Genomic DNA, 72089 nt, shown 5'->3' on the forward strand with positions numbered 1-72089 from the left:
CGTATACATACTCCTGGACCTTGCCAGCTATTAATCATAATTGATATATTGATATTGATATTAACTGAATTGCGTACAAATGAGAATCCTTGCCACATATATAAAGATCACACCAAAAATAAGGCTAATCACTAGAATATACTAGAATATGGCCCTTATAAAGATGGGCTTACATCATAATACAAGATATAATATGGGCTAACATCCCCCCGCAGTTGGAGCGGGAGTCGAGCGAACGCTCAAACTGGCGCGAAAGTCATCAAACAGAGCAGCAGGTAAGCCTTTGGTGAAGATATCGGCATACTGGTAGCGCGAGGGCACGTGGAGGACACGAACGTGACCTTTCGTAACAAGATCGGGAACAAAGTGTATGTCAATCACTACTACAAAAATCGTTAATTAGACGTGCTAAAAATGCTTATTAGACGTGTTTTTCAACACGTCTAGATGTGACAGCACTAATTGCTTATGACATATAGTGCGGTCCCGTGAACACGTCTAAAAAACTCAATTAGACGTGTCAACACGTCTAAAAAGTAGTGTATTTAGACGTGTTCCTCTTTTTTGTCAATTAGACGTGTTCCAGGAACACGCCTAATTGGTTAAATTAATAACAATTAGACGTGTTATCGATTAGACGTGTTATCAATTAAACGTGTTCCGGTAAATGTTAACCCTGGTTAAAATCTTAGATATTTTAAATAATACCCGCCAAATACCAGAGATACTTCAATCTCTCCGGCGCCAGATAAATTAAAATCTCAAATATTTTAAATAATACCCGCCAAATACCAAGTGCACCAAATATACGAAATTAAATTTACTACAGAACCAAACTTTATATATACATATCTTTAAAGTATTTACAAAAAGGTCATGAATGTAATTTACAATGGAGGAACTCTAAACTAAAAACAGTAGCTAATGGTAGCCATCCAACATGTCATCCCTCTGCAATCAGTCCCCTCCAGCGGGTGAAATAAATGTCAAGCATGCAGTTGTTCCTCCATGTGAGTGCCAACGGTGGTGTGAAATCATGCAGCCTCACAATTGCTGCATCCGAACCTGCTGCTCCAACCTGAAAAGGGTATTTTATTATAGTTAGTATTGTTAGTAAGGACATCCTAATGTTTGTATAGCTAATGAACTATTCCATCAGGTAGTGGAAGTAAATGAGTATCACTACATGTGTTGAGAAAGTTAAGCATAACAAACAATGGGCAGTCCTCCAAGATTCCAAACAGACATTTACTTGAAACAGTTTATGGCTATAAAAAAGTCTTGTTTAGAAGTGTAAATATGTACCTTAAATTGTCTTGAGGCTATCATCCATGTGAACGAAACTGTTCGAACGAAGGAGCAGTTGCAGCTGCACATATTAAAGGACCAAAATTAGGAATTTGGTTACCGTCCTGCAACATTTAGTAAATTAATAGAGAACTTGGTGCAGGAAAAACAATAACATATAGAACATTTTGCGTTTAAACAATTGCACACTATGAACACATATAAAAGGCATACGTGTAACTGCAAACATTAATGCATTAATACATATACATATAAAGAATAAATGAAGAATCTTACTCTACTTGGGCAAAATTTGAAGATATCCAAAACACCTGCAACAAATGAAACGTCCATTAGGTATACGAAGACAAAAGTTTCAGTTAGAATTCATTAAAAAACTTGCAGTTATATTTCATGAATGAAACCTCAACAAAAGCTATTAATATTGCAGACAATTAAGGCACGTGTGTGAGCTGCAATCAGGTACGTCTGTAATGCGCGGAGCGTGTAACAGGCTGCAATCACACCCCTAGCGGGGCTGGAATCAGGCACGCGTGCATGATGAAATCCGGTACCTGTACAGGCTTCATTTACGGTTAGTTTGATTTGTCAGAAAAAAACATGTAGGTTGTTAGAAATGGTTAGGCAACGATGATAAACATGAGACACCCATATTTATAAAGCTACTAATGAGTATTTTCTTTTGATGAGATAGATTATTATGAACAAGGTCCAAAGCCTAAATTCATAAAGCAATAACTTATTAATAAATTCAGATTACATTATAGATAACATGAACAAATTAGCGAAAAAACAAAATATCATAGCACGATTTTACCACATCCGCGAGGACCCAAAAGCAATATTGAATTATTACATACCTCAGTTACCGAACTTGATACTATATATTTCAAGTTACTGAAATTTGTTAATAAATTCAATAAGACAATACTAATAAATTTCTGAATATACTAAAGACATGGAGATACCAACGCAAATGATAACAGGCCACCCAAATGACCACATCGAGGAAAACGAAACACAAAAACAGGAACATCGAAGATTAAAAAAAAGTAAGAGCGGAAATTTAAATCCCACAGTACCTGGAAATGGCACAAATGATCGATTGTGACGACCCGGAAATTTCCGACCAAATTTAAACTTAACCTTTATATGTTTCTGACACGATAAGCAGAATTTGTAATGTTGAATCTCAAAAAGTTTAGAACTACATTCATGTAATCAATTACCCTTTGACCGTGTTCGACGATTCACGAACAATTATGTGTATATAGATATGTATATATAATATATAATATTAACTGAAAACATTAACAAAGTATAAGATATATGATACTTTACATAAACATATTTGTTTCGATATATTTATCGACAGAATTAAGAGATAATATCAAATGATTGAATTATCAGATACATTATGATATGATTACGGACATATGTTATGAGGTCCACTGTGATTTAAGAAATCTATTTTTTTTTGACAACTCATTACTTAATCAGTATGATAAAGATAACGATATTTATATTTTATTTTATTAAATATATATATATATATATATATATATATATATATATATATATATATATATATATATATATAACGATTTAAATTAATATTATATATATTTTTATACGCGTATTATACGTACATAGTTTTATACTTTTACTATACTTTAACTTTACCTTTACTTTACTTTTACTTTACTTTAACTTTAATAATTCATACTTTAATAATTCACTTTAATAATTCATACTTTAATAATTCATACTTTAATAATTCACTTTAATAATTCATACTTTAATAATTCACTTTAATAATTCATACTTTAATAATTCACTTTAATAATTCATACTTTAATAATTCACTTTAATAATTCATACTTTAATAATTCACTTTAATAATTCAAAAATCTATTATAAATAGAATTCAATAGGTATCATTATTTCATAGAAACTTGAAAATATATTTCTCTAAACTCTCTCAATCGAATTACATATATATATATATATATATATATATATATATATATATACATATATATATATATATATATATATATATATATATATATGTATATATATATATATTTACTTAGTATTATTTCAAGATATTGTTAGTATACATAAAATACTACGACGGAGTTATATTCAGAAAATTTCAAAATAAGTTTTCAAATGGGATAGAGCTAAGGAAATTATGGGTTATAGCTATGAAGGTTATGAGTATTGATCGAGGGTATTGCTCGTGAGGTCAACCTAACGTTTATCATTTTCGTTGCGTCTACGTACTTTCCTGCAATATTGAATCACAATATTGATACGTGAGCATTCATATCTTATCTTTTATATATTAATAGTGTATCCCTGACTAGTGCTCGAGTATATATGATTATGCATGTTTGTATGCTTAGTTTCGTCGTTAAATAGTTTATGATAAATCACGAATTTGATACATATGCTACTGAGATAAGTTATATGATATGCATGTCGTTGAAAATCTGAAGAAAAAATTAATAACTTTTCATTTAGAAATCGTGTGGTTTCGATGAATGGACTAAAAGATATGGTCAACTGAATTATCATTAATTTTAATATTATTATTAAAACGATTATTATAACTGTTATCAGTTGATGTTATTACTAAAATTATCTTTATTACTAAAAATTAATATTTTTATTGAAACTATCATTTTATTATTTTTATCATTATTATTATTATCAATATTATTTTATCAAATAAATATGCGTACAAAGATATTTTTACCACACGTAATGTAATTACATTAATAATACATACCACTATATTTTTATGATATTAAGTGAATTTTATAAATTTTATTATTTGAGATATATAAAAGTATATTTTTATCATATATGAATTTTAATATAAATTTTTATTTATTAATAAATGACTTGTATTATTTAGTATAATAAGATCTGATAAATATATTTAAATATATAAAACTACTATATATAAGTTATATAATAAACATGTATAGATTTTGGAAGTCATTTTGGGTCAAGTTAACTTTTGTTGACTTTTGCATGTCGGTCTCGAGCATTAGGATTGTGATACACTACAACTTGACCTAAATTGTTAGACAGATATTGACCAACATATAAATATATATACTTAATATAGGTTCGTGAATCGAGACAAACACTGCACTTGTTCAGTGCCGTCATATACATAATTGCTACGAAATACAGTATTGTGAGTTTCATTTTCTCCCTTTTATATATATTTTTGGGACTGAGAATACATGCGCTGTTTTTATAAATGTTTTACGAAATAGGCACAAGTACTAAAACTAATTCTACGTGGGTTTAAACCAGAAATATACCCTTAGCTTGGTAACATTAAACTACTTGTCTATGTACGGTAGGCGCGAATCCTAAAGATAGATCTATTGGGCCTGACAAACCCCATCCTGACTATGAGATGCTTTAGTACTTCGAGGTTATTTTAAACACACATGATCTGGTGTACTTCAGAGGGTAAAACATGAACGTTAAAGCTTGTTACCGGGTGCCTACAACTTATAGAATACTTTTATACACTTGCGAGTGTACGGATATTTATAGAAACTGAAATCTTGTGGTCTATTACTATTACGGAAATGATGGATTATGATAAACTAATGAACTCACCAACCTTTTGGTTGACACTTTAAAGCATGTTTATTCTCAGATATTAAAGAATTCTTCCGCTGTGCATTAGCTCATTTTAAGGATATTACTTGGAGTCATTCAAGACATACTTTGAAAGACGTTGCATTCGAGTCGTTGAGTTCATCAAGATTAATATTAAGTCAATTATAGTTGGATGTAATATGAAATGGTATGCATGCCGTCAATTTTTGATGTAAAGAAAGTTTGTCTTTTAAAAACGAATGCAATGTTTGTAAAACGTATCATATAGAGGTCAAATACCTCGCGATGTAATCAACTATTTTGAATCGTTTATAATGTATATGAACGGGTCCTTTCAGTTGGTATCAGAGCGGTGGTCTTAGCGAACCAGGTCTTGCATTAGTGTGTCTAACTGATAGTTGTTAAGATGCATTAGTGAGTCTGGACTTCGACCGTGTCTGCATGTCAAAAGTTTTGCTTATCATTTTTAGTCGAAAATCATCTACTTACCATCCTTAGGAAATTACTTGCTTATAATTCTTAAGTCTAGACGCGTTTTCCTACATTTATTGCATAATAGTGTATAGACGAATTCTTATCTTAGCATATCTGTTACTGTGAACTTTGACTGACATCTTTCAAAGATTCCTCCGTAATTTATGGGATTTTGGTATTATATATACATATGTAAATTATATATTGAAGAATACCAAATCTAAATTCTACAATCTATTTCTTACCAAAAAAAAAATTCTTTCCCTGATCATACAAGATGGATCCCTCAACCAGTTCGAGTTCCTCGGATTCCGAAAGCTATGCCGATATGGATTTCCACATGAGCTCCGAAAGCAGCGTGACCGGAATGGTTCAGCCAATTAGCCATCATCTATTCTGGATGAATTGGGGATGGGTTCGTAATCTACTTAACCATTGGAGACAAGAAGAAGGCGATCCCTTTCATCCACCACATTGCCCTCTTGGCAATGAACCTGAAGCACTTACCGGCGAACCTGTCCGAAACACCATTTTCTCTCTCATTTCCAGAGTATCTCGTCATGATTATATACTACACCAAATTCTAGATCTTATTTATCCGCTCGTCCGAACCGACAATCACCCCGGTGTAATAGAAGAAGTCAACGAGCTTCGCGCTCGGGTAGTGGCTTTGGAGAATATGGTGCAAAGGTTACAAACACCAGCAGTAGCACCAGCAGCATAACCAGTACCACCATCAACAACATCAACAGTACCATTACCACCACCAACAACAACCGCATCGCAAACCTCAACTTCACAATCTGTCCCACGAGCATCGACGTCATACGCCATGTAGATACCAAGGAATACCACAACGATGAAGTATTGATTCATAGCTTCATTGGGGAAACATTCTACGGCGATTATGTAATTTCTAAAGTTTAGAAATTATCTATCTTAGCCTTAACCTTAAATCAAATGAGTTTAATTTAATATTAACTCATTAAATCAATATTACATCTGAAGAAATATACACATATATATTTCCATAAAGACTGTAATAAAATTCTTTTGTACAAAATATTAATTGTGAAATTTTTTTTTTAACGGGTAGGTAATACCCGAGAGATATATAAATTCACAATTAATATGTTACATTCTTCGAATCTGATTCAGCAAATCATCCATTATACTCCCTACTTTCACAACAATATGCATTCTTTTATAGAAATCAAAACAACCATACTCATTCAAAATCTAATTACATATTCTGATTTTGAAATCTCAGAATTCGATTCAAGATATAACCGAAATCATCACTCTTAGATTCCTACATCTTTCAAAACTATACTTTGACTTCAAAACTGTCCTAGAACCTCATTTCTATTCATGGAACTCACAAAAATATTTGTATCATTCAAAATCTTAGAACATCATATGCATATTAACAATTACAATATGTGTTCAAACACTTCAAAATTCCTAAAGACATGCGAGATGATGATCCAACCACATATTACCCACTGTCATGCATCTGAAAAGCTCTCGAAACCAAAGTAATAGTTTAACACGTATCCGTGTCAGATCCTTTGATATTTATTACCAAATATAATTTTTCAATCTCTTTCCAAAATAGACAGTTTTGTCACAGCTCCAGCAAATGACCTTCATTTGTTTATACGAATAAACCTTATTATAACAATTACCCCTTCATCATTGTTACCGGGGAACCTTTCATATCTCGCCACATTAGCAGTAAACTTATCAACAACTTCATTAACCTTCGACTTAAGCCTCTCCGAAAAGCCACTATACTTATTCATTAAAACCCCATCATGTACTCACCTACATCCTGTAACAATAATTGTCACACCAACTACTGGGAATTAGCAATCAGTATTTTGAATTTTGCGACAATTTTACATCAAAAGTTATACATATAACGTCTATCTCCTAGACTTACATAATCCGAATGTGAATTTTCTGAAAAACATCCCAAACTATGAACTAGTTCGCCGAAATTGGAAAAATGCTGATGAAGCAGCAAAAACTGTAAATGACTTTAACAGTCAAAAGTTTGATGATAAAGAATAGTATGGTGGTAAAGCTGAGAAAAAGAGAAGGTTTGAAACTGGAAAACTGATTGAGCAGACCATGAAGGAGGCTGTGGACAAATCACAGACTAAACCTGCCTTCAAAGGATCCAAATGATTCAGTGTCTACTGAAATCGTTAGCAAACACCTTACTTCTTATTCTAAACCTTCACAGACAAATCTTCTTCATCATCCATATTATTGTATCTTTTATTATAATATCTTCGATATTCCTGAAGATATTTTCACAACTATTCTTATCCGATATCTTTTATCGCTTCTCAATATCTGCGTTACAACATAAAAAGAAACTGTGTTAGTTTCTAAATTTAAAAAAAAAATTGAATTTAAAATAGGAATGTTTTTGAAGTAGTGTTGGGAACTGAAGCATGAGTTAGTATAATATAATGACACTTGATCAACGTGATTATATTACAGTAAGTCATGCTGAGTTTCTAATGGAACGTGATGATTCACAGAACATACCGTCATCATGTACTGTTTACACGACTCTTACATTCTACCCAATTTTCAAACATATTAAGAACATATCATCTTGATAGCTCTATATTTTCGGATATTCTGGTAATTTGCCAAATCAAGATCTTGCCATTACGATTTTCTTCTTGGAACATTAACTATGTTCATCCAAAAATTCATATCTACGAATTCTGGACTATTATCCGCTTGACTTAAGATCGGGAAGAGAAAACGAAAGCATGAAGCTCCGAAATATAATGGAGAAAAAGCCCGATAACAACCCCGAAATTACAAACCGTGTATATAAATGCGTATAGCAATATAAAGACACGGGAGAATGAAAAACACAATAACCCCAAGGTAATGGTAGAAGAAAATAACTTCCTCCGGTGGTAGATGAAAAAGAAGAATGACAGATATGAAAGTTAAAAGTATATCAAGAATCAATACTGGATGAAGCATATTAACGACTGCTTTAAAGTATGAATTGGGGAGAAAGACTAGAAGGTGTGAGCTGTGGAAATAAAGAAACGAAGGGGTGGAATTATAATAAAATATCAGACAGAGAAATCGAGACAGATTATCGCATTTAATCAAAGAAGATCCTGATTTCCTTAATCGCCGAAGAACCAAATCTTATTGCAAAGATATTCTTTAAATCCCATGAATTCCGGAAATCAATCATAACTACGTCATCGGTTAAAACGAATATACGTTTACTCATTTCACTCTCTTGCGATAGCTTCACTTATACTCTTCGCGTAATCAAATTGTTTTATCTATATTACTCAATGATGATAAAACTCTATTTATCAACTCATATTCGTCATGAAAACATTTTTATAGTTAGCCATGACGACCTCGATCAAATTTCGGGACGAAATTTCTTTAACGGGTAGGTACTGTGACGACCCGGAAATTTCCGACCAAATTTAAACTTAACCTTTATATGTTTATGACACGATAAGCAGAATTTGTAATGTTGAATCTCAAAAAGTTTAGAACTACATTCATGTAATCAATAACCTTTGACCGTGTTCGACGATTCACGAACAATTATGTGTATATAGATATGTATATATAATATATAATATTAACTGAAAACATTAACAAAGTATTAGATATATGATACTTTACATAAACATATTTGTTTCGATATATTTATCGACAGAATTAAGAGATAATATCAAATGATTGAATTATCAGATACATTATGATATGATTACGGGCATATGTTATGAGGTCCACTGTGATTTAAGAAATCTATTTTTTTTTTTGACAACTCATTACTTAACCAGTATGATAAAGATAACGATATTTATATTTTATTTTATTAAATATATATATATATATATATATATATATATATATATATATATATATATATAACGATTTAAATTAATATTATATATATTTTTATACGCGTATTATACGTACATAGTTTTATACTTTTACTATACTTTAACTTTACCTTTACTTTACTTTTACTTTACTTTAACTTTAATAATTCATACTTTAATAATTCATACTTTAATAATTCATACTTTAATAATTCATACTTTAATAATTCATACTTTAATAATTCACTTTAATAATTCATACTTTAATAATTCACTTTAATAATTCATACTTTAATAATTCACTTTAATAATTCATACTTTAATAATTCACTTTAATAATTCAAAAATCTATTATAAATAGAATTCAATAGGTACCATTATTTCATAGAAACTTGAAAATATATTTCTCTAAACTCTCTCAATCGAATTACATATATATATATATATATATATATATATATATATTTACTTAGTATTATTTCAAGATATTGTTAGTATACATAAAATACTACGACGGAGTTATATTCAGAAGATTTCAAAATAAGTTTTCAAATGGGATAGAGCTAAGGAAATTATGGGTTATAGCTATGAAGGTTATGGGTATTGATCGAGGGTATTGCTCGTGAGGTCAACCTAACGTTTATCATTTTTGTTGCGTCTACGTACTTTCCTGCAATATTGAATCACAATATTGATACGTGAGCATTCATATCTTATCTTTTATATATTAATAGTGTATCCCTGACTAGTGCTCGAGTATATATGATTATGCATGTTTGTATGCTTAGTTTCGTCGTTAAATAGTTTATGATAAATCACGAATTTGATACATATGCTACTGAGATAAGTTATATGATATGCATGTCGTTGAAAATCTGAAGAAAAAATTAATAACTTTTCATTTAGAAATCGTGTGGTTTCGATGAATGGACTAAAAGATATGGTCAACTGAATTATCATTAATTTTAATATTATTATTAAAACGATTATTATAACTGTTATCAGTTGATGTTATTACTAAAATTATCTTTATTACTAAAAATTAATATTTTTATTGAAACTATCATTTTATTATTTTTATCATTATTATTATTATCAATATTATTTTATCAAATAAATATGCGTACAAAGATATTTTTACCACACGTAATGTAATTACATTAATAATACATACCACTATATTTTTATGATATTAAGTGAATTTTATAAATTTTATTATTTGAGATATATAAAAGTATATTTTTATCATATATGAATTTTAATATAAATTTTTATTTATTAATAAATGACTTGTATTATTTAGTATAATAAGATCTGATAAATATATTTAAATATATAAAACTACTATATATAAGTTATATAATAAACATGTATAGATTTTGGAAGTCATTTTGGGTCAAGTTAACTTTTGTTGACTTTTGCATGTCGGTCTCGAGCATTAGGATTGTGATACACTACGACTTGACCTAAATTGTTAGACAGATATTGACCAACATATAAATATATATACTTAATATAGGTTCGTGAATCCGAGACAAACAATGCACTTGTTCAGTGCCGTCATATACATAATTGCTACGAAATACAGTATTGTGAGTTTCATTTGCTCCCTTTTATATATATTTTTGGGACTGAGAATACATGCGCTGTTTTTATAAATGTTTTACGAAATAGGCACAAGTACTAAAACTAATTCTACGTGGGTTTAAACCAGAAATATACCCTTAGCTTGGTAACATTAAACTACTTGTCTATGTACGGTAGGCGCGAATCCTAAAGATAGATCTATTGGGCCTGACAAACCCCATCCTGACTATGAGATGCTTTAGTACTTCGAGGTTATTTTAAACACACCTGATCTGGTGTACTTCAGAGGGTAAAACATGAACGTTAAAGCTTGTTACCGGGTGCCTACAACTTATAGAATACTTTTATACACTTGCGAGTGTACGGATATTTATAGAAACTGAAATCTTGTTGTCTATTACTATTACGGAAATGATGGATTATGATAAACTAATGAACTCACCAACCTTTTGGTTGACACTTTAAAGCATGTTTATTCTCAGATATTAAAGAATTCTTCCGCTGTGCATTAGCTCATTTTAAAGATATTACTTGGAGTCATTCAAGACATACTTTGAAAGACGTTGCATTCGAGTCGTTGAGTTCATCAAGATTAATATTAAGTCAATTATAGTTGGATGTAATATGAAATGGTATGCATGCCGTCAATTTTTGATGTAAAGAAAGTTTGTCTTTTAAAAACGAATGCAATGTTTGTAAAACGTATCATATAGAGGTCAAATACCTCGCGATGTAATCAACTATTGTGAATCGTTTATAATGTATATGAACGGGTCCTTTCATCGATGTATAAAGAAATCGCCAAAAACACTGATAAACAATCGAACCATTAAGATGATGTCACAAAAATTCAAAAATAAAGGGAAAAAAAGAACGCATAAACCGTAAATGAAGACACAATAATACAGATTAATGAATTGAAGATATATATCACGACAGAGTAACAACAATCTTTTGAAAAAAAAAAGTTAACTTATGAAGACAAACTATGATAGCAAAACCAATGCTTCCTTTCTGGTACTATCTGTTCAAATAACTAATTAGTAATTAGTAATGACTAAGAACAAAATTTCAAACAATGGAAACTGTTAAACACAAAAGGAATAGAAATTAAACCTAACCTTTCGCCATGTAAAAGTTAATCCTTCTAACTTGACTTTTAAAATCAACTAAACACATGTTCTATATCTATATGATATGCTAACTTAATGATTTAAAACCTAGAAACACGAAAAACACCGTAAAACCGGATTTACGCCGTCGTAGTAACACCGCGGGCTGTTTTGGGTTAGTTAATTAAAAACTATGATAAACTTTGATTTAAAAGTTGTTATTCTGGGAAAATGATTTTTATTATGAACATGAAACTATATCCAAAAATTATGGTTAAATTCAAAGTGGAAGTATGTTTTCTAAAATGGTCATCTAGACGTCGTTCTTTCGACTGAAATGACTACCTTTACAAAAACGACTTGTAACTTATTTTCCGACTATAAACCTATACTTTTTCTGTTTAGATTCATAAAATAGAGTTCAATATGAAACCATAGCAATTTGATTCACTCAAAACGGATTTAAAATGAAGAAGTTATGGGTAAAACAAGATTGGATAATTTTTCTCATTTTAGCTACGTGAAAATTGGTAACAAATCTATTCCAACCATAACTTAATTAACTTGTATTGTATATTATGTAATCTTGAGATACCATAGACACGTATACAATGTTTCGACCTATCATGTCGACACATCTATATATATTTCGGAACAACCATAGACACTCTATATGTGAATGTTGGAGTTAGCTATACAGGGTTGAGGTTGATTCCAAAATATATATAGTTTGAGTTGTGATCAATACTGAGATACGTATACACTGGGTCGTGGATTGATTCAAGATAATATTTATCGATTTATTTCTGTACATCTAACTGTGGACAACTAGTTGTAGGTTACTAACGAGGACAGCTGACTTAATAAACTTAAAACATCAAAATATATTAAAAGTGTTGTAAATATATTTTGAACATACTTTGATATATATATATATATATATTGTTATAGGTTCGTGAATCAACCAGTGGCCAAGTCTTACTTCCCGACTAAGTAAAAATCTGTGAAAGTGAGTTATAGTCCCACTTTTAAAATCTAATATTTTTGGGATGAGAATACATGCAGGTTTTATAAATGATTTACAAAATAGACACAAGTACGTGAAACTACATTCTATGGTTGAATTATCGGAATCGAATATGCCCCTTTTTATTAAGTCTGGTAATCTAAGAATTAGGGAACAGACACCCTAATTGACGCGAATCCTAAAGATAGATCTATTGGGCCTAACAAACCCCATCCAAAGTACCGGATGCTTTAGTACTTCGAAATTTATATCGTATCCGAAGGGTGTCCCGGAATGATGGGGATATTCTTATATATGCATCTTGTTAATGTCGGTTACCAGGTGTTCACCATATGAATGATTTTTATCTCTATGTATGGGATGTGTATTGAAATATGAAATCTTGTGGTCTATTGTTACGATTTGATATATATAGGTTAAACCTATAACTCACCAACATTTTTGTTGACGTTTAAAGCATGTTTATTCTCAGTTGAATACTAAGAGCTTCCGCTGTTGCATACTAAAAAAAGGACAAGATTTGGAGTCCATGTTTGTATGATATTGTGTAAAAACTGCATTCAAGAAACTTATTTCGTTGTAACATATTTATATTATAAACCATTATGTAATGGTCGCGTGTAAACATGATATTTTAGATTATCATTATTTGATAATCTACGTAAAGCTTTTTTGTGACGACCCGAAAATTTTCGACCAAATTTAAACTTAATCCTTATATGTTTTCGACACGATAAGCAAAGTCTGCATGTTGAGTCTCGAAAACTTTGGAACTATGTTAATATATTCAATTGACATTTGACTGTTCTCTACGATTCACGAACAACTATTTGTATATAGATACATATATATTTTATATGTATAGATATGTATATATTTGAAGTATAATTTAAAATATTACATTGCTTTAATTAATTTAAAATATATTTGGAGTTATCGGGTTAGCGGGACCTCACAGGTTCAAACCTGGACTTGGGCATTTCTTTTTTTAGGGCTACTCCATTGAGGTAGTTTACTTATTTATCATTATTATTATTATTATTACTATTATTATTATTATTATTATTATTATTATTATTATTATTATTATTATTATTATTATTATTATTATTATTATTCTTATTATAGAAATGAAATTTTATATAAAAACATTATTAATTTTAATATTATTATTATTAATTTACATTATTATTAAAAACTATCATTATTATTATCATTACTATTTTAGTTATCATTATTATTTTAATTATCATTATTATTATTATTTTTATAACAAATAAATATTATACTTATAATACATATAACATATAAACTAAGATATAATATATATAAATTTGTTCGATTACAAATATACGTGTTAATATACATTAATGATATAGGTTCGTGAATTCGAGGTCAACCCTACACTTATTAAATGACGTCATATGTATTTTTACTACAAAATACAGTATGGTGAGTTTCATTTGCTCCCTTTTATATATATTTTTGGGACTGAGAATACATGCGCTGTTTTTATAAATGTTTTACGAAATAGGCACAAGTACTAAAACTAATTCTACGTGGGTTTAAACCAGAAATATACCCTTAGCTTGGTAACATTAAACTACTTGTCTATGTACGGTAGGCGCGAATCCTAAAGATAGATCTATCGGGCCTGACAAACCCCATCCTGACTATGGGATGCTTTAGTACTTCGAGGTTATTTTAAACACACCTGATCTGGTGTACTTCAGAGGGTAAAACATGAACGTTAAGGCTTGTTACCGGGTGCCTACAACTTATAGAATACTTTTATACACTTGCGAGTGTACATATATTTATAAACGAAAATCTTGTGGTCTATTAATATATTGAAATGATTGTTATGATAAACCTATGAACTCACCAACCTTTTGGTTGACACTTTTAAGCATGTCTATTCTCAGGTATGAATTAAGTCTTCCACTGTACATTTGCTCATTTTAAAGATACTACATGGAATCGTTCATGGCATGTAGAGTTCAGTACCTCGTAATGGGACCATATGTTGAAGACTTCGTCCAGGAGGATAAGGTCGGGGTCTTTACAGTTGGTATCAGAGCGGTGGTCTTAGCGAACCAGATCTTGCATTAGTGTGTTTAACTAATAGTTGTTTAGATGCAATAGTGGGTCTGGACTTCGACCGTGTCTGCATGTCAAAAGTTTTTCTTATTATTTCGTGTTGAAAATTATTTGCTTATCATCCTTAAAGTCTAGACACGTTTTACTGTCTCTATTGCATATACAGTGTATAGATAAATTCATATCTTAGCATAACTGTTATTGTTACTTTTGCTTGACAGCTTCCGTAGATTCCTCCGTAACTTATGGAATTTTAGTATTATATATGCTTATGTAAATTAGGTATTGCAGGGTACTAATCTACATTCTATAATCTATTTCTTATCAAAAATCCTTCATCTGATCGTACGAGATGAATCCCTCAATCAGTTCGAATTCCTCGGATTCCGACAGCTATTCTGATATGGATATTCACCTAAGTTCCGGAAGCAGCGTCACTAGAGTGAATCAACCAATCAGCCATCCCCAATTCATCTGATGAGTTCGCAGTCGACTTAACCAATGGAGACGAGAGGAAGGCGATCCTATCCACCCACCAACCAAATTTACTTCTTGGCAATGAACCTAAAGCACTTATCGGCGAACCAGTCCGAAACACCATTTTCACCCTCATTTCCCAAATAGCTCATCACGATTATATTCTATCTAAAATACTAAACCTTATTCATCTGCTCTTTTCGACCGACAACCCAACCGGAATAATAGAAGAAGTCAACGAACTTCGCGTTCGTGTAATTAATTTGGAGAATATGGTGCAAAATTTACCAGCTTCAACAACATCATCGGCACCAACAGTACCATCAGTAACAGCACCAGTACCATCAACAATCCATACCTCAACATCTCATTCTGTACCTCGAGCATAATCATCCATCTGCGAATCGTACTACATCATTTATCTTCGTTTAACCTGGCAATTATGTAATCTCTAATGTTTTAGAGATTATATATTCTTGTTCTAAACGATAAATCAAATGAGTTTAATATCATATTGACTCATTAAATCAATGATTACATCTGAAGAAAATATATATGTATATATATTTCCATAAAGATTGTAATTAAAAATTCTTTTGTACAAACTGTTAATGGTGAAAATATTTTAACGGGTAGGTAATACCCGAGGAATATTTAAATTTTACATTAATAAGTTACACTGTATATTCTTCAAATCTGATTCAACAGTTATTCACTATCCTACTTACATCCACCGGTATCCGTATCCGTTCACCGCATAATAGCCATTTTCATTCAATTTTAAATTTGGATTTTGACCTATCAGAATCCAACAAGTGGCATAATTAAGAAAACATTTGATAAAATAAAATTTGTTAGAAACAGACTAATTAACTATGAGAAATTTTGCTAAGAATCCACGCTAACAAAATCCTAGCTAACTGTTCCTAGCTAACTGTTAATTCCGTATTATATTTTATTTATCGCAATTTATTTATCGCAATTTAATTATCGCAATTTATTTATAGCATTTTATTTATCGCAATTTTAATTCTCGCAATTTTATTTATCGTTATTTAATTTCTGTTATTTATTTTACGCACTATAAATATTGGGACACGTATACAAGGTTTTGACATATCATATCGACGCATCTATATATATTATTTGGAATAACCGTAGACACTCTATATGCAGTAATGATCGAGTTCTCTATACAGGGTTGAGGTTGATTCTACAATAATATATATAGTTTGAGTTGTGATCGAGTCTGAGACATGTACACGGGTCACGATACTTATTAATTAATTCGAATATTATATATGAATTATTGGACTGTTAATTGTGGACTATCGACTGTGGACTAATAACATTGGACAATTAAAATGAATTAAAATATTGATTGTAACATATGAAACTAAACAATTCTTCAAGTTTGCCACTTGATTTCGTCTTAAACCTCATTTGTATCTTGACGATTATAATCTGCGTTCAAACCTTTCACGATTCTTGAAAACGCTTCAATCAAAGGATGAACTAACCGCACTTTATCTACGGAAGGAAAGATTTATGCATATATTTATGCACCTGAAGAACTCTCGGAAACTGAGTAAACGTTTAACACGTAGTTGTGCTAATTCCTTAGTGTTATTATTACCCAAAATAACTTGACAATTCCTTTTAAAGTAGCAAATTTTTTTCACAGCTCCAACAAGACAACTTCGACTTTTCGTTCGAAACAACCTTAATATAACCTTGATATATATGTGTGCTCATTTATTGTTACCAAAGAACCTTTTATATTCCACTACATCACCAGCAGACGTACCAGCAACTTCGTTGCTACTTGGATTAAATATCTTCGACAAATCACTATATTTATCTATTGAAGTCTTATCATGATCTCATCCACACCTTGTAACGAGAATTGCCATACCAATTACCAGAAATTAGCGTTTAATCATCTAAAAACACAATTTTCTTGAAAACACCTCGGATTGATAACCGACGATTCAGTTATGGCCTCATTAAATGCAGAGGAAACAGTAAAATTGTAGATGGTCTAAATGGCCAAAAGTTTGATAATAAAGAATGGAATGTTGAGAACGCTCGATAGAAAATTTAGTACAGAAAAACGGATTGAGCTAACCCTGAAGGAGACCAAGGACAACTACAAGGACCAGACCCTGTATTCAAAGAAACCAGATAAATCTATATTCGATGAAATCTTTAGAGAATATCTTGCTCCGGATTCATGTTAAAATCTTGCGGAAAATTTTTCTTCATCAACTTTCGAACTTAGAAATTCTAAAATATCATCATAAATATCTTCGATAATTGTGCGGATATTTTCATAAATATTCTTGTCCGAAATTATCTACCTCTTCGTGTTTTCTGTATTCCATTATATTGGAAACTTTTATAAAATCTAAGTATAAATTATGAATGAATTCTGGAGAAGTGTTGGAAATTGAAGCATGAGTTAGTATAATATAATGCGCTTGGCCAACGTGATTATATTACAGTAAGTCATGCTGAGTTTCTAATGAAACGTGATGATGGTTCACAGTAGATCATACCATCATCATGTGTCATGTTACATAACTCTTTCGTTCTGCTTAACTTCCAAACATATCAATAAAATATATTATTGATAGTTCCATCCTCAGTGATCATGGTAATTTAACCAATCAAATCGTGCTATCACCTTTCTTTTCTACATAGTATATTATGATCATTCGAAACTTCACACCTACGAATCCGAGACGTCTTAATCACTTTATTTAAGGTCGGGAATAGAAAACAAGAGCATGGAGCTCCGAAATATAAGGAAAAATATAAAGCCGACAACAACACAGAAAATACAAACCGTGTATATCAATGTTTATCGCAACATAAAGACACGGGAGAATTAAAAACACTATAACCCCAAGGGCGAAGTAGAAGAAAGCAGATTCCCCTGGTGGAAGTTGGAAAAGGAGAATGATTATTGCAATAGTCAGGATGAGGACAACGATCAGAACTGGATTAAGCATTTTCATAAATGTTTGAAAGTATGGATCGAGAAAGAAAGAATTGGAGTGGTGAAAATAATAGAACGAAAAAAGTTCATTTATAGAGAAGATACAGACAAAGCAAACGAGACAGATAATCGCATTAAATAGAATCCTAATCTTCTATAAATCTCGAAGAATCAGATCTTATAGATTTTCGAAGATTTTCTCTAAATCCCTTGAATTCCGGAATTCAACCTGACTACGTCAAAAGATATGACAAATCTTCATTTACTCATTTCATTCTTTTGTGATAACTTTACTCATACGTTTCGAATAATCGAATTGTTTTATCTGTAGTACTCAATGATGATAAAACTCTATTTTATCAACTCATATTTGTCATGAAAACATTTTTATTGTTAGCCATGACCACCTCACTCAAATTTCGGGACGAAATTTCTTTAACGGGTAGGTACTGTGACGACCCGAAAATTTTCGACCAAATTAAAACTTAATCCTTATATGTTTTCGACACGATAAGCAAAGTCTGCATGTTGAGTCTCGAAAACTTTGGAACTATGTTAATATATTCAGTTGACATTTGACTGTTCTCTACGATTCACGAACAACTATTTGTATATAGATACATATATATTTTATATGTATAGATATGTATATATTTGAAGTATAATTTAAAATATTACATTGCTTTAATTAATTTAAAATATATTTGGAGTTATCGGGTTAGCTGGACCTCACAGGTTCAAACCCGGACTTGGGCATTTCTTTTTTTAGGGCTACTCCATTGAGTTAGTTTACTTATTTATCATTATTATTATTATTATTACTATTATTATTATTATTATTATTATTATTATTATTATTATTATTATTATTATTATTATTATTATTATTATTATTATTATTATTATTATTATTATAGAAATGAAATTTTATATAAAAACATTATTAATTTTAATATTATTATTATTAATTTACATTATTATTAAAAACTATCATTATTATTATCATTACTATTTTAGTTATCATTATTATTTTAATTATCATTATTATTATTATTTTTATAACAAATAAATATTATACTTATAATACATATAACATATAAACTAAGATATAATATATATAAATTTGTTCGATTACAAATATACGTGTTAATATACATTAATGATATAGGTTCGTGAATTCGAGGTCAACCCTACACTTATTAAATGACGTCATATGTATTTTTACTACAAAATACAGTATGGTGAGTTTCATTTGCTCCCTTTTATATATATTTTTGGGACTGAGAATACATGCGCTGTTTTTATAAATGTTTTACGAAATAGGCACAAGTACTAAAACTAATTCTACGTGGGTTTAAACCAGAAATATACCCTTAGCTTGGTAACATTAAACTACTTGTCTATGTACGGTAGGCGCGAATCCTAAAGATAGATCTATCGGGCCTGACAAACCCCATCCTGACTATGGGATGCTTTAGTACTTCGAGGTTATTTTAAACACACCTGATCTGGTGTACTTCAGAGGGTAAAACATGAACGTTAAGGCTTGTTACCGGGTTCCTACAACTTATAGAATACTTTTATACACTTGCGAGTGTACATATATTTATAAACGAAAATCTTGTGGTCTATTAATATATTGAAATGATTGTTATGATAAACCTATGAACTCACCAACCTTTTAGTTGACACTTTTAAGCATGTCTATTCTCAGGTATGAATTAAGTCTTCCGCTGTGCATTTGCTCATTTTAAAGATACTACATGGAATCGTTCATGGCATGTAGAGTTCAGTACCTCGTAATGGGACCATATGTTGAAGACTTCGTCCAGGAGGATAAGGTCGGGGTCTTTACATTTTTAAAACCTTTATTGATGAAATAAAGGTTATGGTTTGTTTTAAAATGAATGCAGTCTTTGAAAAACGTCTCATATAGAGGTCAAAACCTCGCAACGAAATCAATTAATATGGAACGTTTTTAATCAATAAGAACGGGACATTTCAGTTGGTATCCGAGCGTTGGTTTTAGAGAACCAGAATTTTGCATTAGTGTGTCTTATCGAGTTTGTTAGGATGCATTAGTGAGTCTGGACTTCGACCGTGTTTACTTGAAGAAAAAAAAAAGATTGCTTAACAAGTTTTGTTGGAAACTATATATTTTTAACATGTGAATATTATGTGATATATTAATCTCTTAACGTGTTTGATATTATGTGATAGATGTCTACCTCTAGAACTAGTCCCATTGACTCACCTAATAATAATGAAGAGTCTAACGTAAATTGGAATGATTCGTGGACTGATTCACAAGTTCCCGAAGAGGAACCGGAAGAAGAGTCGGAACCGGAAGAAGAATCGGAACCGGAAGAAGAATCGGAACCGGAAATAGAACCGGTGGGGGAAATAATAAAACGGTTAAGTAAAAGAAAATCCTCAACCAACCGACCAAGGTTAATTATGGTCAATGGTGTTTCCGCCAAGGAAGCAAAATATTGGGAGGATAACCAATTCTCCGATGAATCGGATTCCGACGAGAATTCCGATGATGTTATAGAAATTACCCCAACTGAATTTAAAAAGGCAAAAGAAAATAATAAGGGAAAGGGCATAAAAATAGAGAAATATAATTCCAACCCCGATGAACTTTATATGTATCGTCAACCCCCGAAGCCCTTAAGTTGTAACAATGACCCGGGAACCTCTAAACCACCAGGTTTTTCTAAACCGTTGTGGAAAACGACAGCTCGTATTAGGGGAACATCATATATCCCTAGAAACTTGGCAAAACGAACTAAAACCGAAGAAGAAGAAACGAGCGAGTCGGAATAAGATAGTTGTATTCGTGTGGTGTAATATATGTAATATAGTGTGCTTATGCTTTATGATATATGTAAAAATTGCGTGTATTAATAAGTATTTTTTTTTATGAATCTAACTCTTGTCTATTTTACAGTATAAAAACACAAAATGGATAGACAACCCAATATTTTAAGAGACATACCCGGAGACATGATTGATGAAATCTTGTCTAGAGTCGGTCAGAATTCTTCGGCACAACTATTTACGGCGAAATCAGTTTGTAAGACATTCGAAGAACGTTCCAAGAATGTCTTGGTTTATAAGAGACTTTCGTTTGAAAGATGGGGGATATCACATTGGGAAACCCATAAGTTACGATGTGTTTACTTTGACGCATATATTGCGGGGAACCCAAATGCTATTTTACGCAACGGGTTAAGAAATTATTTTGACTCAATGTATCCGAATATAGGACTTCATGATTTAGAAAAAGTGGCTAACATGCAACATAAAGAAGCATGCTATGCTTACAGGTTAGTAATGTTCGCTTCTCACCAAAGTGAGAAAAAGAACATCGGGCTACAACTATTAAACAAAACGTTCCCACAAGTGACGGAGCCGGTAATTGGGGTAAGAAATGAGGTTTTTAGGTTATTACGAGACTGTTGGTCATTACGTAACCCTCGTCCCTTTGACGACGTTACAACACGCTGTCTTATCAACGGCCATAACGGTTATGTTCCACAAGACCAAGGATGGGAAGTAGTCCTAGTAAAACCAGAATGCATGACTTGTTTCTGGACGTATGAATTACGTGTCTTAATTGCCTTTGCTGGACGACTTGTGTACTAGCTAGAATTATCTTCACAACCATCTTGTATCAAATTTATTGTGTGCTATATTTCATGCTATATGTAAAATAAGCGGTATTGTAAGTTTGAAAAATATTGTGTAAAAGTTTGAACGCGAAATATTATTATAATCAGTTTTTCATATAGAATTGTAGTAGTTGAATTGTATATTAGCTACTAAGTATGAACTTAACGGGTAGGTACTACCCGAATTTAAACTTATAAAACGCTAATATGAAGAAAAAGCTTTTATAAATGAGTTCATATTATGCTACGAAATACTATTAACTACTCTTAATATTCTGTATGATTAACTTGTTCCATTTGACTATTTTGAAGGAAATGGCACCGACTACTCGACACACCGTGAATATGAATGAAGAGGAATTCCGTACTTTTCTAGCTTCAAACATAGCCGCAGTACAGGCTGCGCTACATACCAACAATAACCTTGGATCTAGCAGTACAGGAAATCATGTAGGATGCACCTACAAAGAATTCACTGCCTGCAAACCTTTGGAATTTGATGGAACCGAAGGACCGATCGGATTGAAACGGTGGACCGAGAAGGTCGAATCGGTGTTTGCCATAAGTAAGTGTACTGAAGAGGACAAAGTGAAGTACGCTACGCATACCTTCACAGGTTCTGCATTAACATGGTGGAATACCTATCTAGAGCAAGTGGGACAAGATGATGCGTACGCACTACCGTGGTCAGCATTCAAGCACTTGATGAACGAGAAGTACCGTCCTAGAACCGAGGTCAATAAGCTCAAGACATAACTTAGAGGGTTATAAACCCAACGATTTGATATTACCACGTACGAAAGACGATTCACAGAATTGTGCCTATTGTGTCCGGGAGCGTTCGAAGATGAGGAAGAGAAGATCGACGCATTTGTGAAAGGATTACCGGAAAGAATCCAAGAAGATATAAGTTCACACGAGCCCGCCTCCATACAACAGGCATGTAGAATGGCTCACAAACTAGTGAACCAGATTGAGGAAAGAATTAAAGAACAGACGGCTGAAGAGGCCAATGTGAAGCAAGTCAAAAGAAAGTGGGAGGAAAACGGTGATAAGAATCACCAATACAACAACAACAGCAATTACAATAATAATCGCAACAATTATCTCAACAATCGCAACATCAATCGCAACTACAACAAACGGCCCAACAACAACAACAACAACAATAACAACAACAACAACTACAACAATCATCCTAACAACAATAACAACCGCAACAACAACAACAACAACAACAACAACAACAATCAGAAGCAGCTATGCCAAAGGTGTGAAAAGTATCACTCGGGGTTCTGCACCAAATTTTGCAACAAGTGTAAAAGAAATGGTCATAGCGCGACGAAGTGTGAGGTCTACGGACCAGGGTTTAACAGAACGAAAGGAACAAATGGTGTCAGAACGAGTAATGGCGGAGCAAGTAGTGTCGGAGCAAGTTATGCCAATGTAGTTTGTTATAAATGTGGAAAACCGGGCCACATTATTAGAAATTGCCCGAACCAGGAGAACACGAATGGACAAGGCCGCGGAAGAGTTTTCAATATTAATGCGGCAGAGGCACAGGAAGACCCGGAGCTTGTTACGGGTACGTTTCTTATTGACAATAAATCTGCTTACGTTTTATTTGATTCGGGTGCGGATAGAAGCTATATGAGTAGAGATTTTTGTGCTAAATTAATTTGTCCATTGACGCCGTTAGATAGTAAATTTTTACTCGAATTAGCAAACGGTAAATTAATTTCAGCAGATAATATATGCCGGAATTGAGAAATTAAACTGGGTAGCGAAATATTTAAGATTGATTTGATACCAGTAGAGTTAGAGAGTATTGATGTAATAGTTGGCATGGACTGGCTGAAGGAGGTGAAAGCAGAGATCGTATGTTATAAAAATGCAATTTGCATTGTACGAGAAGAAGGAGAACCCTTAATGGTGTACGGAGAAAATGGCAACATGAAGCTACATCTTATTAGTAATTTGAAGGCACAAAAACTAATAAGAAAAGGTTGCTATGCTGTTCTAGCACACGTCGAGAAAGTACAAACTGAAGAAAAGAGCATCAATGATGTTCCCGTCGCAAAAGAATTTCCCGATGTATTTCCGAAAGAATTACCGGGATTACCCCCACATCGATCCGTTGAATTTCAAATAGATCTTGTACCAGGAGCTGCACCAATAGCTCGTGCTCCTTATAGACTCGTACCCAGCGAGATGAAAGAACTGCAAAGCCAACTGCAAGAACTATTAGAACGTGGTTTCATTGGACCAAGCACATCACCATGGGGAGCTTCTGTTTTGTTTGTCAAGAAGAAGGATGGTACATTTAGGTTGTGTCTTGACTACAGAGAGTTGAACAAACTTACCATCAAAAACCGTTATCCACTGCCGAGAATTAACGACTTATTTGATCAACTACAAGGCTCGTCGGTTTATTCGAAGATCGATTTACGTTCTGGATATCATCAAATGCGAGTAAAGTAGGATGATATTCCAAAAACTGCTTTTAGGACGCGTTATGGTCATTACGAGTTTATGGTTATGCCGTTTGGATTGACTAACGCACCAGCTGTGTTCATGGACCTTATGAACCGAGTGTGTGGGCCATATCTTGACAAGTTTGTCAATGTTTTCATCGATGACATACTTATTTACTCAAAGAATGATCAAGAGCACGAAGAACATTTGAGAAAAGTGCTAGAAGTATTGAGGAAAGAAAAACTGTACGCTAAGTTTTCAAAGAGTGCATTTTGGTTGGAAGAAGTTCAATTCCTCGGTCACATAGTGAACAAAGAAGGTATCCAGGTGGACCCGGCAAAGATCGAAACCGTTGAAAAGTGGGAAACCCCAAAAACTCCGAAGCATATACGTCAATTTTTAGGATTGGCTGGTTACTATAGAAGATTCATCCAAGATTTCTCCAAAATAGCAAAACTCTTGACTGCATTAACGCATAAAGGGAAGAAATTTGAATGGAAGGATGAACAAGAGAAGGCGTTTCAATTATTGAAGAAAAAGCTAACTACGGCACCTATATTGTCATTGCCTGAAGGGAATGATGATTTTGTGATTTATTGTGACGCATCAAAGCAAGGTCTCGGTTTTGTATTAATGCAACGGACGAAGGTGATTGCTTATGCGTCTAGACAATTGAAGATTCACGAGCAAAATTATACGACGCATGATTTGGAATTAGGCGCGGTTGTTTTTGCATTAAAGACTTGGAGGCACTACTTATATGGGGTCAAAAGTATTATATATACCGACCACAAAAGTCTTCAACACATATTTAATCAGAAACAACTGAATATGAGGCAGCGTAGGTGGATTGAATTGTTGAATGATTACGACTTTGAGATTCGTTACCACCCGGAGAAGGCAAATGTGGTAGCCGACGCCTTGAGCAGAAAGGACAGAGAACCCATTCGAGTAAAATCTATGAATATAATGATTCACACTAACCTTACTACTCAAATAAAGGAGGCGCAACAAGGAGTTTTAAAAGAGGGAAATTTAAAGGATGAAATACCCAAAGGATCGGAGAAGCATCTTAATATTCGGGAAGACGGAACCCGGTATAGGGCTGAAAGAATTTGGGTACCAAAATTTGGGGATATGAGAGAAATGGTACTTTGAGAAGCTCATAAAACCAGATACTCAATAATCCTGGAACGGGGAAGATGTACAAGGATCTCAAGAAACATTTTTGGTGGCCAGGTATGAAAGCCGATATTGCTAAATATGTAGGAGAATGTTTGACGTGTTCTAAGGTCAAAGCTGAACATCAGAAACCATCAGGTCTACTACAACAACCTGAAATCCCGGAATGGAAATGGGAAAACATTACCATGAATTTCATTACTAAATTGCCAAGGACTGCAAGTGGTTTTGATACTATTTGGGTAATAGTTGATCGTCTCACCAAGTCAGCACACTTCCTGCCAATAAGAGAAGATGACAAAATGGAGAAGTTAGCACGACTGTATTTGAAGGAAGTCGTCTCCAGACATGGAATACCAATCTCTATTATCTCTGATAGGGATGGCAGATTTATTTCAAGATTCTGGCAGACATTACAGCAAACATTGGGAACTCGTCTAGACATGAGTACTGCCTATCATCCACAAACTGATGGGCAGAGCGAAAGGACGATACAAACGCTTGAAGACATGCTACGAGCTTGTGTTATTGATTTCGGAAACAGTTGGGATCGACATCTACCGTTAGCAGAATTTTCCTACAACAACAGCTACCATTCAAGCATTGAGATGGCGCCGTTTGAAGCACTTTATGGTAGAAAGTGCAGGTCTCCAATTTGTTGGAGTGAAGTGGGGGATAGACAGATTACGGGTCCGGAGATAATACAAGAAACTACCGAGAAAATCATCCAAATTCAACAAAGATTGAAAACCGCCCAGAGTCGACAAAAGAGCTACGGGGACAGTAAAAGAAAAGATATAGAGTTTGAAATTGGAGAAATGGTCATGCTTAAGGTTTCACCTTGGAAAGGCGTTGTTCGATTTGGTAAACGGGGGAAACTAAATCCAAGGTACATTGGACCATTCAAGATTATAGATCGTGTCGGACCAGTAGCTTACCGACTTGAGTTACCTCAACAACTCGCAGCTGTACATAACACTTTCCACGTCTCGAATTTGAAGAAATGTTTTGCTAAAGAAGATCTCACTATTCCGTTAGATGAAATCCAAATCAATGAAAAACTTCAATTCATCGAAGAACCCGTCGAAATAATGGATCGTGAGGTTAAAAGACTTAAACAAAACAAGATACCGATTGTTAAGGTTCGATGGAATGCTCGTAGAGGACCCGAGTTCACCTGGGAGCGTGAAGATCAGATGAAGAAGAAATACCCGCATTTATTTCCAGAAGATACGTCAACACCTCCAACTGCTTAAAATTTCGGGACGAAATTTCTTTAACGAGTAGGTACTGTAGTGACCCGAACTTTTCCATGTTTATATATATATTAAATGAAATTGTTATTTGCATGATTAAGTGTTTCCAACATGTTAAGCAATCAAACTTGTTAAGACTTGATTAATTGAAATAGGTTTCATATAGACAATTGACCACCCAAGTTGATCGGTGATTCACGAACGTTAAAACTTGTAAAAACTATACGATGACATATATATGGTTATATATATAGTTAACATGATTTTATTATAAGTATGTATCTCATTAGGTATTTTAACAATGAGTTATATACATAAAAATGAGACTATTAATTTAAGAAAGTCGAAAACGATATATATAACGATTATCGTTATTACAACGTCTTACTAGGTACATATGAATCATATTAAGATATTGATACACTTGGTTAATTATGTTAAATGATAATTAAATATATTATTAAGTGTATTAACAATGAAATACATATGTAAAAATAAGACTACTAACTTAATGATTTCGAAACGAGACATATATGTAACGATTATCGTTGTAACGACATTTAACTGTATATATATCATACTAAGATATATTATATATCATAATATCATGATAATATAACAATTTAACATCTCATTTTTTATAATAAACAATGGGTTAACAACATTCAATAAGATCGTTAACCTAAAGGTTTCAAAACAACGTTTACATGTAACGACTAACGATGACTTAACGACTCAGTTAAAATATATATACATGTAGTGTTTTAATATGTATTCATACACTTTTGAAAGACTTCAAGACACTTATCAAAGTACTTCTACTTAACAAGAATGCTTACAATTACATCCTTGTTCAGTTTCATCAACAATTCTACTCGTATGCACCCGTATTCGTACTCGTACAATACACAGCTTTTAGATGTATGTACTATTGGTATATACACTCCAATGATCAGCTCTTACTAGCCCATGTGAGTCACCTAACACATGTGGGAGCCATCATTTGGCAACTAGCATGAAATATCTCATAAAATTACAAAAATATGAGTAATCATTCATGACTTATTTACATGAAAACAAAATTACATATCCTTTATATCTAATCCATACACGAACGACCAAAAACACCTACAAACACTTTCATTCTTCAATTTTCTTCATCTAATTGATCTCTCTCAAGTTCTATCTTCAAGTTCCAAGTGTTCTTCATAAATTCCAAAAGTTCTGGTTTCATAAAATAAAGAATACTTCCAAGATTGCAAGTTTACTTCCAAGTTTTCTAAATCCATTCCAAATAATCATCCAAGATCAAGAAACCTTTGTTACTTACAGTAGGTTATCTTTCTAATACAAGGTAATAATCATATTCAAACTTTAATTCAATTTCTATAACTATAACAATCTTATTTCGAGTGGAAATCTTACTTGAAATTGTTTTCGTGTCATGATTCTGCTTCAAGAACTTTCAAGCCATCCAAGGATCCTTTAAAGCTAGATCTATTTTTCTAATTTCCGGTAGGTTTATCCAAGGAACTTGAGGTAGTAATGATGTTCATAACATCATTCGATTCATACATATAAAGTTATCTTATTCGAAGGTTTAAACTTGTAATCACTAGAACATAGTTTAGTTAATTCTAAACTTGTTCGCAAATAAAAGTTAATCCTTCTAACTTGACTTTAAAAATCAACTAAACACGTGTTCTATATCTATATGATATGCTAACTTAATGATGTAAAACCTGGAAACACGAAAAACACCGTAAAACCGGATTTACGCCGTCGTAGTAACACCGCGGGCTGTTTTGGGTTAGTTAATTAAAAACTATGATAAACTTTGATTTAAAAGTTGTTATTCTGGGAAAATGATTTTTATTATGAACATGAAACTATATCCAAAAATTATGGTTAAACTCAAAGTGGAAGTATGTTTTCTAAAATGGTCATCTAGACGTCGTTCTTTCGACTAAAATGACTACCTTTACAAAAACGACTTGTAACTTATTTTCCGACTATAAACCTATACTTTTTCTGTCTAGATTCATAAAATAGAGTTCAATATGAAACCATAGCAATTTGATTCACTCAAAATGGATTTAAAATGAAGAAGTTATGGGTAAAACAAGATTGGATAATTTTTCTCATTTTAGCTACGTGAAAATTGGTAACAAATCTATTCCAACCATAACTTAATCAACTTGTATTGTATATTATGTAATCTTGAGATACCATAGACACGTATACAATGTTTCGACCTATCATGTCGACACATCTATATATATTTCGGAACAACCATAGACACTCTATATGTGAATGTTGGAGTTAGCTATACAGGGTTGAGGTTGATTCCAAAATATATATAGTTTGAGTTGTGATCAATACTGAGATACGTATACACTGGGTCGTGGATTGATTCAAGATAATATTTATCGATTTATTTCTGTACATCTAACTGTGGACAACTAGTTGTAGGTTACTAACGAGGACAGCTGACTTAATAAACTTAAAACATCAAAATATATTAAAAGTGTTGTAAATATATTTTGAACATACTTTGATATATATGTATATATTGTTATAGGTTCGTGAATCAACCAGTGGCCAAGTCTTACTTCCCGACGAAGTAAAAATCTGTGAAAGTGAGTTATAGTCCCACTTTTAAAATCTAATATTTTTGGGATGAGAATACATGCAGGTTTTATAAATGATTTACAAAATAGACACAAGTATGTGAAACTACATTCTATGGTTGAATTATCGAAATCGAATATGCCCCTTTTTATTAAGTCTGGTAATCTAAGAATTAGGGAACAGACACCCTAATTGACGCGAATCCTAAAGATAGATCTATTGGGTCTAACAAACCCCATCCAAAGTACCGGATGCTTTAGTACTTCGAAATTTATATCATATCCGAAGGGTGTCCCGGAATGATGGGGATATTCTTATATATGCATCTTGTTAATGTCGGTTACCAGGTGTTCACCATATGAATGATTTTTATCTCTATGTATGGGATGTGTATTGAAATATGAAATCTTGTGGTCTATTGTTACGATTTGATATATATAGGTTAAACTTATAACTCACCAACATTTTTGTTGACGTTTAAAGCATGTTTATTCTCAGGTGATAACTAAGAGCTTCCGCTGTTGCATACTAAAATAAGGACAAGATTTGGAGTCCATGTTTGTATGATATTGTGTAAAAACTGCATTCAAGAAACTTATTTCGTTGTAACATATTTATATTGTAAACCATTATGTAATGGTCGCGTGTAAACAGGATATTTTAGATTATCATTATTTGATAATGTACGTAAAGCTTTTTAAAAGCTTTATTGATGAAATAAAGGTTATGGTTTGTTTTAAAATGAATGCAGTCTTTGAAAAACGTCTCATATAGAGGTCAAAACCTCGCAACGAAATCAATTAATATGGAACGTTTTTAATCAATAAGAACGGGACATTTCACAAGAGTCCAAGTACCGTTTTTAAGTAAAGCATTATATTCATCGGTCATAGCATGTTGCCAGTTGGGGTCTTGAAAGGCATGTAAGTATGTTTTAGGTGTGGAAGAAGGGGTGGCTACATGAAGATTGAGCCGTTGGACAGGTTTGGTGGTACCGACACGGTGACGGGTGACCATAGGGTGAGTGGAAGTGGTGGGTTGAGTGGGGGCAGCTGGTTGTGGATCGGGAATAGGGTTTTGTGGTAATGGTGGTGTGGGAGGTGTAGGAGGGGTAGGTGGAGTGGGAGAAGTGGGAAGGGTGATTTCGGGAAGATTTGTATCTGGAGGGTCGGAGAGGTTTCTTGATAGGAGATTGGGTGGTGGGGGGTCCAGGAATCCATATGATGGTGGTGTTGAGGGGGTGGTAGAGCTGTATGGAAAGGATGTCTCGTTAAAAGTGACGTGTCGAGAAAGGATGATTTTGTGAGTGGATAGGTCATAACGACGATACCCACGGTGATTAGTCGGATAGCCAAGGAATATGCATGGAGTGGAGCGAGGAGCAAGTTTGTGAGTGGTGTGTAAGTGAGGATAGCAGAGACATCCAAAAACTCAGAGGGAGAAGTAGTTAGGTTTGTACTTGTATAAGCGGGTGTGGGGAATTTCGTGGTTGATGGCGGAGGAGGGTAGGAGATTTATGAGGTAGGTGGCCATGTGTAGAGCCTCGACCCAGAAGGTAGGTGGGAGGTTAGCTTGAAAGAGTAAAGTGCGGATGAGATTGTTTATGGTGCGGATCATGCGTTCGGACTTGCCGTTTTGTTGAGAGGTGTGGGGGCAAGAGAAACGTTTTTGAATACCGTTGGTTTGAAAAAGTTGCTGGAATTGTTTGTTATCAAATTCACCACCATTATCACATTGAAAGACTTTTATTTCAGTATTGAATTGAGTTTTAAAATATGTACGAAATTGTAAAAATTTGTCAAATGCTTCAGACTTATTACGTAAAGGGAAAATCCATAAATAATGCGAGTAATGATCCAAAAATAAAACATAGCATTTGTATCCGCTAAGACTCGGTATGGGAGACGTCCATAAGTCCGAGTGAACAATGTCAAATAATGAAGTAACATGCGAAACAGAACTACTAAATGGAAGTCTCACGTATTTGCCAAGTTGGCAAGCATGACAAAGAATGGGAGACTTCGTAGTATTACAAACAATAGAATTATTGGAAATAAGACGACGAAAAGTATCAGTACTCGGGTGCCCAAGTCGCTGATGCCAAATGCTGGGTGTGGTTACAAGAGCTTGATGAGCTGTAGGTGGTGACTGAGGAGTGAGCGGGTAAAGATCTCTGGAGCTATCACATCGGAGTAGTAGACGGTGTGTCAAGTAATCCTTCACAGAAAAACCAAATTCGTCAAATGTAACAGAAACTTTGTTATCACGAGTAAATCTACGTACGGAAATAAGGTTTTTAACAATATTGGGGGTGACAAGGACATTAGATAAATGGAGGGGTCGGTGGATATTAGGCAACATGCTATAGCCGGTATTGGTGACGGGAATAGAATTCCCGTCGCCAACGGCGACCGACGGATAAATGCAATGATTAAAAACAGTACTTAAATTATTAATGCTAGAGGTAAGGTGGGTGGACACACAAGTATCCATAGTCCAACCCGAATTACCGTAATGAGGTAGTGTCGTGGCCGCGAAATCATTCGGAATCAAAGTTTCCTGACTAGGCTGAGCTGTAAGAGCAAATGGGGTGTGACCAGTGGGGCCGACAGTGAACTGAGATTGGCCAGGTGTAATCTGTGCAGGCCCATTGACCGTGTGAACAGCTGGCCAGAGACCTGACCTGTATTAATCTGAGCAGGCCCAGTTTGAAGATAGCCATTAAATTGTGGACTGGGCATAAGAGGGCCTGTTAAATAACCAGACCCGACAGAAGCTGGCAAACCGATGTAGTAGGCCTGTGGAGATGCAGGGAATCCTGGCGGGCCAGAAAATTGGGCCAGATGAGTTCGCGGCCCATATCCTGGAATAGATGGAACACTGGACCGATTTAAATGTTGTTGGGCTAACAGATGTTGTTGGGCTGCTATGATGTTTAAGAGCTGAGTTTGGTTATTTCCTGTTGTCCGATTACCTGAGGTATTTTGCATATGATTACCAGAACGTGAAGCATGATTTCCTTGGTGAATATAGCGACACTTCTCACCAAATCGACAGTGACCACGACTAAAATTGCGACAAACCTGAGGTGATGTGATCGTTGATCGAGACGGAGCATTTGCGGGAATCGGAGCCATGAGAGCAGTGGGTGCCGAAGGGGTTCCTGGTGAATCAATTGAACCGCGAAGTTGTCGTTGAAGTTGCATCTCTTCAAGGGTGATCATGGACCGAACAGTGTTTAGATTCGGGAATGGTTCGCTATGTAGAATAATGTGAGTAGCATGAGGAAATCGATTATTTAAGCCATTGATCGCATAAGTTACTAACTCTTCATCCTTCATGGTAGATCCGAGGTTCTGGAGCATAGATGCAATCGAATCAATCTTTTGAAAATAAGCTTCTGCCGTGAGGTCTCCAACGGTAATAGAACGTAGTTCAGCCGTGAGTTCGACGATCTTGGATCGTTTATTGTCTTGGAAAATATTCTTCAAAAACTCCCATGCTTGATAAGATGTCTTTGGTTGTGAGTTCAAGGAGTGTTTCCGAGATGGTTAAGAACATCCATCCCATGACGAACGCATCCGCCTTTTTCCAATCGTCCGATGGTGCGTCGGACGTCGTTGATTCGGTCAAGAACGAATCAACATTGAAGGCCGCAGAATGATTGCTAAACAACTTGCTCCAATGGATGTAGTTGTGTTTGTTTAGATCTAGTTTAATGGGAATTAAATGAGTGACGGAAGTGACCGTGTAGATCTTATCGTACTTGCCGGATGTAGATATGTGTGAAAAAAAAAAAACAGAAGAAGATGGAAGCTGCTGTAAAGATGTGTTTGTGTGTTAGGGTTTCGTGGTGGTTCTGTGCGATAGGGAGATAGCTACTGATACCATATTAATCATAATTGATATATTGATATTGATATTAACTGAATTGCGTACAAATGAGAATCCTTGCCACATATATAAAGATCACACCAAACATAAGGCTAATCACTAGAATATACTAGAATATGGCCCTTATAAAGATGGGCTTACATCATAATACAATATATAATATGGGCTAACACCAACTTCAAGGAAATTTTTTTTTTTACAAGACCTTCTTAAATAGGCTTGAATTTTAGTCAATAACATCTCGTTTTAATCTTATAATGAAATGGGAGATGAAGGGTACTTTGCCGGAGGAGAGCGAACTGGGTGATGAATCCGCCAATGTGTTAGCTTACAAGATAGTGAATCGGTCCGGGAAGAACACTTTGAAAGGGAGGGTTAATGGTAAGTTGAAAAGAGCGGGACCTAGAGGTTAATTGATTGGGTGCGTCTCATGTTTTTTCGTATATTTTTTAAGTTTTTTGATTTCACTTAGTTCGTTTGGTTTGGTACCTATTACTAGTGTGTAGTATGCGGTTTAGTATTGGTTAATTTGTTTTAATGTTTTCTGGGTTCTTAAGGAAGACTCATTTATTGATAGTTTTCGTTTAGTTGGTTGTTTTCTAGGTGTGAGTTTCCCCGTTTCCCCGTTTCTTTGTATTCTCCGTTGAGGATGTTTTCCTATGGAAAACAATTTCGTTTGTATATGAGTTTCCGTTGGTTTTCACACAAAAAAAAAATCCATTGCATTATTTCTCTCGTTGAAGGTTCAAAACTTCAAACAGCTCGTGATGAAATGCAATAGGGTGATCAAGAGGGTCCCCCTCCCTTGCTGGTCAAATCTGCTACAGAATTTTGTCAAAAAAGAAATCTTGAAGACATTGGAGCGGTATTATTTGTAATATTATATCTACCCATTTCAACATTTTAGGATTCTTACATGTTTCACTCTGTAGGTTGCTGTTGCTCTCTGGCTGGATGCTTTGGTATGTATTTGGATTAAACTCGTTGAGGTTTAAGACAACAATCATAAATCTTGATAAAATATTTTTCTTTTTGCTTGCATATTATGTTGTAAGCCACCAAAGAAGCAGTGCTTCAACGGTACCCACACCCAAATATTCTTGGGGACCCACATGTGAAAGTTTGCCACATACAGACGCAGGTTCGATCCCTCCGGGGGTCAGTCTGTCACATGGTTGGGGATCCAGGATAGGGGAGTTGCCCGGAGCTATTCCTTGTGGGGTGGACAATGGCTGGTGCCAAAGGCACACGGGATCAGGGTGTTCCTGCCAGTTTACACCTTTTGACACATGTTGTAAGCTGAAATTGGAATATTGATTTTGAAATGAGAAGTATTTAAGTTTATTTGAATTTGAATTGATGATGAATTTTTTGGTTACATTTTGAAAATTACATTATTGGTTGTTATTATTGACAAAGCTAACTATTACTTATCTATACTATCCTACTTTGTCTGAAATGGCTTAGGAAGGGAGCCAATAACGTTTAGGGAATATATTTAAAGAACACCATAAACTTCGTAAGTAGCCGTTTAGTTAGGTATGATATGATGTACATACATTACAAGAAAAATGAGCTTTATTGACGAGAGCGATTCATCACTAATAACGCTAAATTGTTCACCAAATCGAGTTAGTGACCAAAATAAGTTGGTCAATTTTCGTAAATATAGATCCGTCACAAAACATTATTTGAGGGCAAAATACTAAAATTGGTCACTAAAATGACTATTTGTTTGGTAACTAATATGATATAGTGACAAAATTTAGTGACGGCCTTTTTAATGTTAACTAAATAGCATTAATAGTGACCAAATAATAAGTCGTCACTAAAAAATCGTCACAAACGACCATTTTTCTTGTAGTGATAAGAAATGATGAAGTTTCCTTCTAATCTCCTCAAACACTTTATGTTTATTTGAAGACTTATCTCCAGCTAAATTGTTGCCTCGACAAGATTTGGTAATGTTGATATTGTTGTTCTTTTCCTAATTATGTTCATGTCCCGAAGTCGGGGCACAAGAGTTCAAGTACGGTTATTAATCAAAGCATTATATCCATCGTTCATAGCACTGCGGCAGACAACCAAGATAAGAGAAAGCTTGAGAGTATGATTTTGGGAGGGGTGAGGTAGTGGAGATGTGACGGTTTAGACGTTGAACAAGTTTAGTAATGCCAGCACAGGAACGGGGGTGGTCATGGGATGAGTCGGCCCATGTGGCGGGGTTGGGTTTGAAGGTTGGGTAGTGGAAGAAGGTGATGTAGGGGCAACATCTTCCATAAACTGTGATGAGAAATCGATTCCTTAATCCAATGTTTTTCCTTTCAAGTTTGGTTCAATTGATGAATTTGATCTCCAAGCTACAAATGATGGAGATGATTTTGGAGACACGTATGGAATTTATGTTTCTACCTCTTCTTTGCATTGGAAAAAGGTAACAGAGCTTCTGATGCGCTTGATAATTGTAATGAACTGTAGTTTTTAAAGGTGGATCGTACCGTGGACGAGTCCATTTTAAAGTCCATTGGCTTGGTTGTAGGGCCCTCTGATGCGCTGAATGCAGGGCTGCCTGTTGGGGCTGAATGTTGGCCTGCAAATTCCACTTTCGTCGAAACATTGAAAAAACAAAAAAAAAAAAAAAAAAAAATACGGAGAAGGAGATGGAGAAGGAAGGATCTTGAAGGCAAGAATGAAGAAAAGCCTACCCCGATTTTAATTGGGCGAAGCGGGAGAATATATTGCGACTGTGAGGTGCTCTCGTGTGAAAGATTTTGTAAATTTTGGCATGTCTTTAATAGGCATTTATCAAAAGTTCAAATGAATAGCGTTAATTTGAAGACAACAAAAAATGCGAAAGAGATACATACCCCGGGATCTTTAAAACTCATGGATTATGATGAAGATTTGGTTTACAGAGAAGCAAGCAATCTAAAATTTGATATGGCTCCTCAAGATGGTAACAAGGTTGGATCGTCGGGTACGAATTTTAAGAACTTCGAATAAAGATGCCTTTCAAAGCTTGGCTAACCGTGGTTTTTCCCCTCCTTCTTCGGGTACTATGATTGGTGATTGATCTTCTAATGCTTTGTTCTTTAAGATCGAGAATTCCTCCGAAAAATATCCGTCGAGAGATTTTACATGGCAAGTTAAAAAAGGTCGAACCGTAGATTCGATGCTTGTTACATTTTGTAGTTTTTCCTTAAGGTCTACTGTTGGATGTTAGTTTGATGTTTTGTTATGTTTTTTGTTTCGATTCTCCTTTTGGTGTAGTTTGGTTTGATTTAATGTAGATAGATGAGACTCAGTATGAATAGTTAGTTTGTAGGCTGCTTTTTAGGTACGAGCGTCATCGGATCATCTCTTGTATATATATTGTATAGTTGGTTAAAGACGTTTTCGTTTAGAAAATGTTTTAGATTTTATAGAAGTTTTTGTTATTTTTGGCAATAAAAAGATCAACTCTCAGTGTTAACACCTATTTTATTATAAGGTAAGGCTTAGTGTGTCAACAAGATACTAGAAGTAATCTGGCTTTAGGAGGGCGGAGTGTTGCCGATTGATTTTTACCCTTGGGAAATAATCCCTGCAGACCCGGTTCACAAGTGTAGAAACTTGTGGGGTGGCTTAATCAATCTGTCGTCCGTAGAGCGTAAAAGTGCTAGCCGGATGACTTCTAGTGAGAGAAAGTAGAGAGAGAGAGAGAAGTGAAGCCTCAGCTCTCAAAGTTGTGAGAATGTCTGAACTGTGTAAAATGACGACCCAAGGGGTCTATTTATAGTGTCAGATCCACCAGATTGCTCGGGGACACGTGTTAGATGTTGATACGTTCTGTTACTTGTGATCCGAAATTTACGCTGAAGGTGGCGTTCTCCGGCCAGGGCTTACGCGCTAGGCGGCCTTCAGGGCTTACGCATGACGGAGCAGCCTGTACAGCGGAGAACGCTGGACGGATAACTTCACAAAACTGTTGTTTCCAGTCTTACTGATGCTACTTTTATGCAACCATTATGCCTTTTATGCGTGTATACGATAGGATACACCATTATCCAGAAACAAAATACTACTCGATAAAAATTGGTATTATAATTCCTTATACAACACACATTGTACTACCTTAATGTCGTCGTACCGACATATGGAATTAATATTTTACACTAACTATGAAGAGAAGTTGATGTCAACATCAGCGAGATACCAACCGCACACAATTAGTTAGTTTTCATTATGCTGTTTAAATGATAGGTTTTCATTGGTTTAAGAAGTCTATCACATTTGATGATCTTGGTACATGGAAAGATGATCGACTTCAATTGAAAGAAAGACAAATTAATTACTTAATTAAATTAATTAATTTAATTACAGTTTAAATAAAGAGTATTTAACTCCGTACTAATTTTAATTGAACAAGGACCTATTCTCTAAATAAAAACTTTTGGTTTTGGAGCGTACACACAAGACAAAATTCGAGGGATGTTTACTTAAGCCACAGTGACCTAAACCCTAAAAACCTGAAAGTCAGAAAAAACTTAAAACGAGAGGGACTGCAAGTTTCGGCGCTAAACTCTAATCGGTAATCCAATGGATTCATCTTTTATTTTGAATATCGGTAAGTTTATTTCTCCCTCATAATTTGATTTAAGATTTTCAAATAAACGTACTTATGTGTGAAAAACTTGATTCACGTTGTAATTTCTATTCGACTTTTTATTTTCCTCAATTTAATGCTGTCGCACATTCATCGTTTATTCCATATGAATTCGTAGTTTCTGATTTAACAATTAGAGTTATTTGTAATTGTTATAACCTAATTAGCGATTTATTCTTAGATTAACATATTCAACATACCGAAATTTAACCTAGGTACTTATTAGAATCCCTAAAGAATAAAGCAGCAAGTATGAATAGATTGCTTTAGCTATTCACACAATTATACAATGCTTACATATTTGCATCAGTTAAGCTAAGCTGGTCTAGGATTAAAAGATGTGACATAGTGAAAGTGAAACTTTAATGTGTTGAAAATTTTTAAAAGACAAAGAGAGGCAGAACAAGCTTTTTTAACATGAAGAGCTGATAAGACAAATTGCACTCTATACTTAGTTTCATGTATGCTTGGCCTGCAGCTTGCTTTTGGATAGTAATATTGCTTTAGGATACTATTACAACCGTTTAAGATTTCATAGCCCTCATTGTTACCCTTAATAACCTTTTGAACTAAAAGCATTATAAAGACGACTAATCAACAAATAGACAAATGCAGATAGTATCAACTAAGTGTATTCAGATTACCTGATGAGTGATGAATGATTGGCTTGAAACCCGTACTGTAAGCTTCATATGGGCTGCAGAAAATATTGAAAAAGAAACATTAATGATGTTACTTATTGGGAGATGACATGAAAGTAACATAAGCACAACAGAAAAATATTTAACAGCTACTAAAAAGAGAAAATTAGATAAATGGTCCCTATGGTTTACATGAAAATGGGTAAATGGTCCCTGATGTTCATTTTCGAGGTTCGTGGTCCTTGTGGTTTACACAGCCGGTGTAAATGGTCCCAATTTCTGACGGACGTTTATTTCATCCGTCAAGTGTAATCACGTGCCAAACACGTGATGGGTAAAATCGTCCGTTTACATAATTTAATATTTTTTTCATTCCTTATTTTATCTTCTTCTTCTTCTTCCTCCCATTCTTCATTCCTTTAACAAAATGCCTTTAAATGAAAACACATACCTGCACATACCAAAAAGCTAAAACGCAGTGAAACGAATCAAGATTATATACATATAATTAATTCATAATCACTTACACGATTCCTTAGTGGAACAGTTAACCACAATCTTTATTTTATTTCATGAATGAGTTCTAAAAAATTAAATGAAACAAAAATTTTTACCTTTACATCAAGAATCAAACTAAACCGTTTTTAATATAAATGGATTTAGTAATATTTCCAACACCAAATATCAGGCGATTGAGAAACGTGATAATCAAAATATTCCATTTCCCCCAATTTAGCAGCTTTTTCCGGCGTGCCGCCACCGTCGATTTCATCCCGACCCATAAACCCAAATTGAGAATCAGATCTACCAATACCAAATCGAAGATTGTTGTACTGAAATCGTGGGTGTACGATGATTTGCAACTGAAAGTGTGGGTGTACGATTTGCAACTGAAAGCGAGGGTGTACAATTTTCAACTGACGATGATTCAAGCTCTGTCTAACCTCTGATTAAAGCTCTGCTCCTTTCGCTGATTTTCGTTTGTTTTGATTCGACGTGAGGTGCATCTGATTTTATTTTAGTGAAAGGTTTCTGTAATTTGGTTTATTTGTTTTTGATTTTTGTGTGTGGGTTTGTATTTGGAATAAAAGAGAGTTAGATCGATTAGGGTTTTTTAAGTTTAAGTTCTTATTCTTATATATTTTGAGTTTATGTGCAGGGACCACCCACATGCGTTTAGTAAACCACAAGGACCACGAACCCCGAAAATGAACATCAGACCATTTACCCTTTTCATGTAAACCACAGGGACCATTTATCTAATTTTCTCTACTAAAAAAGATAAGTCCCTTAATGAAACCATAGGTGGTAAAATGGGCAGGTTAGTTCATGAATGGTTGTTAACTAGATACATGTGAGGTTGTGTTGACCTGAAACACTTCTCGTCCAAACTTTTATACAAATAACTAGTGTATCAAATATGATTATCAAATACATATATATACTACTTTGATAATAAACTAAAACTTTGAAAAAAAATGATTTGGGAGGTTTTATGGATCGAAGATACACATTGGGAAACTTTCAGTTCATTAGATCCGTTGTTTATCAAGCAGTTTTTCTATTTTACTTTTTGTCCCATTGAGAGATATATCATAACCCAAATCAACCCATTTATAAGTAAATTGATCTAACTTCCATTCATAATTCATAAGTAAACTGATATAACATCGGCCTAAGAACTACATCACATTTTGCGCATCTTGGTATGTGGAAATCTTCATCGATTTTGATTGAAGGAAAAACAAATTAATAAAAATAAAAATAAAGAGTATTATATAGTAATTAGATAAACCACTCTTGTTTTCTTGAATGTAATGACAGATAACAATACTAAGAGGAGGTTTGTAACTTGTACCGAAGTGGATAGAATCAGTAATTTGCCAGAGAATTTGATAGACTTGCTTTTAGAGAAGCTACCTGTTCAAGATGCTGTGAGGACACATGTTCTGTCAAAAAAATGGAGGTACAGATGGACCTCAATGACGTCACTGGTTCTTGATAAACATTTCTCAAGAAAGTTTGCCAAAAATGGAAGTTTTGGTCATAATGGATTTATTAGGATCACAAACTATATCTTTAACTATCTCAAGGGTCCTCGCCTAAAGTTACATCTCCACATACCAAAAATGTTTCTTGATAGTTTCCAAGAAGTCAATCAATGGATTTCATCATTGGCAAGAGATGGTGTTAGAGAACTCGTCCTTACAAATTCAAACCAACCTTATCAACTTCCATATTATTTTTTTCATTGTCTAGAATTGAGAATGCTAGAACTTGACAACTGTATCATTAAGCCACCACTTGAGTTTCAAGGATATCTATATCTCGAAAAACTTACGCTTAGGAATATTGAATTTGGGGCTAACTTACATGGAACTATTATCAACTTACCACAGCTCAAGATGTTGAAACTGGTTGCATGCACCAACGTTTACAATTTCAAGATCAAGTCTACAAAGTTGTTTCAGTTAGTGATCAGGAGTTGCCCCGATGCAACTTTGCTCCACTTGTTGCATAGTAAATGTCTTAGTGAGTTTGGTATATTTATCAAAAAACCTATTCAGGGAGTTGAAAGAGTTAATTTGGCATGCTTGTTAAGTAATATGCCATGTGTTGGGTATTTTGTTATCGACGGGTATTTTCTCCAGGTACGAGTTGAATTTTAAATTCTAATATTTAAATTTTGCTCTTCATCTTTTTGCGTTTGAGCAAGTGAATACCATTCAACTCTTGTGTATAGTTAGTTCTCATATATTATTTCGTATCATCTTCCAGCCATATCTTCTTTGTTAACTTATAATCTTACTTTCACCCTCACAGTTTTCTATTGCGGAAAATATTCCCAAGTGGCTTCCACACCCAACTAATAGTTTAAAGCTTCTCTACTTACGAGACTTCAAATTTGGTGATTTGTATCAACTTCAAGGTGTTTTATGTATCCTTCGGAACTCACCTAACTTGAGACAACTCGATGTGTACAATCAGGTAAAGAGTGCTAAACGTTTCTCTTGTGTTTTTGTGCTGTGTGTGCTTTTTATAGTAATTTAATGTGGGTTCCATTTATACACAGTCAGTCTCACTTTTAATGTATTTCCAGGATCTTCCACATGTGCATTTGGATGTGAAACCAGCATTAACTTATTTGGAAGCTTCTGACTGTTTGGACCAGACATTGAACTGCTTGAAAACTATAAATATCATGGATGTAGAAAGATCAAAGCCCTTGTTGCTCTTTATAAAGCTTTTACTTGAACATTCTCCCACACTTGAAAAAATATCAATCCGACCACATGCAACTGCTGATGCTCAGGAAAAGTACAACTTCTCTAAGGATGTTACGCGGTTCCCACGAGCTTCCTCGAAAGCAGAGCTTCACTACTTGGATCCGTAACTACAATCCACTAATAACTTTAAATTACTTTATAATTTGTTGTGTTCTAATTGTATGCATATATGTTATGGGTTTTCATTTTTTATGTTTTGTATGCTGTAGGACTTGAGTATTGTAATACTTAAAATTGGAAATATGGTTATTGCAAAATTCTAATATTATTTTTCTGTATGTATATACTGTTTGATAAACCCAATTATTGGTAATAATAAATTTATGGTTACAGTGACCCTTAACTGAATTTTGCACCTTCCCCATGGTCATGAGCGTCATATCTTCAAGTTATTCAATCTGGTTCTTTAACTTGTTGGGTGGTACCCTATAAAATCGATAACCCTGTTGGTATTTATTTATACTTTGCGAGCGGCTAGCAGTCGGTTCAGTTTAATAAAAACTAGATCAAGTGTTCCTTACATGATAGTTCTGTAACACGCATCTTTGAAAAAAGAAAATTCACAGATTGATTTGTTTGGATAAAATATAGGGGATTATAGTCAAAATGCCCAATCTTATCAAGTTTATTGCCCTGGAGCCCAAATTTTTTTTTCCCAAATTGCCCTCTCAAGATGCAAGGAGCTTTGTGTCTTGCCCGCGCAAGGTGCAAGCTTGCGTCTTGCGACCTTGTGTCCTTATCTTATCAGAATTGGATTTTCTGGATAAGATTTCGTCAGATTTCCTAGATTTTTTCGGATAAGATTTTTACCCTATATATAGAATGACCCTGAAACTTTGCATTCACAGTCTCATTACATTTGAAAACATATTCAATTCAAAGATTATAGCCACGTTAAGGTACTGTTTAAAGCATTTTTTCACTAATTTTTGTATTTATGAATTGTGCTAATGATGATTAATTTTAGTGTGTTGTTCATTTCAGTTAATATCCATGCCAGGAAGAGCTTACGACGAGTTTCACAAGGATAGTCATCACAACTAGGTTGATGATAGACGACGACTAGTGGCTGATCGTATTCTTACTGGTCGTTATGTTGCTGCTCAACCTAACTTTTCTGCATACTAGCGGGGAATTAGTGGTGGAGCTTTTCTCAATCAACCTCAATATAATGCGAACTATCCCAAACTTGTTAGGGAATTTTATGCAAACTATGTATTTGATCCACGTAAGGTGAAATGTGTTCACTTGAACATGTTTGGTTATCCATACAATTAGACATTGGAGGAGTTTGCTGAGAACCTGGATATCCCCTTGGGGAATTTCAAGTTTTTCAGTCTCATCAAGGATGTGAAAAGTGGCCCAAGGAGGTCACCTGCGAGAAATTTGTTCTCAACTTCTGGTTATGTTATGGATTGTGCAAACCTGATTTTGTCTTTCCAAACAGTGGTCCTATCATTATCAGGGAAGAACATATTTAGGACCTGATGATGAGGGTCGTCGAGAAGAATGTAATATTTCGAGATGATGATGATGTGGAGCTATATGTAACTAAAGTTTTGATTTTGATGTGTTTGATTGAACAAATCCAAATTAATCTTGCATATGTGGTTGCTAATCGAATGGTGGGATTGCCAGCGGCTGCTGGGAGAGGATTACCCTATGGCTTGTTGTTGAACAACTTCTTTCTTTATGAATATGAGTTGATGTATCCTTCTGATCGATTGGAGTTGCTGAGGTTCTGATTGCTGCTTATATGTTTTAATTCGGTTGGTCATGTAATAAACTAGGTCGTATGGCCTTTTGTAATAAACTATGTAATTCGAATTACTTAAATGTTATTGTAATATTATTCTACCTTTATTCTACCTTCTTTAAATCATATTTTATCAACAAGACGCAAATACGCAAATCATGTCTTGCGTCTACAAATTAGACAACACGCAAGGTGCAAGTGGACTTGCGACCTTGCGTTCTTGCGTCTTTGCGCTTGGTATTTAATTTAGTTTATAACCCTTTTTCGACCACTCACTTGACACACACACACAACCCCACACGCAAGATCGCACAAAACGCTGTTATTTTGCAAATGCAAAAACGCAAGATCATCTTCTCCCTCGTACGCAAACTAGTTCGTAACCACCTTCACCACCTCCACTAGCACCGGTTAATCTTCTTCACCACCACCGCCACGTACGCTTCGTCTCCGTCACCACCAACCCACCTACTCTTCGTCTCTGTCAGTTTTCAAGTAATACACCAACCGAAAAAATCAAGAAATCAAGCTAATAACGATGGCAAATACACATGTTAGTTCTTCCTTCACTAGATATGTTAGTTATAAATATGGTATATATATATATATATATATATATATATATATATATATATATATATATATATATATATATATATATATATTTCTTATGTTCGTATATAAATGTGTTTATGTGCACACCAACTGTTTGATGAAATGTCTCTATGATAATCATCAACAGTTAACACTATAATTGGTTTTTTTTTTTTTTTAATAATGGAGTATATGTTATGTTTTTTTTTTTGTATATGATGACGGTGAAACAACTCTTTGTTGCTCATTAAATTAACTTCACTGTATAGGCGCAAGGATCATCTTGCGTCCTTGCGTACTGAAAAAAAAGAGGTCGCAACACCAAATTTGCGCCCTTGCATCCCGATGGTTTAACACGCAAGTAGTTTCTTGCGTCCTTGCGTTCCGTTTGCTGATGTTCTTCTTACTTTTACTGGGATGGGTTGAAGGTAAATTGACGATGAAGAATAAATTGAGTGTTATAAGTGGTGTGAAGAAAGTTATGACAGAGAATCAAATAAAAAAGTTTAAAGAAACGTGTTTTGGTCCATGGTTAGATCTTGAATACGTGGGTAATGATCCCGGACTTGTACATGCTATGCTCCAACGTAAAGCCGGAAGGAATAGATGCTGCTAAGTACCCCAAAGAGCGTGATGACATTTGGTTTACTTTTAAGCCTAATTGTTCAATTAGATTTGGTCGGCGTGAATTATGTCTAGTTACGGGGTTTTTGTTTGGTACCCGTACGGACATGGCACATTATATCCCTAAAAATTATGAAAATGAGACCGCAACAATTAGACGACATTTATTTTCGACCATTAAAGATAGCACAAACATTTTGATTGGTGATATTGAAAAGATGCTTCTAAAAACTAGTCGGGTTGGTATTTCGAATGATGATGTGGTGCGACTAGCAATCATCTTGGTTGTAGAGAGCTTTTATGGGTAAAAAATCCGCCCATGTGGTGAACAAGAAGTTTTTATATTTAGTCGAAGATTTTTCAAGTGTTAATAAGTACTCATGGGGGTCTCGTATATGGGAAAGCCAATTAGAGAGCGGAAAGGCGTACACTTTAGCGGGGTTTATGTGGGCATTTAAGGTAACAACATGTTTGATTTTAAATACTTGTATTATTAAATATATATTTGATATTGTTAAAACAAATGATTTGTAGATTTGGATACTCGAGGCTTACCGTCGTACCATTAATGCCTTTGCTAAAAAACGGACAAGAATGGAGTACCGATGGCTCTTTTTTGGAAGTGGTCATCAGCGGAGATTTTTGGAATCTCTGAGTACATTAAACTCCTAGATATTATGGTTAGTTGCATTAATTTTTTTTAAACTAAATTAAATTCATATTTAACTGCTATTAACAGAGAGGATATGGTAAGGGCGCAAGACCATTCTTGCGACCTTGCGTTCTATCCTTAAGCTTGGACACAAGGTTGAACTTGCGTCTTTACGTACTAGCTGCATAGGAGACGCAAATCTAGATTTGCGTCCTTGCGTCTCGCTGACCAGGATAGTCGCAAGATTTTTCTTTGTAATTTTGCATTTAATATTATGTTTAATTATGCAGGATGATTATCCCAAGAACAAGAAACCTCTACGTGGTATGTTCCCCACTGATACTGAGAAGGGTTGTCAATGGTGGATTGATAGTGACGCGTTCTTTGTTTGAACATTAGTTGAAGAGGAGATCCTGAAAGATGATGATCCCGAAGAAGTTCCGGAAACTGCAGAGCAGACACAAAAACATCAAAATCCGGATGTACGAGAATTACATCGTTTGGTAGCGTTGTTGACCGAGTGGATAGACAAAAGTGAAGATGAATTTAGCAAGCAGATGGAAAAAGTTGAAAATGAATTAAGAGAATGTAAAAGTAAATTATCGGAATGCGAAAAGGGTTTTTCAGAGCAAGAGTATCAGGTATATTTTGAATTTACCTTGAATTTATATATTTTTTGCATTTGAATATTTTAAATAGTTCTCTATTGATTTTATATATTTTTGTTTTTTATTTGCTTAGGATGATACGTATTTTGATAAATCTTTGTCTAACAATGAGATTATCAAGCCTTCTCATATGCAAATACGACGTGGAATAAGAGAAAGAAGGCCCACGCGTGCATTAAGGTCCCCGTTTACTTCACCTGGCTATAGAAAACCCCTTGAGAAGGTACGTAACTATTATATTAGTTTTATTTCAAATGACTAAATTATGTTTGTGCTAAATTGTGGTTTTTACTGATGGTCGGTGATGGTCGATCTGATGTGGACGCAAGATACAACCTTGCGTCCTTTTGTTATGTGGACGCAAGGTTCTTCTTGCGTCCTTGCATCTAGTGTTCGCAAGGTTGTCTTGCGTCCTTGCGTCTAATGTTTGTGTTTTTCTTAACTAGATTTCATGTTTTCCACAGTTGTCCAGACATGTCATTGAGAAAGTGGAAAACATGAATGTTGTCAACCTTGATACAGAAGAGCAAGCTTTTGATGCGCAAGTTGTTGATTAGGAAGCTGTTGATGGCCAACCTGATGCTATGGTAGTTGATAATGTGGTACCTGAAACAGAAGGACCATAGAAGGTAAGTTGTAATTCTGTCGCAAATAAGGTCTTGCGTCCTTGCGTATGCTTGTTGGTCGGTAGAAAAACCCATCTTGCGCCTTTGCGTCTCGTAAAAAACATTTACGCAAGGTGTGTCTTGCGTCCTTATGTCTTATTTTAAAATTCTAATGTTGGCTTTTTATGTTGAATTATTGTAGGATGGTAAGCCTCTTGTGAAGGTAAGTAATAAGAGAAAAAGGAAGGAAAAGGACTGGGCTAGTGAGGAAGAAATCTGGGCCATGATCGACAAACTTATAAATGATCAAGGTTGTCTTCAACGACCACCAACGGGAGCCTGGAGAGATCAAAGAAAGCATGAACCCCCTGCAAGAGATCCCAAGTCAATTATACAGAGCAAGCAAGAGACCCGTTGCATGTTCATCTTTCAAAGTGATCAGTTCATTTACCTTAGTACGAACTTTTGGATTCGCCTGCTGGGATTAGGAGAGGCTGGGTATTTGGAGAACTTGGTGAGTGATCTTCTTAATTTTGTGTTTATGTCATGAATCATTAATTTGCATTAATATCTTAACCTGATCTTCTTATTTTTGTAGCACATTGATGGTTGGGCTACATTTCTTTTGAGATATCGTCAGAGATTTCTCCCCAGAACAAGCCAGATGTTTAACACTCCTGTGTTTCCACATGAGGTGGTTAAAGCAAGTTCTAGATGGACGATTATGCCATCGGCATTCCTTTCTCAGCTTGCAAATTTTAAAGATTTCTATGAATTAACTCAGAAGGAGTAGGAGGAGAAGTTGAAGCAGAAGGAGGAGATGTTGAAGCAGGCCAAGGCCAAAGATCCAAAATTGCAAGTAAATGAAGGAATCACTGCCGTTAAGGAACCAAATTACACGTATATAATTTCTCTAGGGGATTGTAGTGATGAACTTTATCCATCTTGGTCTGTGTACGTACACTCTTAAAACTTTGAATCTGGTATTGTTTATAATTAGAACACGTTTTTAAAAGTTGGAACAGGCGCAAGGTCACTCTTGCGACCTTGCGTCTTGTTAGGTGTTTGGACGCAAAGTCACTCTTGCGTCCTTGCGTCTTAATGACTTTCTGGACGCAAGGTTTATTTTGCGTCCTTGCGTATTGTTACATGTTTGGACACAAGGTTAAATTTGCATCCTTGTGTATGGTTAGTTGTGTGACTAAACATTCTATCTGTTTCAGATCTTGATCCTAGTACTCTTTACAGAACCATAACATTTCCTACTACTATGTTTTAAGTTAGAAGAAATGAAGTTTTATGTGTACGACAGTTTACCCGGTATTGCCAGTGCAGCACTCCAACATGTTGTTACAATGTTGTGTAAAAACTTTCACGTCTACTTACATGCGATTGACTACTATAACAAGATGCCAGAGTCACAAATTGTTGATTACTACCAAAACAATGAGACTTTGGAGTTGATGGTTGAAAGTGCTCGTAATGTGCCGGTGCAAATAGGTGAAACCGGTGACTATGGGGTTTGGGTGTGCATCCATATAGAGAGGCTGGTGTTTGCACAGGAGGGGCGTGATGACCTTGGAGATCCTAAAAAGGCTGCACAGGAATATAGGAACAAAATGGCAAGGACGTTCTTTCGTGCACGTTTTGATACACTACCGCCGCCGCCACCTAATCCACCATAGGAAAACGATGCTCAAAAGGATGCTCCAATAGAGAAGCAGATTGTATGATTGTTATTCCTATTTAAATATTAATTATTTTGTATTACATTAAGTTGTTAGTTGTGTATTTTTGTAAATATTTTTCATATTTGTATTCTGGAATAGGCGCAACGTTGGACTTGCGCCCTTGCGTATTTGTGATTTTGGTCACAAGGTTTATCTTGCGACCTTGCGTATCGGTTCATGAACGGATGCAAGGTTGTTCCTGCGACCTTTCATTTACATGTAAGTATTGTCTTACGTACGCAGGGTGTTTCTTGCGTCTTTGCGTATTGTCCTGGTTATTTAAAGAAAATCACACATAAAATACATAAACTTCGAGAATTTGTTACAACAGTCGATATGACATTAAATAGGAAAATAAACAGAAACTTGGATATTGGTTACTAATTATCGCTCGCTAGATTGCACATTGCATAAAACTGAGACTGATAAGCATGAAACGCTTCAGCCTCTGTGAGTTTCTCCTTACCCTTCTTCGACTTTGATGTTGAGGCCGATGACTACCCTTTTAGAAGTTGGTTCACCAGTTCGATCAACTGAAGCTCTGCACGTATCCCTATTATTACTATGACCTGCTTCTTTGCAACGAGTACATGTTCTTATTGTTTTTTCAGCGTCTTCACCCGTTGACGGAATACATTTTGTTGATTTTGGGCGTCCGGGTTGTCTTTTCGGCTTAATGGGAGGGTTTACTATTTGTAGGACGTCGGGCACTGGATCCGACCATTCAGACCGATGGGGAAAAGGAAGGATGTGTTCCAAATATGTATTTATATAAGTTTGTGTCGTGAACCAATGTGATACAAATTGAGTAACATCAGCCACTCCAAAGAGTCGTGCTGCTGCAAAAACATGTCTGCAAGGTATGCCTAACCCTGCCATTGACCACATAAACAAAATCTATCTGTTAGATTAACGAAGCCATTTTTTCGTCCATCGCGCACTTCTACTAGATTGTTTGTCGATGGAATTGCTTGCCATCTTCTTGATTTTTTCGTCCTCTTGGCTAGTTTATGTTCAGCATATGGAGTAACCGTTGAAGTAAGACTAACCGATTGGTTGCGATGTTTGAAATACCAATCTTTTACTGAAGCGCGAAAAAATTCCAATAACATGCAAACAGGTAGTTTTCGAGCATGTACGGATAGTGCGTTAACAAACTTTACACTGTTGCTAGTAAGGTGTGAATACCTAAAATGTTCAGCTCTACTTCTGGACCATTTGTGGAAACCAACTTCATTTAAAACGTTGTAAGACGCTTTCAATCTTCTTCAAAATACATTAAGATGATCCTCAAAATCCGACGCACGATAAGCTTTAACCATTTTCCAATAATGCCATTCAAAATATTTGAATTTTCTAGATTTACTTTTAATGGTTCTAAGCAAATGACGAGCGCAGAAATAGTGAAACACTTCGGGGAACACGGTTGAAACACCGTGTGCTATTGCCAACCCTCGATCGGAAATAAAAGTAAGCTCTGACATACTATCACCTATACCACATGACATTGAATGGTCTCGCAGGTTTCCCAAAAACCAATCCAAAGACTCGTTTGTCTCGCCTCCAACAATTCCATAAGCCAATGGCAAAATTCCATTATTGCCATCCATCGCAACAACAACTAAATTTGTACCCAAGTATCCTGCCTTCAAATGCGCTCCATCGACGATGATTATCGGGCGACAATGTTGAATAAATGATCGAACCTGCAGGAATGAAAAAGGTTAAATAAAAATGTTAATTTGAACAAATACGCAAGGACGCAAGATCTAATCTTGCGTCTTGCATACAGTTGACGTGCGAGTCACAAGGTACTTCTTGCGTACTTGCGTCTTCTGAACCTATACGCAAGCTTTTCCTTGCGACCCTTGCACATCGTTCATACTTTATAATTTTAGTAAATGGTAATAGTGATACTTACAACTACACCAAGGGAATAATAACACATCAGAAATCTATTTTCTTTGTCGGTGACCAAATTAGTTACGCTCTCCGGGTTGTGAATCTTAATGTTATATAGGTAAATGGGAAGCATTCGGTACGAGTCTTCACTACTCCCATGAAGCATCTATAATGTATGACATTTGGCCCTCCATGCTTTATTGTAAGATATGCTGACACCAAATCGGCTGCCTATATCCGCACGTATATCGTTTGCTTTATATTCCTGATTTGCAGATTTGAATGAATCCACAAGCATACTACCCAACACCTTTTTGGTTACATGTTTATTGATTCCCATAATTAGTGTGCGTGAGCATGTGTATACGTCATGCAGTTTCTTTACCTTAAAGTTTTCAGTGAATCGTACTCTGTAAGCACTACATTTCCACTCACAATTTGGCAACACACATTTAGTGGTGTATCGAGTTTTGTCTGACTTTACAAGCTTTATTTGGAAGTTTTCTTCAAGACATTTAGTAAATAGAGTGTTTATAAACCCTTCTCTGTTCAAAACAGTTTGATGAACTTTAACTAAATCTAATACCCTATAAGTGGTTGGTATTTCAGTCGTATGTTCGCGCTCTTCCTCATGCTGACTCAAAAGCGTTGGCATATTCCAGAATGGCTCTTGCTTTTCTTCTTCATATTGGAATTCTTCTTCTCCGTCTTTTGCTCCATATGAATCACTATCTTTGACAACAGGTGCCTCAAACGGGTGGTTTCCTTCTTTAATTTTACATACGTTTTCAAGACCATAGTTAAAAAAATCAAAATCTTCTGTGTTTGGAGGTGGCAATTCAGGTTGTTCCATTTCTAAATTGTTACTTGCAATTTTTTCTTCGGTATCATGCAAAGGTAACAAATGTTGTGGCTGGTGTTTAGGTGATTTTGGTTGTTTTGTTGGTTTTGGTGGGAGTGTTTCTTGGTTTCGTTGTGGCTGGTTTGTCGAGTTTTTTGTTTCTGGGTTTTGTTGTGGCTGATGCTTTCTTACTCTATCAACAATATAAATCTCAATAGGAGCATTTACAATTGCATATTGTAAAAACTCATGAAAGTCTTCATCATCATCAGTAATATCAAAAACATGATTATTAAAAACGTATATCATTGAAACAGCTGCATTGGGTGGTAATTCAATCTTTTTAAGAACATTTTTTAACAATATTCTCTGATTCATTGGTCTTACGGGCGCAATTGGGAGTCTTAACCGAATTCTAAAACAATCTTGTGGCATATACGTGGGTATGTTGTTAATATACTCAAAAGAACTACCGCGACATATATGAACAACAAATTTATCATCATAAATACAAAAATTAGTGAAAAAAATGCTTAAAAGAGTGGCTATAATCTCTGAGTTGAATATGTTTTTAAATGTAATGAGACTGTGAATGCAAAGTTCCAGGGTCATTCTATATATAGATCAAAAACTTATTCGAAAAAATCTAGGAAATCTGGCGAAATCTTATCCAGAAAATCCAATTCTAATAAGATAAGGACGCACGGTCGCAAGACGCAAGGTCACAAGCTTGCACCTTGCGAGGGCATTCTGGTAATATTTTTTTGGGCTTCAGGGCAATAATATGGATGTGAGTGGGCATTTTGACTATAATCCCTAAAATATACTTATCACATCTGTAGTGTAATGTTTGGATATTCTTGTTATTGTAACTATAGTGTTATAAGGCGTTAGTTAGTTTTGTATCCATCCGTCAGGCACCAAAGTGACACAAATGTGAAGGTACGTTTGTTTTCTCCCAACCAATCATAATTTTTCATTAATTATATTTTTTTATTAATTAATTTATTTTTCACCCAATTTTCAATCGGATTTTACTACATCACTCTCACTACAACAAATTTGCTCGTTAACCACGTATAAATTTACACACTTTTAAGAAGTGTGTACTTTTTTATTAAATTCCTCACACTTGTAAATGTTTGTAAATGTAATACATTTATAAGTGTTGAATATCGTTATAGTTTCACACATAAAATTTGTGTTTGTACACACTGATAAGTGTGAACAAACTTTTGCTACAATTCTAAGTGTGAATTTTTTTTAACATTCAACATTTATAAATGTAACAAACTTATACATATTTATAAGTGTGAGGAATTTGGAAAAAAGCTCACACTTTCTTACAAGTGTGTAAAAATATGCGTGAACAATTGATAAATTTGTTGTAGTGTCTACCTAATGTTTAAAAACAAAACTGATAGTTGAGGTTAAAAAAATGTCAGAAACTGAAATTGGCAAATCACAATCTCGTTTCTGCTGACCCGCTGCCCATTATTGCACTTTTTGGCCAAAAAGTGCACAACTGACCGTGATATCACTGCCAAGGGTTAGAAATGGTCCAAATAAAAAACACAACAATTTTATGACTGGGTATTGATTTGATTGAATACAATATACCCATTTCCAAATAGTGCTTATACAAACATTAATTTATCTTTGCATATTTACTGTGAAGGGAAAATAACTTTACTACACGAACATATATCAGTTTTAACAAACAAGAACATGTGGCACAGATAAGTTGTACCATACAGCATGCAAATAGTAGGATCTCAATATTTGCTGTAACCCATTAGGAGAAGTCGATGAAGTCAGCATCATGGATTAATTAATTTTAGGTTCCAACCACACGACAAACAATTAGTACGTATTGTTTGTTTGTAGTCTTAAAAAACAGGAACACTGAGCGATGAGGTGTTTAGAACTCGTGGTAATATCTGCAGTAACAGCCAACTGGAATCATGATTCAGGTAAATCTAAACTCACATTTAAATGGCCTTCAGGAACAACAGACCTCTCCCCGTCTCGCGTTAATTTTAAAATCTGCAATATCATCAGCTCGTGTTTTGCCAATATTGATACTAGTTACTAGAATTGGGTTACATCGGGTTTAAGAATTCAGTCACATTTTGAGCATGTTGGTATGTGGAAATCTTCTTTTCAGAATTTTTAATGGATTTCAATATCACCATCGGGTATACTAGTTATTCCCAAAACTCTTATCTGAATTGTTGCTGTCATAACCCAGACTTTCTATTGCTGCTGCCCACTGCAGTCAACTCGTGTAATTAATTTGTAACGTCCATAATAGTTATTCTCATTCAGGCACTGTTGTAACGCTCCCCAATTACTCCTTTTTAAGAATAGGCTGATCCTAGTCTTGCGTTAATCTTCAATCTGCAATATCGTCCACTCGTGTTTTGCCAATATCTATAATTGAAGTAGCTGCACCAGCATCATGAGCTGCTCTGTACAATTCATGTACATTTCTCAATTAAACAAAAAAACCCCACAAAAATACCAAAACATAATAACATTCACGTCAAATGAATTTGCATGAACATTTGTACCGGACAAGTCGGAAAGCAGACATCGTCATAACCGATGAACCAAAAACGAGGAAAGCATCACACCCGGCAGAAGCTTCCATAGCTAGTTAGCGACAATCGCTCAAACTTTTCGTACATTATCACAAAAAAAACAACCTTTAAAAAGAGACAAACTAAACCTATTAGTCAATTAGATCCAGTAATTACGGATTTCATGTATTGATACTAGTTATTAGTAGATTTGGGTTACATCGGGTTTGAGAATTCCGTCACACTTTGAACATGTTGGTATGTGGAAATTTTCTTCCCAGAATTTTTCATCGATTTCAATATGATATGGATCTTCCGAATTAATACTAATTGTAGAAGATCACAAGCTAAAGTGACGAACACCCAATATTAAGAATAAGTGTTGTATCATAAAACCAATAGAAGTAATCCATTGATTATTGAATTAACCGATCTATAATTTCCAAAACCGAATTCTAACTAACAACTATATGTCTTACACTGATGCGTAACTTCAGTTATTTTGACATCACGTGCAGAGCCTGTGCCCATTAAGTAAAGTCCATAACATCATAATCCGGACCTTCTATTGCTGCCGCCCACTGCAGTCAACATATATACTTAATATACTTGTAATGTCATAATAACAATACTGAGAGGAGTGAAGTGTATAGTGTGACAACCCGGAAATTTCCAATCAAATTTAAACTTTATCTTTATATTATTCCGACACGATAAGCAAAGTTTGTTAAGTTAAATCTCAAGAATTTTAAACTGTGTTCATACATTCATTATAACCTCGACCAAATTCTGACGATTCATGAACCGTTATATATAAATAGATATGTATATATATGTATATATATGTATATATATATATATATATATATATATATATATATATATATATATATATATATATACATATATATATATATATATATATATATATATATATATTATAACTTGAGAATATTAATAAAGTATTGAACGTATATTACTTTACACGAACGTATTTGTTTCAATATGTTTATCGATGGAATTAGAAGATAATATCAAATGATTGATTTATCAGATACATTGTGATATGATTACGGATCTATGTTATGAGGTCCACTGTGATTTAAGAAATCTATTCTTTTTAACAACATTCAAAAAATGGTAAAGTGATTTATAAGTAAGAACGTGGAGTGTAAATAACTTAGATGTTGGATATCGACAAGTTAAGTAACTCGACATTTTTCATACGTTTATTTAACCTTTGGACTTTATCCCATGCTTCACTAACAGACCGTAATTTAAAAACTTGAAACCTATTATGAATATATATGATTCTACTTTTCTAAAACGTTTTATGATATAACGATTTCCATTATTTTAAGCTTTTAACAAAATGATTCTTAAATATATTTAGTTTTGGAAAACAAAATTATCATATTTATTTGATTTATTTTCAAACGTACAAAAACGTTTTTAGTTTAAAAAGAACTTTATTATTAAAACGTATATAACTTTTATAAATATCTAGAACCACTTTTGACAACTCATTACTTAACCAGTATGATAAAGATAACGATATTTATATTTTATTTTATTAAATATAAATAATGATTTAAATTAATTTTATATATATTTATACGCGTATTATACGTACATAGTTTTATACTTTTACTATACTTTAACTTTACCTTTACTTTACTTTTACTTTACTTTAATTTTAATAATTTACTTTAAAAATTCATACTTTAATAATTCACTTTAATAATTCATACTTTAATAATTCACTTTAATAATTCATCCTTTAATAATTCACTTTAATAATTCATACTTTAATAATTCACTTTAATAATTCAAAAATCTATTATAAATAGAATTCAATAGGTTTCATTATTTCATAGAAACTTGAAATATATTTCTCTAAACTCTCTCAATCGACTTACATATATATATATATATATATATATATATATATATATATATATATATATATATATATATATATATATATATATATATATATATATATATATATATATATATATATATATATTTACTCAGTATTATTTCAAGATATTATTAGTATACATAAAATATTACGACGAGGTCATGAGCGTATTATTTCAAAATGGATTTTTCGAATAGAGCTAAGGAAAACATGGGTTATAGCTATGGAGGTGATGGGTATGGTTCATGGGTATGCTCGTGAGGTCAATATAGTGTTTATCATTTCCGTTGCGACTACGTACCTTTCCTGCAATATTGAATCTCAATATTGATACGTGAGTACTCATAATTTAACTTTTACATACTAATAGTGTATCCCTGACTAGTGCTCGAGTATTTAGGATTATGCATGCTTGTACTTTTGATATTGCCCTTAGACAGGTTAGGTTGAATCTTAAATTAGTTACACTTGCGGTTGAGATAAGGTATAAGATATGCATGTCCTTGGAAAGCTAGCGAAAAATTAAGAACTTTTCCTTTAGATATCGAATGGTTTCGATGAACGGATTAGAAGTTATAATCAATTGAATTTTCGATATTTTTATTAAAAATGATTATTATTATCGTCGTTTTTATCGTCGTTCTAGTTTTATCTTATTATTATCATTATTATTATCTTTATCAATAAAAGGGATTTATCATTAAATTGTTATTTTTTTTATTTATTACTATCGTTATTATCGTTAAAGTTATAATTAGTATTATTATTATTATCCAATTATTATTATTATTATTATTATTATTATTATTATTATTATTATTATTATTATTATTATTATTATTATCATCATTATTAATATATATATATCATTATTTAAAAATGGTTATTGTTATTGTTATTATTATTATTACTATATTATCATTAGGATAATTATTAGTATTATCGTTAGTAATGTTATAGTAACTATCATTATTAATATTAGTGTAATTAAAACAAATATTTGTAACACCTAATTATTTTGATTACTATTATTATCATTATTATGAACGCGATATAAAAGACGATTAAAAGCTATTAAACGAAACGATTAGGAATAAATGAGTAAGAGTATCATGATGAAATTAAAATATTATAAGATATTGATTTAGATAAAATTATCGTTCTTATTATTTTTTATCATTGCTATTATTATTAAAAGTATCGTTAGTATTAAAACTATCATTTTAACAAAAATTATCATTTTAATAGAAATATCATTGTTACTATAAAATATCATTATTGTTATTATTTTAAATAGAATTATTATTTTTAAATATAATATTAAAAATTATCGTAAATATTAAAGCTATCATAATTAGAATTATCGTTTTATTATAATATCATCTTAGTAATTATAAATATTGATATTTTTATAATAAGAATTATTATACAAAATAATACAACTTTTACTTACTATCATTATAGATATTATTTTATCAAATAAATATGTGATACAAACATATTTTACTACGTGTAATAACTTACTTTAATAATATCTATCATATTATCTTTATGATATTAAATGAACCCTATAAATTTTATTACTTAATATATATAAAAGTATATTTTATTATATAAATTTAATATAAAATTTTATTTATTAATAAATAAATTATATTATTTACTCTAATAAATTTTTTAAAAATATTTAAAAATATAAAACGACGATATTTAAACTATATATTAATCATGTATAGATTTTTAGAAATTATTTTGAGACAAATTTACTTTTGTTGACTTTTGCATATTAGTCTCGAGCATTAGGATTGTGGTACACTATGACTTGACCTAATTTGTTAGACAAATATTGACCAACACATAAATATATATAATTAATTTAGGTTCGTGAATCCGAGGCCAACCTTGCACTTGTTCAATGACGTTATATGTATTTTTACTACGAAATACAGTATGGTGAGTTTCATTTGCCTTTTTACCCTTTATATTTTTGGGCTGAGAATACATGCGCAATTTTTATAAATGATTTACAAAATAGACACAAGTACGTGAAACTACATTCTATGGTTGAATTATCGAAATCGAATATGCCCCTTTTTATTAAGTCTGGTAATCTAAGAATTAGGGAACAGACACCCTAATTGACGCGAATCCTAAAGATAGATCTATTGGGCCTAACAAACCCCATCCAAAGTACCGGATGCTTTAGTACTTCGAAATTTATATCATGTCCGAAGGAGGATCCCGAAATGATGGGGATATTCTTATATGTATCTAGTTAATGTCGGTTACCAGGTGTTCACCATATGAATGATTATTTTTGTCTCTATGCATGGGACGTATATTTATGAGAACTGGAAATGAAATTCTTGTGGTCTATTAAAATGATGGAAATAAATGATTATGATAAACTAATGAACTCACCAACCTTTTGGTTGACACTTTAAAGCATGTTTATTCTCAGGTGTTAAAGAAATCTTCCGCTGTGCATTTTCTCATTTTAAAGATATTACTTGGAGTCTTTCATAGCATATTTCGAAGAACGTTGCATTCGAGCCATTGAGTTCATCAAAGATTATTATTAAATCAATTTATAGTTGGATAGTGGATATTATGAAATGGTATGCATGCCTGTCAATTTTCGATGTAAAGAAAGTTTGTCTTTTAAAAACGAATGCAATGTTTGTAAAATGTATCATATAGAGGTCAAATACCTCGCAATGTAATCAACTATTGTAAATCGTTTATAATGTATATGAACGGGTCCTTTCAGTTGGTATCAGAGCGGTGGTCTTAGCGAACCAGGTCTGCATTAATGGGTCTAACTTATAAGTCATTAGGATGCATTAGTGAGTCTGGACTTCGACCGTGTCTGCATGTCAAAAGTTTTGCTTATCATTCTAGTCGGAAATCATCTACTTATCATCCTTATGAAATTACCTACTTATCATTATTAGTCTAGACACGTCTTGCTACATTAATTGCATGAGTAGTGTATAGACAAAATTCATATCTTAGCGTATCTGCTAAATCATATCTTATCGTATCTATTACTTTAAACTTTGCCTGACATATCCCGCAAATTCCTCCGTAATCTACGAAATCTTTTGATCTATATATATAGATATCCTTTGTAAATAGAATATCACCCAATAGCCAGAAAAATCATTTTATATCGAAAAATCCTTTATCAAATCGTACGAAATGGAATTCGTCGTTAGTTCAAGTCACTCGGATTCCGAAATGAAATCTCACTCAAGCTCCGAAAGCAGTGTGACCGGAATGGATCAACCAATCAGTCATCACCTATTCTGGATAAATTGGGGATGGGTTCGTAGCCTCCTCAATCATTGGAGACAAGAAGAAGGTGATCCCTTCCATCCACCACATTGCCCTCTTGACGAAGAACCTGAAGCACTTACCGGCGAACCTGTCCGAAACACCATTTTCTCGCTCATTTCCAGAGTATCTCGTCACGATTATATATTACATCAAATTTTAGATTTTATTTATCCACTCGTCCGAACCGACAATCACCCCGGTGTAATAGAAGAAGTCAACGAGCTTCGCGCTCGGGTAGTGGCTTTGGAGAATATGGTGCAGAGATTACAAACACCAGCAGCAGCATCAGCAGCATAACCAGTACCGCCATCATCAACGCCAACAGTACCATTACCACCTCCAACCACAACCACGTCGTAAACCTCAACTTCACAATCTGTCCCACGAGCATCAACGTCATACGCACCATAGATACCAAGGAGTACCAACAACAATAACTGACGAAGTATTAATTCATAACTTCATTGGAGAAACATTCCGCGGCGATTATGTAATCTCTAAAGTCTTAGAGATTATCTAATCTAGCCCTAACCATAAATCAGTTAAGCGAACCAAAATGATAGAAGGAAGAGTAGAAACCCTGACAAAAATGGTGTGTGATTAACAAGCTAAACTTGTTTTACCAACAGCATCAACAGTACCGTCAGCGTCACCAGCATCGTCAGTACAGTCAACATCAGAATCAACAACACCTATAACATCACAAACTCCGTCAGTTCAAGAATCACTGTGGACATCATTACGAATCAATAACGCGTATATTGTATCAAGGAGTTATGAAGAGTTAACTCATTCCCTCTGAAGAAATTATATGTATATTTTATATATACATATTTTGAAATAAAAATAAATCTTTCCGTGCTAAGCTATTGTGTGTGAATCTTAACTACTCGGTTAATTCATCTTACAAATATGCAATAATGTACGTCCTTCACCCGCAACTTAACCATCGTTAACTACAATCTCTGTCTCAATTCAACAAATTCCAATTCATAATAAATCAAGTATATATTTGATTTTACACTTTCATCATTGATGTAACCGAAACTTCTCAGATACCATCACTCGTACTTTGCGAAGTTCACAAGAATTTAACAAAAATCAACATCACGCCTCAACAAATAACGAAGTATTGATTCGTAATTTCAATATTATTGAAGAAATACTTATGTAATCTCTAAAGCCTTCAAGGGATTATTCAATTCTAGTTTCAATCGTAAATCGAATGAGTTTAATTTAGTATTAACTCATTAAAATTTATGTTATATCTGAGGAGAATATATACATATATATTTTCACAAAGACTGTAATAAAATTCTTATGTACAAAATATTAATTGTGAAATTTTTTAACGGGTAGGTAATACCCGAGAGATATATATATTCACAATTAATATGTTACATTCTTCGAATCTGATCAAGCAAATTATCAACTATACTTCCTACTTTCACAATAATATACATTCTTTCATAGAGATCAAAACAACCATACTCATTCAAACCCAATTACAAATTTTGATTTTGAAACCTCAGAATTCAATTCGAGATATAACCGGTATCATCACTTTTAGATTCCTACATCTTTCAAAGCTATACTTTGACTTCAAAACTGTGTTAGAATATCAAATGTATATTAACGATTACAATATGTGTTCAAACCCTTCGAAAATATCTGAAGACACTTCAAATAATGAGCAATCGAGATGATGATCCAACCACATATTACCCACAGTTAGGTACTTAAAAAGCACTCGAAACCAAAGTCATAATTCCACACATATCTGTGTCAGATTCTTTGGCATTTATTAGCAAAAATAACTTTGCAATTCCTTTTCAAAGTAGCCAGTTTTGTCACAGCTCCAGCAAGTCAACTTCAACTTTTCAGTCAGACTAACCTTATTATAACCTTGAGATATACACCATCGTTACCAGGGAACCTTTTACATCCCACCACATTATTAGCAGATGTACCAACAACTTCATTACCCTTTGACTTTAACCTCTTCAAAAAGTCATTATAGTTATTCATTGAAACCCCATCATTTACTCATTCGCATCTTGTAACAAGAATTGCCATACGAATCATCGAGAATTAGCAATCATTAATTTGAAAACTCGCAGCATGTCTACGCCAACAGTTATATGTGTACGTACAACGTCTATCTCCTGGACTTACATACTTTGAATGTGAAGTTTCTGAAAAACACCTTGAACTGCGAACTAGTTCTTGAAATGCTGACGAAGCAGCAACAACTGTAAACGATCTTAACAGTAAAAAGTTTGATGATAAAGAATAGTGTATTGGCAAAGCTCAGAAAAAGAGAAGTTTTGGAACTGGAAAATGGATTGAGCAAAGTATGAAAGAGGCTGTGGACAAATCACAAGGGCGAAACATGCCTTCAAAGAATCTAAATGATTCAGTACCTACTGAAGTCATTAAAGGAATACCTTGCTCTTGACTCTAAACCCCTGCGGACAATATTCTTCATCATCCTCTAATATTAGAAATTCTAAGATATCATCAAATCTTTCATTATAAATATCCTCCATATTTCTGAAGATAATTTCTTAATTATTCTTATTCGAAATCATTTACCTCTTCGCGCTATCTGTATTACATCATAAAAGAAACTATTTTAGTTTCTAAATTCTGAAACATTCGAGTTTAAAATAGGAATATTTTTTTTTGAAGTAGTGTTGGGAGCTGAAGCATGAGTTAGTATAATATAATGACACTTGATCAACGTGATTATATTACAGTAATTCATGCTGAGTTTCTAAATGGAACGTGATGATTCACAGATCATAACGTCATCATGTGCCATGTTACACGACTCCTATATTCTATTTAATCTCTAAAATATCAAGAAAATATTTCTTGATGATTCGGTCTTTTCTAGGGTATTCTGGTAATTTAACAAATCAAGATCGTGCCATTACAATTTCCTTCTTAGAACATTAACTATGTTCATTCAGAAATTCATATCTACGAATTCTGGACCATTACTTACGGTGCTTAATCTCAAGAAGAGGAAATGAAAGAATGAAGCTTCGAAATAGAAATAGGAGTATAAATCGCAGCAAATAGAAGGGAGCATTAACTGTGGATGACAATAATTATAGAAGACAGAAGCAGGGACTTCGAAATATAAAGGAGGATATAAAGCCCAACGACGACCCAGAAATTATAAACCATAAATATCGATGCATATAGTAATATAAAGACACGGGAGAACTAAAAACACTATAAAACTAAGAGTATAGTAAAAGTAAATAGATTCTTCCGGTGGCAGATGAAAGAAAAGAATGACAGATATGAAAGTTAGGAGTATATCAAGAATCAGAACTGGATGGAGCATATTAGTGAATAAAAGGTGTGAGTTGTGAAAATAAGGAAACGAAGGGGGTGGATATATAGTAAAATATCCGACAGAGCAATCAAAACATATTATCGCATTTAATCAAAGCTGATCTTAACTTCCTTAATTTCCGAAGAACCAAATCTTATTACGAAGATTTTCTCTAGATTCCTTGAATTTCGGAAATCAACCGTGACTATGTCATTGGTTAAAAAGAACGTGCATTTACTCATTTCATTCTTTTATGATAACTTCACTCGTACCCTTCACAAAAATCAAATTGCTTTATCTATATTACTTGATGATAATAAAACTCTAATTTTCAACTCGTATACATCATGAAAACATACTTATTGTCAGCCATGACCATTCCATTCAAATTTTGGGACGAAATTTCTTTAACGGGTAGGTACTGTGACAACCCGGAAATTTCCAATCAAATTTAAACTTTATCTTTATATTATTCCGACACGATAAGCAAAGTTTGTTAAGTTAAATCTCAAGAATTTTAAACTGTGTTCATACATTCATTATAACCTCGACCAAATTCTGACGATTCATGAACCGTTATATATAAATAGATATGTATATATATGTATATATATATATATATATATATATATATATATATTATAACTTGAAAATATTAATAAAGTATTAAACGTATATTACTTTACACGAACGTATTTGTTTCAATATGTTTATCGATGGAATTAGAAGATAATATCAAATGATTGATTTATCAGATACATTGTGATATGATTACGGATCTATGTTATGAGGTCCATTGTGATTTAAGAAATCTATTCTTTTTGACAACATTCGAAAAATGGTAAAGTGATTTATAAGTAAGAACGTGGAGTGTAAATAACTTAGATGTTGGATATCGACAAGTTAAGTAACTCGACATTTTTCATACGTTTATTTAACCTTTGGACTTTATCCCATGCTTCACCAACAGACCGTAATTTAAAAACTTGAAACCTATTATGAATATATATGATTCTACTTTTCTAAAACGTTTTATGATATAACGATTTCCATTATTTTAAGCTTTTAACAAAATGATTCTTAAATATATTTAGTTTTGGAAAACAAAATTATCATATTTATTTGATTTATTTTCAAACGTACAAAAACGTTTTTAGTTTAAAAAGAACTTTATTATTAAAACGTATATAACTTTTATAAATATCTAGAACCACTTTTGACAACTCATTACTTAACCAGTATGATAAAGATAACGATATTTATATTTTATTTTATTAAATATAAATAATGATTTAAATTAATTTTATATATATTTATACGCGTATTATACGTACATAGTTTTATACTTTTACTATACTTTAACTTTACCTTTACTTTACTTTTACTTTACTTTAACTTTAATAATTTACTTTAATAATTCATACTTTAATAATTCACTTTAATAATTCATACTTTAATAATTCACTTTAATAATTCATCCTTTAATAATTCACTTTAATAATTCATACTTTAATAATTCACTTTAATAATTCAAAAATCTATTATAAATAGAATTCAATAGGTTTCATTATTTCATAGAAACTTGAAATATATTTCTCTAAACTCTCTCAATCGACTTACACATATATATATATATATATATATATATATATATATATATATATATATATATATATATATATATATATATATATATATATATATATTTACTCAGTTTTATTTCAAGATATTATTAGTATACATAAAATATTACGACGAGGTCATGAGCGTATTATTTCAAAATGGATTTTTCGAATAGAGCTAAGGAAAACATGGGTTATAGCTATGGATGTGATGGGTATGGTTCATGGGTATGCTCGTGAGGTCAATATAGTGTTTATCATTTTCGTTGCGTCTACGTACCTTTCCTGCAATATTGAATCTCAATATTGATACGTGAGTACTCATAATTTAACTTTTACATACTAATAGTGTATTCCTGACTAGTGCTCGAGTATTTAGGATTATGCATGCTTGTACTTTTGATATTGCCCTTAGACAGGTTAGGTTGAATATTGAATTAGTTACACTTGCGGTTGAGATAAGGTATAAGATATGCATGTCCTTGGAAAGCTAGCGAAAAATTAAGAACTTTTCCTTTAGATATCGAATGGTTTCGATGAACGGATTAGAAGTTATAATCAATTGAATTTTCGATATTTTTATTAAAAATGATTATTATTATCGTCGTTTTTATCGTCGTTCTAGTTTTATCTTATTATTATCATTATTATTATCTTTATCAATAAAAGGGATTTATCATTAAATTGTTATTTTTTTTATTTATTACTATCGTTATTATCGTTAAAGTTATAATTAGTATTATTATTATTATCCAATTATTATTATTATTATTATTATTATTATTATTATTATTATTATTATTATTATTATTATTATTATTATTATTATTATTATTATTATTATTATTATTATTATTATTATTATTATTATTATTATTATTATTATAATCATTATTAATATATATATCATTATATAAAAATGGTTATTGTTATTGTTATTATTATTATTACTATATTATCATTAGGATAATTATTAGTATTATCGTTAGTAATGTTATAGTAACTATCATTATTAATATTAGTGTAATTAAAACAAATATTTGTAACACCTAATTATTTTGATTAATATTATTATCATTATTATGAACGCGATATAAAAGACGATTAAAAGCTATTAAACGAAACGATTAGGAATAAATGAGTAAGAGTATCATGATGAAATTAAAATATTATAAGATATTGATTTAGATAAAATTATCGTTCTTATTATTTTTTATCATTACTATTATTATTAAAAGTATCGTTAGTATTAAAACTATCATTTTAACAAAAATTATCATTTTAATAGAAATATCATTGTTACTATAAAATATCATTATTGTTATTATTTTAAATAGAATTATTATTTTTAAAGATAATATTAAAAATTATCGTAAATATTAAAGCTATCATAATTAGAATTATCGTTTTATCATAATATCATCTTAGTAATTATAAATATTGATATTTTTATAATAAGAATTATTATTACAAAATAATACAACTTTTACTTACTATCATTATAGATATTATTTTATCAAATAAATATGTGATACAAACATATTTTACTACGTGTAATAACTTACTTTAATAATATCTATCATATTATCTTTATGATATTAAATGAACCCTATAAATTTTATTACTTAATATATATAAAAGTATATTTTATTATATAAATTTAATATAAAATTTTATTTATTAATAAATAAATTATATTATTTACTCTAATAAATTTTTTAAAAATATTTAAAAATATAAAACGACGATATTTAAACTATATGTTAATCATGTATAGATTTTTAGAAATTATTTTGAGACAAATTTACTTTTGTTGACTTTTGCATATTAGTCTCGAGCATTAGGATTGTGGTACACTATGACTTGACCTAATTTGTTAGACAAATATTGACCAACACATAAATATATATAATTAATTTAGGTTCGTGAATCCGAGGCCAACCTTGCACTTGTTCAATGACGTTATATGTATTTTTACTACGAAATACAGTATGGTGAGTTTCATTTGCCTTTTTACCCTTTATATTTTTGGGCTGAGAATACATGCGCAATTTTTATAAATGATTTACAAAATAGACACAAGTACGTGAAACTACATTCTATGGTTGAATTATCGAAATCGAATATGCCCCTTTTTATTAAGTCTGGTAATCTAAGAATTAGGGAACAGACACCCTAATTGACGCGAATCCTAAAGATAGATCTATTGGGCCTAACAAACCCCATCCAAAGTACCGGATGCTTTAGTACTTCGAAATTTATATCATGTCCGAAGGAGGATCCCGGAATGATGGGGATATTCTTATATGTATCTAGTTAATGTCGGTTACCAGGTGTTCACCATATGAATGATTATTTTTGTCTCTATGCATGGGACGTATATTTATGAGAACTGGAAATGAAATTCTTGTGGTCTATTAAAATGATGGAAATAAATGATTATGATAAACTAATGAACTCACCAACCTTTTGGTTGACACTTTAAAGCATGTTTATTCTCAGGTGTTAAAGAAATCTTCCGCTGTGCATTTGCTCATTTTAAAGATATTACTTGGAGTCTTTCATAGCATATTTCGAAGAACGTTGCATTCGAGTCATTGAGTTCATCAAAGATTATTATTAAATCAATTTATAGTTGGATAGTGGATATTATGAAATGGTATGCATGCCTGTCAATTTTCGATGTAAAGAAAGTTTGTCTTTTAAAAACGAATGCAATGTTTGTAAAATGTATCATATAGAGGTCAAATACCTCGCAATGTAATCAACTATTGTGAATCGTTTATAATGTATATGAACGGGTCCTTTCATATAGAATCAGTTGCTTGACATAGACTTTAATTGACTCGATTAGAGACGCTCCCCCCAAAAGATGCTGTGAGGTCACACATTTTATCAAAAAAAAAATGGGCGTACAAATGGAAGAAAAGGATGTCATGTCAAAGTTTTGTGTATTCAAAAAGCTAATCCGGTTGGCTTATTATAAAGAAGCTAACGCAGTATGAGGTGGACTAGGGTTAGCTTCGTTAAATTTCCTCCATCCTGCATAACTCCTAGCCCAATACCGCCTTCATGCACGGCTTGAACAACTAAATTGCTACACCCCGAAAAATTATAAAAAAGAAGTACAAATCAGGATTCCTCAAATAGAAAAATGCAGATAGTATCAACTGAATGTAATGTATTGAATTTACCTGATGAGTGATTGGCTTGAAACCAGTACTGTAAGCTCCATTCGGGCTTTTGCACCAATTATGATATTAGACAGGAGAGATGAATGATGTTACTAACAGGGATACATATAATGAGTAAACACAAACAGATTACCAGCAGATAACAACCACTAAACATAATATGTCCCTTTATAAACCAAAATATCAGGTGGTTAAAATGGGAAGGTTAGGTAGTTGGTGGGTTGCTGATCAAGTATGTACAAGGTTGCACTACCCTGGAACACTTTTTTGTCCAAACTTTTGTACAAACTAGCTCATCAAATATGATTACAGAATATATAATTAGACATGCAGATTATCAGCAGTTGACAACTACTAAACAGGATATGCCCCTTACTCCCTTTATGAAACCAGACTATTAGGTGGTAAAATGGGCAGGGTAGGTAAGTGCTGGGTAACTTAGGTACGTGTGAGGTTGCGTTGACCTGAAAGACTTTATGTCCAAATTTTCATGTAAATAACCAGGATATCATATCCAAAATATATGACTTTGATAATAAACTAGTAATATTTTTTGATTAAAGTGATTTAGGTGGTTTTTATGGACCGAATATACACGTTGGGTGTCTTTCAACTCATTTGATCCATTCTCTATTAAGATAGTACTTGATATGCTACCTTCTGCCCCGTTGAGAAATATAATGTAACCCAAATTGATTCAGTTACAAATAAATTGATCTAAACTCTCACATCTACAGAACACAGAACGGAAAACATAACAATCATGAATTACCTTGTATAATCGGGAATACCACATTCTGTGCTTATCCCAGCTCCAGTCAAAACAACAACTTTGTTACTGCATAACGTAACGAACAGACCATTTCATACACTGTAGATCAGCTTAAACATTCAATAACCACACCAAATATGACTCCATCAGGACATACCTTCTATCGAAAAATTGATACAAAAGATTGACATCTTTAGTGGTTGGTGGATCTGCATCCGGGACCACTTTTCTGTCTTTTAATGAATCTAATAATAAATCTTGTAGTTAAAAATTTGGCAGTGGATATAATTCATTTAATATATTGCAGTTGGATTAAACTATAATGTGGACTTATTCGAATGTTCAATCACAAAGACTACTTCAAAAGTCTTCTTCCATATTATATACAGTTGAACAATTTTGTGAATACTTTAAATAATGTTAATGTTGTGTTTGAACTGATGTAGTTAGAGCCTTAAACGTATAAAATTACAATGAACATTTAGACTATAAAGCAATATTTAATTAAAAGCATGTTATCAATTGAGCATAACCCCTTTAAAAAAACTTTAGTAGTGTTCCGGAATTTGAATCCACAAAATCACATAATGACTCACATCACATGGATCTAAGATGACCTAGTAATCTGTGTCTTGATATCCCCACAAGAATTCTCAGGTTCAAAACTCAAAACTCTAGCTGCAGATCTTGGTTGACCATGTAACATTGCTTATGAACGTTATGAATAAAGTAGTGATGAATTCGTCGCCCATTGGTTTGAAAACAAACCTTTCAATTACAAAGTTTCTTAAACAGGATAGTAGTAACCACGTATTGATTAAAAATTTGACTTAATTACAACAAAGAAACAAAATATCTTTAACATAAAAACCTCACAAGGTAAAAAATCCATCATATTTGAGCATCTTGGTATGCCGAGATCTTGATTTTTTTCAATAGAAGGAAAAAAAAATATTAAAAAAAAATTAAGTAGAGTACTTTAGTAATTTTAAAATTTTAATTGAACAAGGGACCTATTCTACAAAGAAAGTTGGTTTTGGAAAATACACATAAAACAAAAGTTGAGGGATGATTAACGTATTAAACTACCGTGACATAAACCCTTGAACTCTGAAAAACTTACAACGAAAAGGCACTACAAATTGGGCGATAAACTCCAATCGGTACTCCTATGGATTCATCTGTAATTCTTAATATCGGTAAGTTTATTTCTACCTCATAATTTGTTTGATTCTTGAAAGCGTTTAGCTGCAGACGTTTAGCTGCTAGCGTTTAGCTGCAAGCGTTTAGCTGAAAGCGTTTAGCGGAAGCTTTTTAAATGTATTTAATTGTTTGGCAAAGTAGCTGGAGCTGTTATAAATAAGTAAAATGACAAAAATTGACACTAGAAAAAATACTTAAATATCATTATTTAAGTTTAATAAAACATAGTCATTACCAAATAACCGAAAACATATATAATACTACTAATAACCGAAAACATATATAATACTACTAAATTATTAATGACTATCATACTTGTTCTTTAGAGCTCTATCACTGTTGAATTTATGTTTTATAGCTCTTTCAAACTCTGGTTGAAGGGATACCCATTTAAATGGAGAAGTTCGACCATACTTCGTGATATATTTATTTAAGAACTGACAAAATTCTAAAACCATCTCTTTTGTCCAGTTTTCTTTTTTTGCATTCTCGGGTTTTGAGGCCATCTAACAACATGATGAGATACGAATGATACTTTAATACTTAATTTAAACTACTTGATTATCTTAACCTTATAAAATTACTTTATACACAATTCCATTACTCTTAAATAAAGTCTACCACCATTATTCAATAATTTTTATCACTATATGAAATATGATATAAATTCATGTTTATCAATTACATAGCCTTATAGCATTATCTCCTAATGGGACAATAGCAGTTACACACTCATAGCATTGTAATCACATGGAGCTTATATAGTTACACAAATAGTTTATACAGTTACACAAACGGATGACAATAGTAGCTACGAGAGAACAAGATCTAGTTGCAGCATATCAGTAAACAATATGTCAATATACATACATCATACATGTATATACAATATACAACAACTGATTATGCTACAGTTATTACAATTTTGATTACGATAATGATTTTACCAAATAAACATACAATACAAACATATATACATTATACAGTACCATCTTTACGAAATATGTGATTTAATAGAATATTTATATTATTATATATAATATATATATTTTGAAAATATATCGATATTGATAATACACAAATTTAACATTGATATATCTAACTCGGTAACTAAAAATTGGATGCCGCAAAATATGCTGGATGTACGTGAGAGCATTTCTAATATATAAGAGGGGGTATTTAAGTAAACTAAACCCCAAAAGCTCTTGTAACTTTCTAAACGCTATGTCATAAAGCGTTTCAATTATGAGCTTCTTGGAGCTTTTTCAATCCCATTAAAAGCTTTAAGCTATGTCAACCACACGAATCTATTTATTAAATATGAGCTTTTTCTTAAAAGCAAAAAGCTAGAAGCTCGAAAAAGCTCCTAAAAGCGCCTTGCCAAACATACCCCAAAAGGAGTTAAATTATTAAATAGGAGCTTTTTCATAGTGATATGAACTTTCTGAATTCAATGAATCGAGAAAGTTCTTCGAAACAACCTGGAAGCGTCGAATTAAGAATCAGCTTCGGAATTGAATCAAATTGAACTTGTATTGATGTTACTCAAATTACAGTTCAAGATTACAAGAGAAAAGGGGGAAGAAAGTGTGATCACACACATACAAATTCATAAGCTAACTATTGTGTTACAATGGATCCTAACTATATACTACTGCTAGGTCACAGGATGACAAATTGACGGTTATCAGTTAACAACTTTTGAACTCTTAACACCTCAGGTGCAATGCACGACTCTAATGTCACGTGTGTGGCACAATATGGTTAAATCCATAACAATCCCCTTCCCTTAAAAACATTCTTGACCACAAGAATGGGAATTATCATCAAAATCAGATCTGTAGCATGTTGTCTCACCTTTGCACTAGTGTTCAGATGCCACGTTATAGTACCACAGATTTGAGGGAGGTATGACTTTACACGTAGCCCAAGAAAGGTAATGACACCAACCCCATTCATGAGAAGCTCTTTTAAACAAGGCTCTATATCAGATGCACCTAGATTTGGTAAAGTTTTCTCACTTTTTTCCATCACCACTCTTATATAAGGCCCACTTTCATCTTTCATGTTTCCACCTATTCTGGCCACAATGATAGAAACACCATCTTCATTTTCTATCTTGACAGTATTCTTAACAAGCTGCTTATAACTTCTAATGCCTAAAGCCATCCTTCTAACCAAAAAGTTTCTCAAAATCACTGGAAGGATATCACTACAAATGTAATTTGTCTCAACACCTTTAGTACTCACACATTGCTCCACCGCCTTTATTACAATTTTCTTTGTTTCTTCATATGGAGACCACACCGTATTTATACTTGTAGTCTCCTCTGCTCCAGAATTATGAGTCACACTTTGGATTTGGAAAGCTCCATTCATACGTTCTACAAGGGTGTGGATCTGAGTGT

At 33.1% G+C, this 72089-nt stretch overlaps 1 protein-coding gene and 1 long non-coding RNA gene across 2 annotated transcripts; one reads left to right on the forward strand and one right to left on the reverse strand.

The window, feature by feature from the left end:
* Nucleotides 1-1305: 1305 nt before the first annotated feature.
* Nucleotides 1306-39564, reverse strand: LOC139877876 (uncharacterized). The gene is made up of 4 exons (XR_011768814.1): nt 39230-39564; nt 39041-39093; nt 1585-1862; nt 1306-1369 (listed from the first exon to the last, which is right to left on the reverse strand). It is a non-coding gene; the product is annotated as an uncharacterized lncRNA (long non-coding RNA).
* Nucleotides 39565-40854: 1290 nt separating this feature from the next.
* On the forward strand, nt 40855-42540 carry LOC139875087 (F-box/FBD/LRR-repeat protein At1g13570-like). Its single transcript, XM_071862455.1, has 4 exons — nt 40855-41688; nt 41861-42025; nt 42138-42427; nt 42534-42540. Exons 1-4 carry the CDS (start codon nt 40855-40857, stop codon nt 42538-42540), a joined length of 1296 nt encoding a protein of 431 aa, XP_071718556.1.
* Nucleotides 42541-72089: the final 29549 nt, after the last annotated feature.

This window comes from Rutidosis leptorrhynchoides, chromosome 11, assembly GCF_046630445.1.
Source record: "Rutidosis leptorrhynchoides isolate AG116_Rl617_1_P2 chromosome 11, CSIRO_AGI_Rlap_v1, whole genome shotgun sequence".
In the NCBI taxonomy this organism is placed as follows: Eukaryota; Viridiplantae; Streptophyta; class Magnoliopsida; order Asterales; family Asteraceae; genus Rutidosis; species Rutidosis leptorrhynchoides.

Coding starts and splice junctions, on each gene's coding strand:
- LOC139875087 (XM_071862455.1), top strand. CDS start 40,855: ATGACAGATAACAATACTAAGAGGAGGTTTGTAACTTGTACCGAAGTG. Junction 41,689..41,860: donor TCGACGGGTATTTTCTCCAG/GTACGAGTTGAA, acceptor TCACCCTCACAG/TTTTCTATTGCGGAAAATAT. Junction 42,026..42,137: donor AACTCGATGTGTACAATCAG/GTAAAGAGTGCT, acceptor ATGTATTTCCAG/GATCTTCCACATGTGCATTT.